The 60,948-nt window shown below is 36.2% G+C and overlaps 2 protein-coding genes across 3 annotated transcripts; both read right to left on the bottom strand.

Annotated features, from left to right (window-relative positions):
• Positions 1–1,608: 1,608 nt before the first annotated feature.
• LOC114315679 (fructose-bisphosphate aldolase, cytoplasmic isozyme 1) lies at positions 1,609–5,958 on the bottom strand. The gene is made up of 4 exons (XM_028262295.2): positions 4,677–5,958; positions 3,710–3,982; positions 2,912–3,321; positions 1,609–2,180 (listed from the first exon to the last, which is right to left on the bottom strand). Exons 1-4 carry the CDS (start codon positions 4,702–4,704, stop codon positions 1,818–1,820), a joined length of 1,074 nt encoding a protein of 357 aa, XP_028118096.2. The 5' UTR covers positions 4,705–5,958; the 3' UTR covers positions 1,609–1,817.
• Positions 5,959–5,978: 20 nt separating this feature from the next.
• Positions 5,979–16,307, bottom strand: LOC114315677 (uridine kinase-like protein 3). Of its 2 annotated transcripts, XM_028262294.2 has the most exons (15): positions 16,030–16,307; positions 14,464–14,643; positions 11,869–11,960; positions 11,173–11,242; positions 9,900–10,015; positions 9,314–9,410; positions 8,631–8,710; positions 8,180–8,374; positions 7,924–8,007; positions 7,764–7,824; positions 7,472–7,532; positions 7,256–7,349; positions 7,062–7,134; positions 6,486–6,568; positions 5,979–6,378 (listed from the first exon to the last, which is right to left on the bottom strand). In XM_028262294.2, exons 2-15 carry the CDS (start codon positions 14,621–14,623, stop codon positions 6,196–6,198), a joined length of 1,449 nt encoding a protein of 482 aa, XP_028118095.2. In that variant the 5' UTR covers positions 14,624–14,643; positions 16,030–16,307; the 3' UTR covers positions 5,979–6,195. The 2 variants fall into 2 exon arrangements, with proteins under 2 accessions (XP_028118095.2, XP_082736414.1); XM_082880288.1 differs by lacking the exon at positions 11,869–11,960 and having other exon boundaries at positions 16,030–16,203.
• Positions 16,308–60,948: the final 44,641 nt, after the last annotated feature.

The following is a 60,948-nucleotide window of genomic DNA, read 5'->3' as shown; positions in this document are numbered from 1 at the left end:
TGTAGGACAACTATATTGGCGGTACGGGACCAATGGATGAACGCCACGTGGCCATGACGAGATCGGCGTCAGGCATGAAGCGATAGGCTGAAAAGATGAATCACCAATCGAGTAAGTCGTTAGGCCAAGCACGAAGATTAGCGCGGTCGAAGATAGCAGACCATTCGAAATAACGGACGATCAAGCAATGAAGCGAGCCCGTCTTATAAATGTAATCCTAGTCACGCTGGAGCGGATAGAATTAATGAGCAATTAAGAAGAAGGTTTATGACCTAATATTAGGCCGAGCTAGTTTGGGCCGGAGTCAAAGTCCTTGCTCGATTAGGCGTTGGGTGCACGCTGGACCAAGGACTCAGTCCGGTCGTGTTAGAACAACTTTGGATTGCCAGCCCGGAGGAGATGTGTGCTCTGCTGAGTTTGACGGGATTAGTCCTTAGAAGATCAAGTTCGACCGAGCAGGAGCTCGATGATGACTGGGGAGCTCGGTTGAGCCCACGATGAGGAATCATCAAGGAAACTAGACGGGTAGCACGGTCATAAGTGATAGCGTGGGGCTGCACTAAGAGTAGCTCGGTGGAGAGTATTACGCTGCATGGCGAGACTGCAGAAAGAAGATTTCGTCGTCCGAACACGTCAATACCGTTTGGCAGTTTCGTCATTTGGTGATTAGCTGTATAAGCACTACACGTGGGAGAACGTAAAAGGAAAGTAGGTCCACGCGTCTAGAGGGTAATGGACGCAAAGGCGCGCGCAGAAACTATATAAATGATGCTGCGCCTCTATACTCAAATCTGGAACATCCTCTAATCAAAGCTCACCTACCACTTTGTCCCCTTTCTCTCTCTCTCATTTCCCGCTCTCTCTGTGTGCTAACTTGATCGTCGAAAGGGCTTTCCAGCAACCACCCGCTGGGTAGCTCACCATCTTTGTGTTCTCAGGTCAGTCGACAGGAAGCGTAACTTGGACACAAAGAATGCGGATAACGTCGGATATTTGGCTCCTGTACAATATGTTAACTGAATTTTTATACAGAAATTACAAGTATAATGTGATAATAACATTTATAAAGTTACAAAAGACAATGGTAGATATTTTCATTATAAATATAGGGAATTGTAATAGAGTGGGAGATAGAAAAAAAAATTACAAAAATATGTGAGGTGTAATTGATTGTGTGATGGTGTGCAAGTGAGAAGTTGTGGAGATACAAATATGACTTGCACCCCTCCTTATTTTGTAAAAAAAAAAACTGTCCTACTGTAATATAAATCCCTCTTATAAATAAAAGGATCACAAAATATCATATCATTATGTTTATGTAACATTACTTTTTTAGATACTTTTCAAAATAATATTTTTGAATCCATTATATAAATTTGTCATGCACAATTTTCTACCAATTACTCTCTAATATTAAAATGGAATTAGTATTTCAAAATGTATAAGCCAAAAATATCATTTCCTCACTTCTGAATAATCAATTTTTTAAAACTTATTTGAATTTCAAAATTAAAATAAGATATAAACAATTTATTTAAATAACTATCATACTCATATTAAATCTTTTTCTCTCTCACACACATTGAATACGATATAACAAAGGAATGCTTTTGGAACAACATAAATTTTTCTTTTTCTTTTTTGAGAAGTATAGATTACATTAAATTAAACAACATCATCTGTAGAATATGTATTGAAAATTATGCATTGTAAGAGAGGAAAAATTAAATACAAGGTCATATATCAGGTTACCAATCTGTCATTCCCTCATATATCAGGTTACCAATCTGTCATTCCCTCACAAACAAACAAAGCTCTTAGTACTTGTAACCCTTAACAAACAAACTCTCAGAAGCCAAACCACCACCACCACCACCACCATACTTCCCCAAAGTGGCCTCAGAATTGGACTTGCACCTTAGCAAGAATGTCTCTTGAGCTTTCCCAACATTCTCCTTCTTCCCACCCCATGTCTTGAGTGTGCTCTGCTGCAGAGCTCGCCCGAATGAGAACGAAAGTGTCCATGGCTTCAACAAGTCTAACTTGTTCATGGCATTCAGGTTGAGGGTTGCCTCTTCCTCGCTTTGCCCACCTGACAAAAACACAATCCCGGGTACTGCAGGTGGAACTGTTCGTCGCAATGCTAAAACTGTGTGTTCGGCGATCACCTCAGGTGTCACCTGTGAAATCATAAATTGTAATGGAGGTTTCAAAATAAAGTTAAAATCACATACATCTTCATATGGTAAAAATAGGAATACCAGTGCATGAAACTTCTAGCGTGGCGGAATTTGGGAAGAGTCATACGGAAGGATAGTCGTAGAGTAGGTTAGGCCGAGCTTACCATACATAGGAAGAACACGTGTCATCCCAACCCCGACTCGACTTCAAACCTAATCTAGCCATCTCAAACTTAACCTCAAAATAACTTTTAAATCTTAAGTTCGCCATTTAATCCAATATACATGTTCTTTTTTTTGGGGGTAGAGCTATTAAATGCATCGGGATTTTCTTAATAATTATTGAATTTTTGTTATTAACAAAATCTAGTAGTAAAAATAATTTAGCCTTCTTAACAAATGTATGAATTTAAGCTATGGAAAGAAGCTATATACACTTTTCTTTATTTTTATTAATTTTCTAGTTTATTATGTGTTTGAAGAATATAATATTAAAACTAAATACTTTATAAATGGACAGATAAAGCTGGGCTAGGCTAGAATGTCTCATTCTAAATCTAAACCCAATTTAAAAATTAAACTAGCTCAAAATCTCAGTTTAGTCTGACCCTATAAACTAAATATTTATCTTAAACTGTAAAATATCATATTGAACTGGACAGAGGAAGCACATGTTCAAATTGTGGAATACTTAGATTTGTATTTCACAAACTAATTAATTAGCACATTACCTTTGGGCTATCAGAGCCTGGTGTGACCATGTTGGGTTTCAAAAGTGTTCCTTCAAGAAGAACATGGTGATCATTGAGTGCCTTGTAGACAGCTGCAAGCACAGTTTCAGTCACAGCTGCACATTTCTTGATGTCATGGTTTCCATCAGTTAGAATCTCTGGCTCAACAATTGGGACAAGTCCCCAATCTTGACATATCCTTGCATAGCGAGCCAGCCCCTGGGCATTCTGCTGGATTGACAGTTCGGATGGCTCGGTGGGGCCTATCTTGAGGACGGCACGCCACTTGGCAAAGCGTGCACCGGCCTTGTAGTACTGCTGACACCGGGATCCAAGCGAGTCGAAGCCCTGGGTGGTGGTCTCGCCATTGGTGCCGGCCAATTCAACAACACCCTTGTCGACTTTGATACCTGAGCAGTGGCGTTGTCAAGATTAAAAAGTTTATAAAAGACGAAAAAAGTCAACCAAAAAAAAAAAGCTGTGAGGACAAAATTTCCAAATTCTACCTACATAACATATCAAAAAATCAAATTTGTAGTCTTTTTCAATTATTATTTTTTATTTTATTTTTTTTTGTTTCTAATTTTTAGGCGACCATAGTGCAGTGTACAACTTAGAAGTGAATTTTTTTTAAAATTTTACTAAAAACGAAAAAGGTAGAAAAAAAAATATTAAGAAAAGTAATTGTCAAGCTCAATTTTAAATTCTACGCAACCTATTAAAAATCCACTTTCAGACTTTATACAATTTAATTTTATATAGGGTTTCGCTAACAAGTTCTATGGTTGACTTTGGTACCTGGAATGACATTGTTCTCCTTAAGGAGCTCGACGAAAGGCTTTCCGTCAGAGGTTTTTTGGTAGAGGGTCTCCTCGAAGAGAATGACACCAGAGAGGTAGGGGAGGGCATTAGGAGCGGTGAAGAGGAGCTCGCGGAGGGACTGGCGGTTGTGCTCGGTGTTCTCAACGCTGATGCTCGACAGACGTTTACCAATGGTGCCAGTGCTTTCATCCGCGGCCAAAATGCCCTTGCCGGGGGTGGCAATGTACTTGGCATTCTTGATTAGTTCCTCTATAGAGAGAGCATGAAGTAAGAGAAAACAAATGAGACATACTGTTAAAGATGAATACTAGAAGCATAAAAGCATAGAAACAAAACACAGAATGGAATATAGGCTTGAGAATAGTTTTGTGTGCCATTTTGTGTAAATAATGTAGCTCTGGATAAAAGCTTACTTTTTTGCGTGACGAAGGTTCGTTTTGGTGTAATTTTTCTCCTGTTAGAAATTGAAATCAACTCCTCTATTTAAGCATATTTGAATTATTTGGTATCATAGGCTATAAGTAATAGTTACAAGAATCACTCTCATACATATTAATGCCTTATTTGGGAACTAAAGTTTTTAGTTAAAAAATCACATCAAATCATTCTTTCTACTTTTTTATATATCTTTTTTATAAATTTAAAAGCTACTAAAAAAATTAATTCTCAAACCTCTTAAAAAAAATCTATAAATAGTTTTAACAAGCTTCATTAAAAAGTACCTACATAACATTAAACGAGAAATATATGATTGTGTAAAGGTTAGGCCTAGTATGAGTTTTGCTGCTTTGAGTTATGAATAAGCAATTATTATTGTTGTGTTATGAACGTTATAGTTGTGATTACGTTATGGATGGTATTGCGATATAACATTGCTAGCTTAACATTATATAAATATATATATATATATATATATATAGAGAGAGAGAGAGAGAGAGAGTACCTGCATAATTTCCTAAGAAGGCCGACATGGCTAGTGGGGTGGTAGGATAGGGAAGACAGTGAGGGGAAATATACGAGTAAGAAAAGGTTCACAGGGAGGAGTCTATATAGATTACATCTATTGATGGGAATATACCAAAGGGGAATTATTCGATCCAATTCAGGATTGATCAACACGTGTCATAAGATTAGCCCAACAAAGGTTATCATCCTGGGATGAAGGAATGAGTGATCACTGTCCCTGCCATATGGCATTTGCTTCAACTTTATCCATCCCCAAACTAGTTTCCTCTTGACGAATTTGTGTGGAAAAGCTCATGACCCTCCTCATCCACTTGTATATATAGGATTGTGTTAAGAATACAAAAAAAAAAAAAAAAAAAAATTCCAAACACAAAATATACACATATTATGCTTAAAACTTTTTGTATTTTTAAACTTTTTCGTACACATTCTTCTTTTTTGAACTTGAACTAGAAGAGCTACACGTCCCAAAGCCAAAGCCATATTTTGGAACTTACCACCTCTCTGTTTCTCTCCCCTTATAATTAGATCCCACTCGACTTGCGCTACATCCAAAGACAATTATGTGGACAACAAATATGATTGAGACCCATATTTGGACTCCCCCTTTTAGAGACCCTATGATTTTTAAAATCATCTGAATTATTCATGTATTTTTATTTTTTTTTCCTATCTCTCTCACATGAATAATCCAGATTATTTTAGAAGTCATGGAGATTCCCAAAATTAGGAGTTTCAATCATTGTTGATTTGGACAATTATCAGCCGTCAAAATTATTGGGTAAGTGACGGACCATGCCAAGAGAAATTATTGGGTTTCAGAGCAAGTACGATTGGTATTCCAACCAACCAATTGATTTAAATGCAATTGATGCTCCAACTTGATAGAGATTAATTTAATTTAAATAAAACCCTCTATTTAGCCCCTACAACCACAAGGCCAACTAAGAAAGGACTATGAAATGAGAATCTTCCCAATCTTGGAGGACAAAAGTGTATTTGTATAAGTTAATCTCATAGGATTATTATCCCACTATTTATATCCCACCCCCCATAGGACACAATAATTCCATATATGAACAACAAAAAATTCAGTTGAACTCTTAATTCAGACTATTAATTTCTAACCAAACAATAAACTCCTCCATAGAATGGATATGAAGTTCTATCCATAGGTCAAATCCCACCAAATAAACAGGGCCTAAATGGATATATGCAACCACAGATAAAACTTTGCCATCTTTAAAAAAAAAAAAAAATTATATTAACCCATACCATATTGCTCAAAACCAGTCCCCCGTATTCTTTATATTTCAATTGAAAAACGATAAAATTAACTTTCAAGTTCAATGGAGTCTAGATTACTTGCAAAAAACTGATAATGTCCATCAAACAAGTTCGGCTCACTACTCTATAATATAACTCTCCGGTAGTGATCCTTGTTGGGAAATGATTATAGGATGGAACGAACAAAATGTTAACAAACTCTCCCAAAATTATTGTGGAGGAACCACCACTGCTTGTTGGTCGTCATCATCGTCTGTGCCAAAATATCGATCACCAAATTCACCCATGCCGGGTATAACACGGAAATCTTTGTTCAAACCGGTTTCAATCTCTGAGGTCACAATCTTTATTCTCGGGAAACGTTTGCAAACCACGTGAACTCCTCGAGGTGCCTAGCATTAAAAGAACATTGAAATTTATGACATAATTTTTGCAGCGAGTCATGTTAGTGAAGCTAAAAAGAACTCTCATAATAAAAAGGTGCACCTAACAAACTTACAGAGATCAGATTAAGGAATATGATGTTGGACTCTGGAACACCCTTCTTAATCAGTAAAGATATAGCTTGAACGGCAGAATTCCCTAAATAAATGGTTTAATAATTAGAACAATATTACCCAAGTCTAGTCTGTAGAGAAAAATCTCATCCAAATTAGGGTTGTTTCATTTCAGGTAACAAGTAAAATCTAGCTGTTGACAATAACTGCGAGACGTAGGGTAGAAGTGATCCAAATGTGGCTTGATAGAGCAGTCACATTTTTTCTTTGTTACAATCTTAGGGCCTTGTTTGAATCAAATCCGATTTGAGTAGGGATTTGTGGAGGGAAAGGAAATGAGAAGGGAAAACTGACAAAATTTCCTTTTTCCTCCCCTTTCATAAAATCACTGAACATAGCCTAGAGAACATGGGCATTCTCATGAATGTCATATTTTCTTTGTTCACTTTTTCAACAATGTGTGTGTGTGCGCGCGCGTGCGGGGATGCATATGGATCTACACATATAAACAAAAGTTTACAAAAAAAAAAAAAAAAATGCTTGACAAAAGGAAGTTTTCACTATGAGAACATACGAACCTGTGCCCAAGATAGGGTCCAACAGTAGTACATGCCTATCTGAAATGTCCTTTGGCAGTTTTTCATATATCAGCTGTTTAGAAATTGACCAGGTAATGTATTGACCAGTTAATGTAACTTTCAATGTATTAGAAAACAGACGCACAAGATGCAGAGAGAGGGAGAGGGAGAGAGGGGGAGAGAGAGATGCAAACCTGTTGTCCGTTGTCACCTTCTCTATGAATAAGAATCTTCCCAATCTTAATACCTTTGCAACATGCCCGCAAAGCGTTTTCCATACTCTCGCCACTGTCACACAGTAAGCAATATTCTAGTTATTAGATGACTACAAATATGTAACTAATTCCTTGATGTTATTTTTTGAAGACAAAAGTACAGGAACATAATTTGATTCAAGAAAATATAAATACCTCCTAATTATGGAGACACCACATAACCTCTTACAGAAATCCACACCAGTATATACAGAACCTGATTCACACAAACAGTAGATGTCACAAACCAACAAATGAGATAATGCTTGCATTGCCACACAAATAATCGATACCCCTTGTGGGCATGCAAAAGAAAGGTACAGAAAGCAAGCAGAACATACACAATACTAAAAGAAAGATGCATTAAAATGGCTGAAAGAGAAACTTGGAGGGCCTGAAGTATAAATAATGGAAAATATAGGATCATTAAGTAATAATATCAGCTTACCAGTTGGAGTGATCACCTGCTTTTCTGTAAATGGAAGATGCCCCAGACCATGTTCAACAACCTGGATAAAATAGGGTAAAAGCGGTGAGATAAAGAAATGGTCATAACAAGAAAATCAAGAACTATCAAATGGACCTATCTCACAGCGACGAATACCCACCAAACGAATCAAACGATCAGCATAAAAAACAAAGTCATGTTTTGTTGTTTCAGCGTCACGTATAAGAGTATGCATACCACGAATCTGAATGAGAAAACCAAAACTCATAATAAATTATGATAATTTAGGAAATTGAGCTTAAAATTAACTGAAAATATAGAACTGCAGGAATATGGCCCCTCCAAAAACAATAAACTACATTAGGATGTATTTCACGCGTGGACTAAATTAGCAAGTAGTGCAAGAAAAGAAGTACCTGAAAAGTTGACTGAATGACATAAAGATTAGGATATATTTTACAAAGATCATGTTGACCCAGTTTTGTACAAATATGTTGGACAATTAAATCAATAGCTACATGATTGTCTCCTCCACGGGGAATGATAATGTCTGCATATTTCTTTGTTGGAAGTATAAAGTCATCAAAAGCAGGTTTCACAAAATTTGAATACTGCATGAAAAATGAACTCTCAATTAATATAATACGAAATAGATGAACACAAAAATTACAAGATCAAAATTAAATGAGTATCAGCATGAATGTGGAACAAAGGAAATGAAAACAAGAGCATAAAAAACTAATTGGTTATATATGGAAAAATAGCTTGAAATTGAACCAAATAACAAAAAACACACTTTCGGAAAATTAAGTGCAAATTTTTTTCTTAAAAAATGTGCTTGGAAAGAGAAAATGAAAATTTGCTAACCTGATCAAGTACCATATTGATATCTCTACACTTTTCAACTGTATCACGCCTTATTCTCCTTGCCAGGCGGACATCAGCATCTGCACTGAAAATTTTCAAATGTTAAGACCATAACCTTAACAGTCCAACTTAGTAACACTATGAAGCATGAAGTGACCCAAAAGATTGTCATGATAAATCAATTAAAGATGGATGCCACAGAAGACAAAAAAATATTTAGTTTGAACCTAGTTTGATCATTTATCACAGTTCATGTTTTCAAAACTCAGCTGAAAAACCCTCATTGAAAATCTGCAAGTCAACTCATATCAAGAATCTATCAGCAAACCCAACTTCAACAATACCTAACTGAATATTCTCTATAATCTCTTATAAGCAAATATGCCCACTCCAAAATGATGGGGGGAAAAACTTCAAGATATGAAAACCAATCAAACTACAATACAACCTTATTTTTCTATAAATATGTAAATATAGGGAATTATAGATCTCTGGATGTTGAACTAACAACAACATGACACAGCCACTAGTCAAACATGATAAGCTTATAAAATACAAAATATAATGAATCCAAGCACAAAAGGGGAAGAAAACACAAAATAAGAATATCAAATGTTCTGATGAAAAAAATATGAATATAAAATAAGAATACTTATCAAAAAAAAAAAAAGGAAGAAAGGAACCTGTATCAACAAAAATCTTCATACTCATCAGATCTCGCACACGAGGATCATGGAAAATGAGAATGCCTTCCAAAATTATCACATCTGAGGGATTTACCTAGCAAAATATCATGGCATCGGTAGTTAGTATTGGCAATAACACAAAAGTTGAAAGCAGGTACATTAGATTCCACCCAATTACAACTTCAGGACCCGGTCGTTTTTTTGAGAGTAAAAGAACACTAATAATAGCATTAGAACAATGCTGCGAAATGACAGTGAGTTGGGTAGAACAGTAACAAAAATAAATAAATCATAGCCGCATGGGAATTACCGTCTAAAACACATCTGATAAAAAGGGCATGTAAAAAATGAAAGAGCGGGCAACTTATGAACACACAGTGAGTTGATGAATATTTTAAGACTATAAAGTTTCAGACATAAATAAAGTGATAACACCTTAAAAACAATTTGTTAACTTAACAAGTAGCAAGTCGAGAGAAAAGCCACTCGATGGTTATTCACCTATTCTAGAAATTTCATTAAAATAACATCATCTATATATAAAATTACATGCTTCTTATCCTCCATGTTTAAAGAAGTATACCCTTCGAGCTGGAAAAATGTTTTTGTAACTCTTGAAATCATACTTCGGAATATCTACTGCTTGCCCATGCTTCAACTTCTCCATAGCCCATAATAGTTGCTCGGTGTCAAATGCATCTGATGAAGTAAAGAATTGACATATTAAAACGAAAACAAAAAAAAAAAATTCCATCATGTAGCTTATCAGATTTACATAAATTGCCAGCACAGAGTGAACAATTACTACATACATTATTTGTCAAATAAATGAACAAGTTGTAAGCTTTAACAACATAGTCACAACAAAATAGCATGTTAGTGGTCCAAAAAATGATAATCCAAGCCTCAAGATATAACAAGTCCACATTATTGAAACCCAGTGTTCAAGTTTGAAAGATGTGAGATGGAATTCCTCATCAGCAAAATATAAAATAAAAAATTGGAAGGAAAAAGGAGACAATAACTTCAATGGAAAATTTTGGAAAGCATCAGTTTGCAACTTTTAATTGGACTTATAAATTTAAAAAGAAAATTAAATCTTAACAAAGAGCACATAAACTAAGGTTGCATATGGTAACGTTAACAAAAAGGCATAAACTAAGGTTGCATATGGTAACGTTAACAAAAAGCCATAAACTAAGGTTGCTTATGGTAATGTTGCCAATTTTCATTTCATAAAAAAATGTTTTATTTTGTTTCTTTTATTTGTAAAAAAACAAGAACAGAAAAGATACTTGGTACAAACAGATGTTTTGAAGACAAAAATAAGAGAACATATTTGGTGAGTTGCCGGAGGAGGGAGAGTTTCCCTGAAGGGTTTCTGGAGTGTTGGGGGGGGTGGTGTTATGGAAGGGGGGAGAAAGGGGAGGGGAGTTGCCAAGGGAGGGAAGACTTGGAAACTTAGTTCCAACACAAGTGAATTAATTCTTCACTTTTTCTAAAATTTTGGAAACCATTGCCACTACTGTTGCAGCAAAAACAATCATCAAACATGCTTATATCAAAAAATGAAGCATTATCAAATGGGCCCTAAACAAAGTGATTCAAAGAATTTTCAATGATGTAACACTAGAAGAATGTTCGAGTCACGGCAGCCAGTTGATAAGTACAAATACAGTGACTACTAATCCAGATGTCCACTTTCATAAGTTCACATTCTTTGCAAACAACAAATAAAGAAAAATAAAAAAATTTGTTTACGATTAAGAAGAAACTGAAAAATCAACTAAAAATTCATGTTAGAAAACGAGCAATACCAAAGAATGCAATCATCAAATTCCAGATGCAAAACTCACCAGGGTGGTCAAAGTTGTATTCATGAACTCTTGTAAGTTCCTCTGGGGTCAAATTGTGATAAAAAGAATCCTGCCAGATCATCCACAGCAAGATATTTACTTGCAATGAAAAATAAATCACCTCATCAAAGAAATCAAAGAGAAGTGGTGATCAGCTGCTGTAAATTCGGGAGGCAAATGTATGGAAATGTGGATGAAACTTCAATTCTATATGCTGATAAAACACACATCCACAGCCACACATCCACACACACGGGAGGAGAGAGACATTGAAGAAGAGCATAGGTGAGCTGATGAAAAAATCACAAACACAAATTGAGCCCTATTAAGTGGTGTTTGTGTGCTCAGGTGCAACTTGAAGTTTGCAGTTAACAAGAAGCATGTCGTTCTTGTTTATCCTATTTAGCCATTAAAGGATGTGAGAGAACAAGTGAAGCTCAGTTGAATACTCTCAGTTCAGGGAACAAATAGTTGATGATTACCTAACAGCCCTACCAACCCCCCAACCAATGAAAAAAGAGGGAAAAAAGAGGCTTGTGATAGAACTTAAAGGGGAATTACTTACAATCCAATGGATGATGTTAAGTAATTTCAGAAAAATCAATTCATAGTGTCCAGTCCAATACTTGAAAAGGAAGAAAATAATTCAAAAAATTAAGAAAAAGAATACAAAGAAGAAAAAGAAAAAGGAGATACCTGGTTAACAAGTACAACACGCTGATCATGAAGTTGCTCAATAATCATATCACAAACTGTAGTCTTTCCTGATGCTGCACCTCCAGCAACTCCTGTCCAGCAGAATTGCCAATAGAAACACACATTACTTGAAAAAGCTCCAATCAACAACTTTGCCCAGTAAACACCATAAACTCTAATCGAATCTTTCTTTCCAGATTAGCATCCCCACCTCAACACCTTCCAGAAACCATTTCCCTTATTAACCACCCCCATCCCAACTTCTCCACATGATGTACTTAGCTATACAAGTTCTTTACTTTTCCCTCACAGTCGTTCACTTAGACAACTGCACCCACCCCCCACTTCAACCCTCTACACACTTTCAAGCCCCACCTTTTTTTCAAATAGACTCATCGCATCATCCTTAAGCCTCTCATGAGAAGCGCTGAATTTTTTATTTTTTATTTTTGATAAGCAAGTAAGGTAATTTCTAAAGCTTTTATTTCTCCTCATCACCCAAGCCAATGCCTCGCTAAAATCTTCCACCCACTGATAAATGTTAAACTCCTTAGAGCCATCCACAAATCATTTTATACCATAGGAAATTAGGCATGATGCCCTTGATCAAAGACAAATACAATGGCCCAACTTCTACAGCCCAACCTCAGTCTCTTTTCCTTTACTCATCAATGGACCTTCGATCTGCAATTCCCCTTAGGCCAAATACTCCACAATCTGCCCTCCCTCAGTTGGTCGAACCACTCAGTTAAGCAACATACAACTGAAGAATAACTACAGGATTCCACACATCTGACATCTTATACTATAAAGAGTGGTGATTGAGACCCCCACCCCCACAAGACCCCCACAAATCTGGATCACTCAAGATGTGGACCCCACACATACATGAGTAGGCCTCACACATACATGGAGGGCCAAGATCACTTTGGGGTGTGGGGGTCAGCCCCAAAGGGGGTCCCAAACATTTCCCTACTATGAAACAAGCTTTAGCGTAAGTTTAACCAATTGACATGAGAGAAAGCCAAGCACCCCTAAATTCAATAACAGATACAAAATGACTAACCCAGTCTTAGCCAAGCTTGGGTTGAGCAACCAACTGCAGCAAACAAAGCACTTACGAGTAGAGTTTGGTAGGCCTTCAACCTAACCCAGCCATTAATCTCCATATGCTCCTAATTTTACTTTTTACATGTCCTTGAGAAAGTCCATGACCACAAGCCCATCCTCTATGAAGCACGGATACTCCGAAATGGCCCCCGTACGCGTATCAGATATGTATCGGATACGAATACGCGCCCGATACGGCGGGATACGTATTAGATACGGGAAAAAGAGTATCCTATTTTTTTTTTAATTTTTTTAATTTCGGATATGTTTGGGATACGCGAGGATACTTCAAGGATACGGTCGGGATACTTTCAGGATACGGCGGGGCAAAAAAATAATTTTAAAAACATATAATAGGGGTCAAACTATAAAATAACAAAACAGGTAAAATAAAACCAAAAAAAACAAATCAACCAAACCCTACCTAGTCGCAACAACAGCAGCAAAGAGGAGAGGAGATGAGTCGTCTCTATCAGCAACTCGTCGTCGTCTCTATCAGCAGCTCATCGATCGATCAGGTTCGTCCCTCTCTCTCTCTCCCTCTCACTCGATCTCACTCTCTCTTTCTCCCTCTCCCTCTCCCTCTCCCTCTCCCGCTCGCTCGATCTCTCTAGTCTGGATGGACATATCTCCTTCGATCTGACTCTCTTCCTCTCTCAGTCTATCTCTCCCTCTCGCACTATCTCTCGCTTTCCCTTTTGACCTCTGTAGACTGGCCCCATTTGATATGTATATATATATATTTTTTTTAGAAGTATACTCTGTCAGTAATATTTTTGGCCCATTTGATATCATATATATATATATATATTAGCTTTTATATTTGTAAATTTTTTGATTATTAGTTTAAAAGAATTAAAATAAGGTGAACTTTGTAAATTAGTTTAAATTAATTTCTTATAAGCAAATAAATAAATAAATAAACTTATTATTAAATAAATGAATTTTGTAAATTTTTCCCCCCTTAATTTGAATTGCATTATGGTTGTTGTTACGGGTGATGCTATATTGTTGAAATTTAATTGAATTGATGAATTTTTTTTTTTTTTTTTTTTTTTATGTTCATGCCAAAAGATAACTACATTAATGAATTTGAATTGAAGTTTTATTTTTATGTATGCTACATTACTAAAAATTGTAAAAATAATATTTTTTATGAACGTATCCCCGCCGTACCCGTATCCTAATTTTTCAAATTTTGTTGTATCGCCGTATCCATATCGTATCGTACCCATATCCCGTATCCGTATCCGTATCCGTGCTTCCTAGCCCATCCTCCATCTCTCTAAGATCAACATAACTGACTAGCACCTCAATTTCCAATATTTATGCTTAATGGTGAATTAACAGTTCAAATTAAAGATTCATTTCAATGTTATGTAGCGCTGAAAGCTGAAAACATGATTTTCCTCAGTTAAGCCTAGATGCAATGCAGTCAATAAGAAATTATGACAAATATTACATAAGATCTCTTGCTCCACTTACCAATGACAAAAGGTTGCTTATGCAAATGTTCTGCAGCTGAGGTTGTTGGTTGCTCCAACTCTGAATTTCTTGGATCCAACCCATCCAAGTGAAATCCAGAAAAATGAGCCCCTGATGAAGCTTCTATCAAATCAACAACTGATTTAGGAGTAGAACCCATGTGGTGAGACCTCCTACACCCTGCATGTTTAAAAATAAAGATCAGTGGAGTCATGCAAGGGATAACTGTTCAGAATAAGATATTAATAACTTGCACATGCTGGCAGTTGGCATCCTTTGCATATAAAGCTAGACTTTCTGTTCTTTTACTCTACCAAACCAAACCAAGCCTTAAGTCCCATCAAATGGGGTCAGCTACATGAATCCTTCTTTTCCACTCAACTCTATCAACGGCCATTTGGTTAGTCAAATTAAGGAGATTCACCAATTAATATGAATGTATGTAGTTCAAATGGCACTCCAGCAATTATCCATTGATGTTATAAGATACCAATACATATACCATAAATAAAAAAGAAACAATGTGTCTTGCAAATGATATGAAGCAATTCCTATACGGAAATTAAGTACATAAATCAAGACACATCCAACATGCTACCATAATGTCCTCGTTAATCTGAACAAATCCAGTCATATCAGGGATCAGACAGAGTAAATTTATAAAGTTTGGCAATAACCATGGATCACTGAATCTTGAGAACCACATTTTTCAGTTCCAATGCAATAATAATCAATCCAATTAATAAAAAAGGCAAGGTTTTATCACTTTATGTTTCCTGAGTTTGCAGAACAATTTATCTGAAATGTAGAAGTATATCAATCAAAGAAAGAAAAAACAGCAGAACTACTGTCTTTCTCAGCCTCCATTCATACAATAGGACTATCTGTAAATTAATTCCAAAGCACTTAATCAGGGAAAATGATCTTTCAAATTGTACCATTTCTCTTTATTGATTTTTTTTTTTTTTTTCAAAAAATCATGAACTTCTAAACTAACTGTTATCAAATAAAAACCTGAAATTTCTACTAATATACCAAAATCTCCTACTCAATTAATTACAAACGCCTTTTAACAATCAATTTCCACAACATGCTGTGTTCAATCTAGTAGGCACCTCTACTCCACAAAAATCAATTCGTCGGTTGCATTCCTACAGTTTTTATGATTCATGCACATCTACACCAAGTGTGCTGCGCAAAAATGATCAATAACATCAATACATTAAATCGCGCACGAATCAAAGTTACTAATTTCATCACTTCTTGCAGATACTGAAAGAATCTCTATAATGCATTATCGAATCACAAACAGACAATGCAAAACAAAACAAAATGCTACAGCGAAACGCCCATTCTTTCCCACACATAATAAGATCAATAAAGTAACACAAAAGCCTCACCATTTTTTGATTCACAGAAACAGAATACACCGATCCAGTGGAATGCAATCTCTAGATTCAAGTTGAGATCATACTTGATAAACGATCACCATTATATATACATATATATACATCAAAATGCAGATTAAAAGATACTATATATAAGTGTGTAGGTTCGTTGATATACCTTGTGAGTCGATTTGAGTTTTGCAGATTACGGAGAAGAAAATATCTTCAAAGACCTGAGAATCCTTACTGTGTTGTGCTGATCTAGAGAGAGAGAGAGAATTGCATGATAAGGTGGATACCGACAGATCGAATTTATAGGGAAAGCCGAGGAGAGAGACCTTACACCGAGAGGAGTGTAGTTCCAATTATAGGGCATGGTTTATGATGAAATTACAATGGAGGACTTATATTTTGAATCGTACGATATCGTCCGTGATGCGCACCGTAGACGAAGACGACGAAGAAGTGCAGTGAAAAGCGGAGTAAAAGTCATGATTTTTTTATTATTTTTTGTTTTTTAGCCAGAAAAAAAAAGGACGTGTCCCCTACCCGTAATTTAGGCATATTTTGCATCCTCTATATTGTTATCTTTTTTTATCTTTTTTTTTTAAAAAAAAAAAGATTATCCTTTTTTTTATAAATCACATCATTTTTTATTTTTTTACAAATTCTTTATAAAAAATTAAAAATTATATTTATTTACATTATTCCAAACACTCTTTTAGATTGAGGGATATCAAAAAAAAGTTACTGTGTCAGATTTCCTAATTCAAAAAAATTTGGATAAGATGTTTATGTGATGGAGGTTAATTTAATGTGAAGTATGAAATGAAATCAGTTGGTTTGGTTTGAATTTTTTGAATTAAGTTTTTTGAAAATTAAATTTTTTGATTTTCGTATTTTTTTGTTTTTAATGAATATTTTTTATCTTTTAAACATTTTTTTTTATTTTTTTAGATCCACCTTACTTAAATGTATCTAAAAAGTAAAAAAATTGTGAAAAAATATTTTAAAAAATTAATAAATACATAAAAATATAAAAAATGTACTGAATTCTGGTTTTTTTTTTTTGTATTTTTGGTATTTAGTGAATTTTTAAAAGGTTTTTTTCACAATTTTTTTTACTTTTTAGGTATATTTATGTTAGGTATGTCTAAAAAGTAAAAAAAAAATTGCTTAAATATTAAAAAAAATCAATAAAAACAAAAAAATACGAAAAATAAGGAAGTATAATTTTTTAAAAAGTGTTTTTGAAAAGTCTAAGTATGAAATGAATTTAAGTCACACATTAATGTTTTTGGATAAACTCAAGATAAAATTTTCTAAAATTTTAATATTACTCAGAGGGATATTGTTTGGACCCATGAAATTATCATGAATTTTATTTTAATTAGCCAAACTATTTACTGGATTTAATAAGATACTTGGTGCATATTGTTTATGAAAAAAAAAAAATTGTAATTCATTACTTTATTAAGTTTGTTAAAAAAATGAAGATAAATTACACCAAAATTTTAAAAAAATATAACAAATCTTATAATTTTGATATAATTACACTGATCTCTCTTTTAATAAGGTTAAATAGATTGAAACTAATACAGATGATGCAAAAATATAAAAATAAATAACGGAAAGTATATATTTTCTTGTAAAAAAGATGGCACAATCATTTTTTCATCCATATAACTAACAAATTATTAATAATAAAAAAATAGATTAAGTGTTGTATAAATTAAAATATCAATGGAACTTAATAAAATTATATCAAAACTGTAGAGTTTACTGTATTTTTTAAAATCTCAAGAGAAGTTAATGTAAATTATCCAAAAAATAAATAAATTATTTTCAAAAAACACACTTATCATTCACTTTTTAAAAATGCGATAAAATGAATAAATTATAATTACCAAATTAATTTTGTTTTTATTTTTATAAATGATATACATAAATGATCTTATAAAATAAATAATTTAAATTATCGAAACAAAATTTATGATAAGTCTTACAAATCTAAATAGCACCATCTAACTCAAATAAAAATTAACAATGGCAAAAACTCATATTTTGTATCTACAAATACATGTATAATGATGTAGTTAAGATGATAAATCCCATATAATTGAGTATATGACCAATTAAAAATTAATACTTATTAAATTATATCATTGTGAATTGAATTGTGAAATTTTTTTTTGAAGTCTCAAATATTTTTTAATAAAAATTGGAGAAAAATCAACCTAAAAATGAAAATAGATTTGCATTGAATTTGATGAACATGAATGATAGATGCCCCCACAAAATACAATCTCACAACCCCTCAAAATGATCTGAACCAGTATCAGACATGACTCTCAAAAAAAAATTTAAATACATCAATCATCAATACATTAATGAGAGTCATGAAAATTTTCTTTTGTGAGTGTTCCAAACATTTTTCTTTAACGAATTAAAACTAAAATGGATTAATTTTGACAACTAAGCACCGAGTCAGATGTAGGCCCAGCTGACTAGCTATGTCGCCGTAGAAGGAAAAATTTTGGGTCATAGATTTTCAATCAATTCTGGATCAAGATGCTGTGACTGAAAGGTCTATGGTGCCACTGACACTTTTTTTTTTTCAATAATTTGGATCATTTATATTATATAGTTTGTTGAATAAATTATTTATGTAAAAAATTAAATTAATTGAAAATCTATAACTCAATAACAAAAGTATATTTAAAAAAAATAAAATAAACAGTTAACATGATCTTTATAATTTTTTTAAAACAAATTGAATTTGATTATGGGATTGTGAATTTTAAATTAATTTAATTTTTTTATATAAATGATATATAAATTTTATAATTTGAACAGTTTAAATTATTAAAAAAAAAATAAGAAAAACCCCCTATCCAAGCACCATAGATCCAGGGGTGTAAATCTAGCCTGGCCCGGCCCATGTCAGGTCTCGCGAGCTCCCGCCAAAATTCGGGCCAGGCCACGGGCCAAAAAATTAAGACCAAGCAAGCATAGGGGCATTCAGGTCTTGGGTCGGTCCAATGGGCTTAGGCGGGCCAACCTTTTTTTTTTTTGTTTTTAAAATTTTTTTCTATCAAAATTTTATCATTTTCCATTAAAAAATACACTGGGCCTTGGTGCGGCCTGGGCTTCGGGCCGAGCCTTAAGCGGGCCAATGAACTGGGCCACGGGGCGGGCCCATAGGCTGGGGCTGGGCTTCAAAACAATGGCCCAGGCCCTAGCCTAGGGGCTCAGGCTCGGGCCTGGGCCCAAGTGTGCTTAAATGGGTCAAGCTCATCTCGGGTCGCGGGCAGGCTTTAGGCCGCCCATAGGCCATTTTTACACCCTGGATCCTACTATGATAGCAGGATCCCCCAATCCTAAGTTTCTACCATAGACCCTCATCTCGCATAGTTTCCGCTTTTTGCTTTGAAAGCAAATATTCCATCTATCACTGAACTTTAGATGCAATCTTCTATTGAATTATTAGAAAAATAATAAATTATGAAGAGGAAAAAAAAAAAAAAAGGTTAATGGGGGCAATTAATTGAATATGAAGATTGATATTATGCGAGGTAACTTTTGTACTATGAAAAAGAAAAGAATTTCGTGGAAGACCAACATGGTCTAAGAAGTGAAGATCTGTACAAAGTAACAAACAGTGAGGCTACCCAATCGGAATTTGATCAAAAACCTCTCTGATAGTAAAGTCAAGGACTATGAGAGAAAAAGAAAAAGGAATTATATGTTGAGTGTGGATTTCGGATGTCTTTAGGGTGAATAGTACTCACCTTTTATAGGAGAAGGTTGCTTGTCCTCTAAGACTTTCTTTCTCCGCCATCTATTCTATTTGTCTTGTTCATAGTCATCTGCCCTTAGAGAATGATGACCACTTTGCCTGACACTTAGGTGCAGGTTTATCACGTTTGTCTCATTCATGATCATCTCCCATTAGAGAAGGACGTCCATTCTGCCTGACACTCAAGTGCAGGTTTGTCGTGTGTGCGTCTTGTCCCACTGTGCTTCTATGTCTCTATATTCTGTCGAGACAAAGGGAGAAGAGCAAAGTTGTTTGTCTTTTTTGAGTTCAAGAAAGGCCTTTGGTGTGTTTGTCTTCTCTAAGTTGGTCCACTTCGGAGTGGTTGTCAAACCTGGAGGTTTAACTTGTTGCTTGGCCTGTTTCGAAACGAGCCTTGTACGTTGGGCTAAGCTTCCTGGTATCCACTTCGGAGTGGCGCTTGTGCATTTGGCCAAACTCCAATGATTATTCTGTTTTGGAGCAGGTCTTAGCCGTAGGGCTGAACTCCAACCTAGCCTAACTTCGGAGTAGGCCTAGCATTGGACCTAGCACCACGACTTAGTTAATTTTTACCCACTTCAAATATCTTATGTTCTTCACATTTGTAAAAAGTATCAATTGGATTAGTAATTTTAATGTGGTTAACATGTGATTATGTAGTTATTATGTTTGTTTTTCTAAAATGATCAAATGCTTTCAATTATTGAATGGAAACATAGTCATGTAATCTTTTTAAAACACTAAACAATTGGAATAATGTTTGAGAGTTCTAATTGAACACCTCTTATTTATCTGTAATGATGTGGAATGGATCATATTCTTCACTTCTCAACTTTCTCCTCTTTCTATTTTCTTTCTTCCACTTCATTAGAAATCAAAATAGAAATGATATATTAGAGGGATGTGCACTACTCAAATAATTTTTCATATGTTATGTGCGTCATTTATTTCTCACTTTTAAAAGTTCATTGTAATTTGTTGTATTTGTAATAATTGTTTGTTAAATAGTCTTGTAAACCTTAAATCATATTAGGGGTGATTACTGCATCAAAAACCATTACAGAAAAATCCTAGTATATAGCTTCTATAAGAGCGCAGTGCACCTAAAAAAACACAAAAGCTTAAAAAATTTATTATCGAAAGGGTAAATTATACTTTTCCACTTTAAATTTGATTAATTTTTATTTTTTTTTACTTTGACACTTAAAGTTTTTTTTTTTTTCACTTTGGCCCTTTATATTTTAATTTTTTTTCAATTTACTCTTAAAGCTAATTTCTGTTTAAAATTAGGTAGAAAATATCATAATAACTACCGCATAATATAAAAAATATATTATTATATTGGAGTTTAAGTTTATGTTAAAGATGTGAGTTATATATAATAAAATATTTTTATACTAAGTGACTGTTAATGTGTCATTTTCTGTCAAATTTTTAACAGAAATTAGCTTTAGAAGTAAATTGAAAAAAATTTAAAACATGAAGGGTGAAAGTGAAAAAATAAATAAAAAATTACAAGGCCAAAATAAAAAAATGACCAATCATAAAGGGGGCAAAGTGTAATTTACCCTTATTGAAAATATAAAAAATGGTGCTTTAAACTTATGTTTTTTTTTATTATTAATTTTTAGCTTGTAATAACTTGCACTAAACAATTCTATTTTTTTATATTGGAAAGATGATAATTAAGAAGTAAAAATTAAAAATATTCCTCTCCCAACTTTCAAATAAAAAAACTATTTCAAATTGCACCAGGATACATTTCCCAAATTGGGGTTGGGTGCTTTGCAAATAAATGGAAATATTAAGGATATGGATGTCAATTTCTCTATGAATTTTATACGTTAACTCTCTCTAGCTTATCTAGAATTCATTGTATAAGTTGCACAAAGCCAATCAAGAAAACAAAATCATTTTGTTGTTATCAATAGAATAATACTTGGGACCCCTTTTGGGGGTCACCCCTTCACCCCTTTGCCACGTGGCGGGTGATGATCGGAGGAGCAGGAAAAAAAAGAAAAAGAAAAAGAAAATGTAACCAATGAGAGAGAGAGGGGGTCAAAGGGGGTGGGGGAAAAGAGGAGATGAATCATTGTTGTTATCAATAAACCATATCATCCACTAAGCCAAGTTTGCACAAATAAAGAAAACAAAAACACTCCAAAATAGGACTAAATATGTGAGTCCATATATGGTTTTATCCAATCTTTTCCTTACACATCTTAACCCTAAAATCATCATGTGTACGAAATATCAAAAATTTGACATGCACAAGAATTGATAAGTATCAATTTACTTGCAATATTTGTCTATATTAGAAGGGTTAATTATACTTTTTTATCCCGGTAATTTAACTTAAATTTTACTTTAGTCTCTATAATTTAAATTTGAGCAATTTAGTTCCTATACTTTCTAGTTTCAATTTAGTTATTTCATCTAAATTTGTATTAATTTTGTCCATTTGTACACCTTTTAAAATTGACAAATATTTCAAAATTATTATTTTAACCTCAAATTTAGACAGAATAACCAAATTAAAACCTTAAAAAAATTATGATTGTCCCAAAATTATTAATTTTAACATCCAATTTAGATAGAAATACCAAATTGAAACTAAATTCAAAATGTAAAGACCAATTTGTTCAAATTAAGACTATGGGAGCTAAAGTAAAATTTGAATCAAATTACAGAGGTGAAAAGTGTAATTAACCTATATTAGAATTGTTGAAAGTGTACAAATAAGATGAAAATGAATCAAGTTATTTGAGCTAGTCTATTTTTGATTGGTTAAAAATTAATTTAAAATTAACTTACTGTGTAAATTAACAAAGTTTGAATATATTTTAAATGTCCTTATTTGGTTTAGCTTTTTTAAAACAAGTTTTGAGTTTTTTTTTTCTTGTATTTTTTTTATCTTTAATAATATTTTTTTTCCTATTTAAGTTTTTATTTATTTATATTTTTTAGATATACTTAAAAAATATAATATTAATGAATATATAAAACTCTTTAAAATATTTCTTCACAAATACTTATTTTTATTTTTTTTTATAGATAGTAATAGTTTTTAGTTTGAAAACCAATCAAGTTTTTAGTTTGGCTCAATATTATAAAATCAAAATTATTTGAATTTGGCTTATGGTTGACTCATTCTAAATTGATTGGTTTAAAAAATAAATATTAAATTTAAATATAATTTTTAACTTAATTAACTGGCTACTTAATACAATTTGACTTGTATGCCGTCCTATTCTAAAAGTGTGTAATCATAAATGAGTTTGATTAACAAGTGCCCTAAAAGTATTGATTATTAATTAATGTTTAAATTGATTGTAAGTTATATAGTCATTGTTTGGGAAGTGGATTTGGGTGGGTTTGTGGCTAAAATAGCCACAAAAAATAAAATAGGCTTTGTAGTTTTAATAAAACAAAACATCACATTCAACCCATAATCATTATATTCTTTCTCTCACAAAAAAATCAAAAAAGATAAAAGTTCTTTCCAAATCAGGCTTTTTAGCCTTATGCTAAAATAGCCAAAAAAATTAATAAAACAAAATATCGCATCTAATCCATAATTATTACATTTTTTCTCTTACAAAAAAGTCAAAAAAATCAAAAAAGACAAAAATTCTTTCCAAATCAGACTTTTTAGCCTCATGCTAAAATAACCAAAAAAACTAAAAAATCAAAAAATCAAAAAATCAATCCACTTCCCAAACCAAGCCATATTACACAAACTCTCGTGTATTATATACAAACATTTCAAGCCTCTTATCAAATACTCTAAGCATATTCATTAACAAAACCTATCATAAATTAGCCTATGATTATGCAAGATAAAAATATTATATGAAATATTTTCTTAATCAACATCCAATCTATAGGGTGGCTTAGCATTGACTATATAGATCTATATTATCCATAATCAGCGCAAATTGGACTTTTCTTCATGACATTTGACATTTCATAATCCAACTTTGTCATTTTGGTGATGTAAATTAGACGGTGTAGATTCTCTCCAGTTTATGTTTGAATTAGAGGATTTGAAGAGTCTGTTTTGAACTTATTTTATTAATCTGAACCGCTTAATTTTTAATGCATTTCAAGTAAATTATGCACGCAAAATATTAGATTGATCTGATATCAATAATTATATATATGTATGTATTACATAGAAAATATAATTTTAAAAATAGACTGTCTATCATTTTAAAATAAATATTATCTAAACATATAACTATTGACATCCAATCAATTTAATTTTTTACATACATAATTTACTCGAATTGTACTAAAAATTAAACAATTCAAATCAATAAAATAGATGTAAAATGAATCCCTAATGGACTAAACTGAATCCCCTGGTCCAAACAACGTTACCCTCTCATTATTACCACCTGTAATGGCCATTTGGTACCACTAATTTTGTGTTAAACACACACACATTGGAGTTGAGGCATCTAATGGTCACCACCACCGCCACACCTATACATGAATTAAAATAATATGATATGGTGGAACCATCTTAATGGCAGCTGAGTTTTCACATCATGAATTATCATATACTTGCATGTTTAAACTGAATTTAAATCCTCTTTATTCAATGAATAGAGAATGTAGATTTTTTAATTTTTATGATGAATGGCTATAAAAGATTTACATTAATAAATTTTTATTTTAGACTCAAAATAGTTTATATTTTATTTGTTTTGATGATTTTTTTTTAATATTTGTATGATGAAAAAAATTAAAGAAAACCTCTTTTACAATCACGGGAGAATAAGTTTGTTATGGTGAAAATTGTTTTTCACTTTTGTAAGATGAAAAATATTTTTTGAATCAAAAGTCGTATTAATGCTACTGTATTATCATTTTCATTATCTCCATCACCACCACCATCACCACTAATACAATCATTAGGTTTCAACTATACATTAAAAACAAACACCTTCTGTAAATTATTATTATTTTTTTGGTAAAAAATAAAAAGGTTTCAATAAAAAAATTTATAGAAAATGGTTTCTACATAAACAAACGGAATAAGATTTTAAAATTTACAATTTAATGATAATTGTATATTTGAACTAATCAATTTCCAATCTTGCACGAAATTACTCATTAAAAGAAGATCAGACCTTTTTCATTTGTTAAGACTTGGAACGGATAATATAGTTTATTGTATGAACAGTAGCATTTGTTTGAATCTTACTTTATAACAAGAATAGTAAAGGAAAAAGAAAAATGAAATAGAATTTATTTTTAAGAAAATGCTATGGAACAATTATTGGGTGGTGATTAATGTTGGTATATTTATAAAAATATATTAAAATCTATAAAATAAAGTAAGATGGTTTTTGAATTTTCAACATATTTTTGTCCTACTAGCACATTTGGACAGTTCAAATCTGTTCAAATTACAAAACAACGGCTGTGATGTATCCTATATATACTTTTTCTACTTTTCCGCTTTTCTCTCTTACTTTTTTCTTTTCTCACCCACTCTCTCATGATTCCATGAATAATCTCATGAATGATCTTATGATCCTACATTTCTCATTTTCTTTTTATTTTTTTATTTTCCTCTCTATTTATTTATTTATTTTTCTCCTTTTTGTTTACTTATTTTATTTACACCGTGCCTTCAGGCACGAGTGTACACTAGTAAATTAATATGGTATAAAAATATATAAAATGTGTATTGAAACTTCTAAATTTTTGTTACTATTTAGTCCTTAAAGAGAACTAATAGGCAATTGGACCATTTTTTTTAAGTGTAAATTACAAATACACTCCTTGAGATTTGCTTAAAATACGAATTGCTCCTGTAGTTTGAAAAATTACAAATACCTCCCTGTCAGAATTTTTTATTTAACAGAATTAATTAAAAAAGTAAAATTTCTAACTGTTCACCTATACAATAATAAAATTATTTAAATTATTAATTGAAATAAAAATTTAATATTATTAAAAACTGTTAATTAACTCGATAATTTATTAATAAAATGACCTATTTATTATGAAATTAAAAATTTTAGTAGGTATAATGTAATTTCTAAAACTACAAGAGTAATTTGTAATTTAAATAAATCTCATGATGTATATTTGTAATTTACCTTTTTTTTAAGAAAAATTCTGCACAAATAATGTGTGTGTGTGTGTGAGAGAGAGAGAGAGAGAGAGAGAGAGAGAGAGACAGAGAGTGACATCCAGTGGCAGTTTGTTTGAAAGATCCGTATGGCCCTTGAGACAGACAGAGAGAGAGAATGACATCCAGTGGCAGCTTGTTTGAAAGATCCATATGACCCTTGTGATTTGAAGTCTTAACCTACAAATTTCCAACAAAGACTAATGCTATTGAAGTTTCAGCTTTAATATTGCACAGATTCAACTACTTGTATCAACCAAGTTGGGGTTGTTGGCACCCCACATCGATGTTGTCACATATTGATTACAAATGATATTTATGATGAACGTATAAGACACTACACCAAGTCAAGGTGGGGATGCTAGTGCTCCACACTAGTTGCCGACGATATTCAAAATGAACTTATAAGACAGTACATGATATTTTTAATTTTGAGGCCTTTTTTCTTGGATTAGAGTCTAAAGGAATAAATTTGTGAAGTTGTCTGTTGGATAAAATCATAATAAACAATACTTTTTGGTAGGAGTTGAGTCAAGCAACCAATTTATTCGAGATTTAAGGTGAATCCATCATTAAAAAGTACAAATAAATAAATAAAACAGAAGTTTCTTTAATTTTTTAATTTATTTTTGGTATCCGCCTCTTAAAAAATCAGAGGCTCCTTTATGCTGTGTTTGGTTGGGGGATTTAGGAAGGGATTTGGAAAAGGAAAGGGAAAAGGTGTGTGAAACTATGTGAAATATAAGCATGATTTATTCACATTTCACCTACCTTTTCCATTTCCCTTTCCAAATCCCTCCCCAAATCCCCCAACCAAACACAGCATTAGGGGGTTTATGGATCAGCTCACTTAAACACTAATACAATCTCACTTTGCAATGAAGTTGGGCTGTGGTGTGGACCAGAAAGCACAAACTGTGATGGGTCTAAATTTGGGTCAAAGTGAGATTGGACAGAAAATGCTTGTAACTTCCAAATGGATCACTACCACTTGGACAGTCTGCCCCAAAGGGTCCAATAAAAAATTGAGTAAATTACCAGTTTGTTCTATGCGATGGAATGAAATCCCAACACGTTTTAGTCACCGTTTGGCAAGAAGTTGGTTGGGCTTTTTTGGCTATTTTAGTCACAAAAAACAAAAAAGGCTATTTTAGCCATAACAAACAAAACATCACATCCAACCCATAATCATTACACTATTCTCTCACAAAAAAAGTCAAAAAAGCCAAAAAGCCAAAAAGCCCTTCCCAAACCAAGCTTTTTAGCCCAGGCTAAAATAGCCAAAAAAACCAAAAAGCCAACCCACTTCCCAAACGGAGGCTTAGAGATATTAATAAGTGAAAAATGAATAAGACTTATAGATAAATAAGTTTAGTCAATAGAACCCACATGTGAGTTCTAAAAAATTCGCCATACTCTGAAAAAAAAATATTTATATGTAGACTCTATACATTTTGCTTCTCACATAAGTTTGGGACTATTAATTGGAAATCACACACCCATATAAAAAGATTATATTTAATTCTGTAATCAATTTTTATAATTCTAATTTTTTTTTTCTTTTGGTTCTTCATATGTGAAAAATACATTAACCAATGTCACACATGAGAAAGAGGCCGCATGCCTTAATAATATGGAGGGGACCCATAATAATCATGTCTTGTTATGTATAAAAAAAAAATTAAAAACAAAAAGTTATTGTCAAAAAAGTAAAAGGAAGGAGTTATGTATGTTACACATACACACTCATTACCATTACCTTAATATATCCTCACCTTTTCCCTACCCAAAGTCAAAGATATATTTGATTCCTTTCTTCACATTTACATATGAAACTCCTTCCAAAGGCAAATCACAACCCCCCACAATTACAGCCCATTTTGCCTATTTGTCTTATTTATTTATTTAATTGGGGGACTTTTTTGATTAGTTAACCAACTAACAATAACACTATGTTTGGAAACCTAAAGGGAGAAGAAAAGAAAAGAAAAAGTTACTAAAGTTATAAAAGAAAAGAAAATAAAAAAAATGATTGTAATTTTTTTCCTTTATGTTTGGATAAGGAAGAAATAAAAGTAAAGAAATGATTGTGATTTTTCTCATTATTGTTTGGTTAGATTTCATTAAGAGAAAAAAAAAGAAAAGAAATTATTTTATGTTATATTATCAAAATAACCTTTTTATATTTTCAATCATTTTATTTCTTTTATTTTTATAAGGACAAAATTGATATTATGAAAATAGTGGTTTCTTTTCTCTTTCAATTTCTCTACTTTTAGAAAGATTGAAAATAAGATTTATAATAGAAATGAGTTTCTCTCAATTTCTCTCTACTTAAATTATCTAAACAAGTAAGAAAAACACGTATCTCTTCATTTCTTTTCTTTTCTCTCTCAATCACTCAATCCAACATAGTCAGTCAATTATGAGTCTCTGATCTCACCATAAAGTTTAGAATTCGACTATTTTCTAGTTTCTACAGACATATAGGTATTTTCCTATTGTATTTATTTAAGATATTTCTTATGTAATTGTTTCATTGTTGGGTTTGTGGTGTAATTGTAATTGTCCTATTATATTTGTTTGTGTATAGAATGTCCAGTCTGATGTAAGAGTACACTGGATAGTAAAAAACCAGTATAATCATCCGTACTATGCGAGGGATAAATAAATAATCAAAAATTAATTTTTAAAATAAATAATAATTTAAAAAATTTATCTACAATATTTAGTAAAACTGATTTAAAATTAATTAAATTTTATTCATTTTTATCACAGTTATATATAAGAGAATTTTTTTTATTCTTGTGTCATTAATTGTATGCTCTAAGGTCTTAATAACAAATATATGTCATATTTCAGTGGTAAAAATTAAAAATAAATCAAAAAAATTATATTTATGATAAAATATAAATACATTTCGTCTTATGAGTTTCGTAAATTTAATTTATCATATGATAATGGTAAATTACATTTGTCAATATATTAATTTTTTCATGCTTTGTGAAGTCTAAAAATTATAATTTGTCTTATGTTATAAGATTTACATAAAAATGAATTAAAATTCACTTGTGATATTAAATTTGGGCTTAACATTAGATTTACGCTAATTTGTCCTTCACCTAATCATTAAAATTTGTCTGTTCCCAACTTATATAAATCATTTAACCTATCTATTTATTAAATTAGTAAATAAATATTTTTTATAATAAAAATAAGAAATATGGACTTATTTTGTGCATACTTATTAAAAAGTTTGAGATATAGTTTAAAATATATATATATATATATATTTATGTTTAAAACAATTAAATGATTAGTTATATATATTTATGTATAAAAAATTATTTAAGATAAAGTCACCCTAAATTGTAGGTCATATTCTAGTCTTAATAAATTTAAATTTTATATTTAAATCATATCATATTTTATCAGTTTGTGACTGATATGAGCTAATTTGAGAGTTCTAATATTAGATTAAACACTAAAAAGTAGTCAAGAAACTTTAGTTCAAGTCGAATTTTTTTTTTTTTTTTTTGTTCTTGATTTAAACTTAGCCCTTAAAAAATCGTCTAGTTAATATCCAATCCATGAGTTATTAGACCTACATATTTATGTAATTTTTAATTAGTAAATATATATTTTTTTAAAAAAATTTATAACAAAATAGAAAATATGTACATATTTGTTTGGTATATTTATTAACAATTTCAAAATTAATTAAGAAATTATGTACTTATTCTTAAAAGAATAAATTATATTGGTAATCCCTACATTTTAACTTTTGTGTTATTTTTGTCATTGCAATTTTAATTTGCTCAATTTTAACCATAAATTTATAATTTTGCCTCAATTTGGTCTAATTATTATAACTGCTAGTGTTTTTTTTATTGAAAATACAACATCTGTTATACTTTTATAGACAAAATTATAAACTTGTTTAACTCAATAAGTTAATCTCAATCAACTCAATAACTATTTTCTTTTAAAAATCTTAATCAGCATTATCAATTAGACCAAATTAATACAAAATCTAAAATTAAGGGTAAAAATCAAGCTAATTGAAATTACAGAGACCAAATTCACACAAGAGCCAAAATACGGGGACTATCAATATAATTTACCCTTCTTAAAATATGTTTAAGATATATTTATGTCTAAAAAACTATTTAAGACCAGATCATGGTAGAACCTGAATAAAAAATTAATGACTTATTAAAAATATTTAATAATTACAAATTCAAGTTTGATCAAATTTTCATTTAAATTTTTTCATAGAATTAGGTTGTTTGATGATTTTAATTTATAGTTCCAATTTTTCTTTTTATTTTTTTAAAAATATTTTAAAATTATGTATAATTATAATTTCTTTTGAAATTTCCTTTTTAATCTCAAATTAGTTATAACTTGAATTTGGTTAAAATTTATTTTTGACTTCTCATCTACAAAAACTAACAATAAACATAAATTAATTTTTTGAACAGTGTAAAAAGGTAAATAAAGAAATATATTATCAATAATAATAATAACAAAGCATATTTTTATTTATCATGTAGCGTCTCACCACTGTATTGATAATAGATATTGATAACAAAATTCATTACGATAATACAACAATAATATATCAAATGATAAGTAACATGTGATCATAATAATTTTTAATAGTTATACATAAGTACCCAAAATTATATAAAAAAAACTATATGATCCATATTCAATTTTTATTTGATAAAATTCACACTTAATCTCAACCACACATTAGTTTTGTAAATCAATTCATCACCCAAACCATCTACTATTCTTTTAATATTCACATTTTCAAAATCTACCGAAACAATGCTCTGACTAAGCTCATCATCACCCTTGTTGTTGCCATGTTCACCACCTCCACTAACCATTATGCAACTCCGGTCTAGTTTTTTATCTTTGTAAATATAAAAAGACAATGTTGTGGAAATAAAAAGGTACCGTTAGAGTTTTAAAGAATTTAAAAAAAAAAATGCGTGATTTTAGGTTTTCTTATCCTATACATGGGTGTTAAATTTTTTTTTTTAAATCCATAAATTATGGAATAGTATTCATTATTTAAAATTTTATTTATTGATGGACAAGTCAATTAAATGTTTTTAATTTTTTACAAATAAAAAATTTGAAAATTTTGTTTAAGAAATTTTAAAAAATGGCCAAATCATAAAGAACAATATAAGACGCCTTATTCTAAATAAATAAATAAATAACTCATAACTATATTATCAATTCACATATATAAAAGAAATAATAACAACAATATAAAAAACACACAAACATCCACCCACAAAAAAAGAAATTCAAATCAACTCCCAAAACAAAGATGGTTAACAAATATATATTTATTATCAATTTCGTTGGAAAAAAATACATTGGGAAAAAAAGGTCATATAGAGAAAAAAAAAATATTCACACAAAAATATAAATATACAAAAAAAAAAAAATTACAAACAAACAAACTTGAAATACGTTTGGACTATTGGCAAAGAGAGAGAATAACCATTGCATCATTACTAGTGGCGGAGCTAAGAAATTAAGTTAGAGGGGGCATTATTAATTATAATTTTTTATTTAAAAAAAATTATGATCAACATTAAAATAAAAATAATTTTATGAGCTAAATTTAAGCATAAAAAATTACATATTCATTATTAATAGGAACAAATTAAAATTCTATAATAGTGTAGAATAGTTTGGTGCGGGATGGTGATGTAAGTTTGTAATTTTAGCACAAAAAATTATGGATCAAAATTTCTAATTTTAGAAAATAAAAACACATCATTTATAACACAAATTATTATAAAATCTATTTAATTTTTATTTGACAAAAAAATATTAAAGAGATGACATTGCTTATAAATGATGTGTTTTGAATGAAAATTATTAAACAGTCTTAGAATACCATATGGCATTGCCTACGTGATGCTCAAAGTATGGAAAATCACAAATCACACTAAGTAATCTGTCTACTGCCTAAAAATAATGAGTTCATTATATCCAATCTATAAAATTTTTCGCTATACTATTAGTTTAAACTATTATATAAATAATACCACATAGTGCTCTCAAAATATCAAAAAACTATTTGTTGTGAATAATACAATAAATCCTTAGTCAAAAAACATGTTAAGAAAAAAAATATATACATTTTGTATATGACAACAACACCAAAAAAATAAAAATAAATAATAATATCAAAACTGGAGGGGGGCACATGACCCCCCGACCTGCTTTCCCTCCGCCACTGATCATTACATTTGGGAAGGAGTCGGTCGGACTGAAAAAAAAGATCAAATATTGAATATTTTAAAGAGAGAATTGTATTGAATTTTTAATTTGATTAGATTTTTAAAATTTTAGATTTATATTATTTTTGGAAAATGTGAGAGTGAGATGAAGGTGGCTTACTATATTATTTTGAATTTTAAAATTCAAAATCATAGATAATTAGTGTCTTTATTTTTTTTATTTGAATTGCTATGATCATCATTACTTTTGGAAAGAGTGAGAGTGACTTATCATATTGTTTTGAATTTTTAAAATTTAAAATTGTAGATAATTAGAACTTTTTTTGTTTTAGAATTTTGACTTAAGGAACTAACCAATAATTTTTTTTAAAATTTAAAATTAACAAATTAACAAAATTAGTTTGGGAGTTTGGAACTTTCACAATCATTGTTCTTAAAAAAACCATTTTCCTAGATAATTAGTGTATTTATTTATTTTTTATTTGAATTGTTTTGATCAACATTATTTTTGGAAAGTGTGAGGGTGACTTATCATATTGTTTTGAATTTTTAAAATTCAAAATTGTAGATAATTATTACTTTTTTTGTTTTTAGATTTTTGACTTAAGAAACTAACCAAAAGATTTTTTTTTATAAAAAAAAATTAACAAATTAACAAAATTAGTTTAGGAGTTTGGAACTTTCACAATTATTATTATTAAAAAGGCTTTTTTCCTCATATATATATATATATATATATAAAGATTTGAGAGGAAATGAAAATCTAATCACTAGTAATGGGATCACCAGTAATGAAATACATGTGTCAATGATTTCAATAGGAATTCTTGATGAGAAAATAATAAAATTCTAAATTTGGAGGCCGGATTATTATATTCTACTCTTAAATTACTGATATTATGTGAAATTCCTTTGAGATTGTGATTCATGTGTAAATAGATAATTAAAAATTAATTTCATATTCTAATCCATTCCAAATGCTAAAATTATAGGGAACAAGAATCACATTTCCATTCTTCTTTAATGTTTTCATTCAAACAAATTCCATACAAATCTATATAATAAAGCAGGATGATTTTTAAATTTGTCCAACTAAGACATTTGAACGGCTCAGATCTATTCAAATTATAAAACAACAGCTGTAATATATTTTTCAAAAAATATTCTATATGTACATTTTCTATATTTCCGCTTTCCTCTCTTACTTTTTCCTTTTCTCACACATCCTTCTATGATCTCATGATCTCACCTTCCTCTCTCTTTTCTTTTTATTTTTTATTTTCTCCCATTTTTATTTTTTTCTCTATTTGTTTTTTTTTTATTTTCTCATTTTTGTTCACATATTTTTATTCGTATTATATAGAAAAGTTTGCGATCCCAGAATTAGGAGCTAGATTTTACTATGTATAGTGGAGATTATATTAATGAATTTTTTAGTCAACAAATGAAATGAATTTAAACAATTAATTATTATTTTTAAATATATTGAATACCTGATAGACTTTGTAAATTTAGACCTCATATGAAACTTCAAGATATTTTAATAAAGCAGGATGGTTTTTGAACCTTCAACATATTTTTGTCCTATAAGGACATTTGGATGGCTCAGATCTATTCAAATTATAAAACAATGGCTGAGATATATTTTTTAAAAAATATTCTACATATACATTTTCTACTTTTCTATTTCTCTCTCTCTTACTTTTTCCTTTTCTCACACCCCTCCTTCTATGATCCTGCATTTCTCTCTCTTTTCTTTTTATTTTCTCCTGCTTTTATTTTTCTCTCTATTTGTTTTTTTTTAATTTTCTCATTTTTGTTCAATATATTTTACACATATTTTCATACAATGTATGTATTCCTGCAATACACTAGGACATTATAGGCATACACACAATTTTCATATAATTACATAAGCAAAAACAGTATTGTATGTATGCCTGTGTGAAGGGGCTAAATATGAAATGGGTCGGATCCTATCATTGGGCCGGCCCGATCCATTAGACTCAAGACCTAAGAAGCATGATAAGTAACTGGACTAGTCAGTTCAGCCTAATTACATCATAAACAATCCACCCAAGTCCTTAAGAACTTGGGCCTAACCTGTGTTGGAAAGGTCAGTCCAGCCACGGTGCTGGGCTGGGCCTAGCCACAGGACCTGACCCTTAGATAGAACCCAAAAGAGGCCGAGCCCACACAAACATATCATACTGGGCCGGTCCATCTCTACAAGCAATCCCATAGAGGGCCGAGCTGAGGCACAACAATGTCGAGCTAAAGGAACACACCAGAGAAACGTGGAAGCTGTGAATATATGCATATGCAAGTTGCCACCTCAGCTGGTCCCCTACACCTAGAATCACGGAAACAGTTAATCAGAGGAATGTGGTTTGTTATCAGCATGACTACAATGAGTATGTGCACCCCTTGACAATTACCAGATGGTCCCCTACCCTGGGCAATGAAAAAAGAAACTTGGCAGCATTAGAGCTCCATGAAACCATCTTGGGCAACAAGCAAGGAGTTCAATATAAACTACACTGACTTCACATTGAAAGTAACTGATCTAAGCTAAACCCTACTCACTGAAACTTAACTCTCTGCACTTAGAGAGCACCTTGTTTCTTCTCTAATTACTCATTTCCACACCGGAAGGGTCATCCGGCCAACCTCGACCGGGCAGCTCTGACGGTGCTCCTTGTTGTAGGGCCTCAATCCCTGGACAGTCCAATCGAGTGCGGAGCTCCGATCCATTATTATCTAGTGCAGTATTTGGTACGCACAATTAGTGCGGTGAACGTGGACTGCTTTGTCTTCGAGTTCTGCACTTGATTCCGACGATAGGGATTGAGGACATCCCACCTTCGACACAAACTCCACAGATGGGGTAGACAAAGGATAAACGCTTGGCACTCCCAATAGTCCTAGAAGAACAAACCGAAAACAACAATCAGACTCCCGAATCTATTGAGCATCGATTGCTCTTCGTTGGAGGTTCTTCTCATCACTTTCTTCTGGAGAAGGATTACAGGGATCGAATCATAGACCATGGAGATACAAGAGTTGAAAGCGCAACTCAAAAGGGTGATGGGTGGCTCGACGGAGAAAAGGATTGACGGAGAGCCCTCTCGCCTGTGACAGAGAAGCTCATCCCGAGAACCACCAGTGAAGAAGGTTCCCAGAAATGAGTCTGGGCATCAGACTAGTCAATCCCGGTACAAAGTGAGGCGGCGAGCAGCCACACTCGTGGCTCGCGCCGGAGAAGGGCTAAGAGGCAGAAGACAGTTAGCCAGCAGACAGAGTACCCCCCTCAAGACCTTCGTACTTAGCTGATTGGTAACAAGCAAAATAAGCAACGGCGAGATCACCTTGACCGTACCATCCACGAGAGAGAACATAGAGCGTTGAATAAGCTCGTCTCCTCTCCATTCTCCCTGAAGATTGAGGCCATTAGACCTCCCAAGAAATTTACCCCACCAAAGTTCACATCGTACGATGGGAAGTCAGACCCATTGACGTACATTAGCCATTATAGACAGATGATGTCCCTATGGAGCCGAGACGAAGCATTGATGTGCAAAGTCTTCCCATCCAGCTTGGGAGAATCCAGACTGCGATGGTTCGATCGACTCCCCGCTGGATCAATTTATGACTGGAAGCAGCTCTCCATAGAGTTCTTAGCCAAGTTCGTCTCCAACACTAAGATCCCGAAAGAGCCGGATACATTGTTCGGTCTCCGAAAGGAACATGAAGAAATGATGCGCAATTATGCTAGTAGGTATTGGGAAGAGTATAATGACCTGGAGAAAACAATTTGACGTAAAACGAGTCCTGGTAAATTAGGGTAGTGTAGCAGATATATTGTATTATGACTTGTTCAGGAAGTTCGGTTTCTCTAAGCAGCACCTCACCCCAGCGACAGTTCTATTGGTCGGCTTCAATTCACAGCTTGAATGGCCACTTGGCAGGATAGTGTTGCCAGTTGTGGCTAGAACGAAGACCTTGTAGATAGAATTTCTAGTTATTAATACACCTTCTCCTTACAATGCCATACTTGGTCGTCCTTGGATTCACCAAATGGAAACGGTCCGTTTAATCTACCACCAGCTTATCTACTTCCCAACGGAACACGAAGTAGAGCAGATCTTAGGGGACCAAGTTGTGTCGAAACATTGCTTCATGGTAGCTATGAAGGCTAAACAACTTTGCAATCGAGTGTAGACAGTGGAAGTGGCCGAATAACCAGTCTTGGAGGATGTAGGAGGAGCCCCAGATGAAAAGATAGTAGAGGATTTAGAGAAAGTCCTAGTAAAGGAGGATGATCCAGAAAAGTACTTCATTATCGGTACCTCGCTAGGCGCTGATGAGAAACTTCAGCTGCTGGAATTGCTGAGGGAAAATATAGAGGTATTCACATGGTCAGCATATGATACTCCAAGGTTGAACCCAGATTTTGCTTGCCACAAACTCAACATCAACCCTTCCGCTTGGCCTATCGTGCAGAAAAGTCAGAGATCCTCAGTTGAGCACACTAAAGCAGTAATTGCCGAGGTCGAAAAACTCCTAGCATCAGGGGAGATTAGAGAAGTTTAGTACCCACAATGGCTGTCTAACATAGTTGTAGTCAAGAAGAAGAACGGAAAATGGAGAGTCTGCATTGACTTCACCTACCTAAACAGAGCCTGTCCCAAGGACAGTTTTCCTCTACCTCGTATTGACCAACTGGTAAATTCAACAGTAGGACATGAGCGTATGATCTTTCTGGACGCTTATAGCGGCTATCACTAGATACCACTATTTGTGCCAGATCAGGAGAAGACAACATTCATCACTCCAAGAGACACTTATTGCTACAAAATAATGTTGTTCGGCCTCAAGAACGCCGGGGCAACCTACTAGCGAATGATCACTCGAATGTTCAAGGACCAGCTCGGAAGAACAATGGAAGCTTACAGAGATGATATGGTAGTGAAAAGCAAGCTCGCTACAAACTACCTTGCAGACTTAAGAGAAGTTTTTGGTATCCTGAAAAACATCAACTTCACCTCAATGCCTCGAAATGCGCTTTCGAAGTAACATGAAAGTTCTTGGGGTACATGGTTACTCACAGAGGAATCGAGGCAAATCCAGATCAAATCAAAGCATTACAAGAGCTTGAAGTACCAACAAAGGCTAAAGAGCTACAGAAGCTGGCTAGAATGGCAGTCGCCCTAAATCGGTTCATTAACAAGTCTTCAAATCGGATGAAGCCCTTCTTCCAGCTACTAAGAAAAAAGGTTGTGTTTGAGTGGGGTCCTGAATGTACCGAAACATTGCAAGGTCTCAAAAAATGCCTCAGTAGACCACCTCTCCTGTCCACTCCAGAACCAGGGGAGGAGCTGTACCTATATCTAACAGTCTCGGATCACGCTATAAGTGCGGTATTGATCTGAGAGATTGGCAAGGAACAAAGGCCAGTATACTACGTTAGCAAGACTCTATTGGACGCCGAGACACGGTACCTACCCTTGGAAAAGCTAGTTTACGCACTGCTCATCGCCTCAAGGAAGTTGCAACATTACTTTCAGGGTCACACAATCAATGTCCTCACTGAATTCCCTCTCAGATCTGTCTTTAGCAGAGCCAATTTCTCCGGCCGAACAGCAAAATGAGCGGTTGAATTTGGTGAGTTTGACATTCGATATCAACCCAAAACAGCGATCAAGGCCCAGGTCTTAGCGGATTTCATTGCTGAATTCACTTTCACCCAGGGCACCGAGCTTGAGAACTCTGGCTCAGTGCAGGTGCCACCCACTACCGAACTAGGAAAACAGTGTGCTACAGAAGCATGGAAACTCTTTATTGGTAACATCTGGCAACTTTATATCGATAGATCATCCAATAACCGAGGCTCGGGAGCAAGGGTAGTACTTATGTCACCAGAAAGGTTTATCTGGGAGCAAGCTCTTAGGCTTGGTTAGAAGGCTTCTAACAATGAGGCGGAGTACGAAGCACTGTTGGCTGGATTACACAGTGCTGAACACTTCAGTGCTGAACAACTTCTGGTTTTCAGCGATTCTCAATTGGTTGTAAACCAGCTTACTGGGATCTATGAAACACGAGACGAAAGAATGGCTATGTATGCAGCCAAGGCCAAGGATCTACTCAAAAAATTCTAATCCATATGAGTGGAACGAATCAATCGGGATAGAAAAAGCCACGCTGATGCTCTGGCCTGCCTCGGCTCATCATTAGATGCCAAAGAAGCTAGAAAAGTTTGGGTTGAGTTCATGCCAGGACCCAGCATTATATCTCCAGTCCTCTGCTGTAACCTAGAGCCAAGTTGGATGGATCCAATACTTGTTTTTCTTAAATCTGGCACTCTCCCCGAAGACAAGAAGGAGTCCAACAAAATCCGACATAAGTCAGCTTGGTTCTGGGTCTCACTATCTGGGAAGCTATACAGATGCTCCTATCTTGGTCCTAATCTTTTGTGTGTGCATCCAAATCTAGTCAAAAATGTTCTTTAAAAATTCATGACGGGATTTGTGGATGCCAAGTTGGTGGAAGGTCACTGGCACATCGAGCCCTCACTCATGGGTACTGGTGGCCACGGATGCAACAAGATGCTCAACAGAACGTTCAGAAGTGCGATAAATGTTAGAGGTTTTCTTCACTGATTCATTAGCCAGCCAAAACTCTCACTCCACTCACCAACCCATGGCTTTTTGCCCAATGGGGTCTAGATATTGTTGGACCGTTGGCACGAGGCACTGGGAACAGACGATTCTTCATCGCTGTGACCGATTATTTCACTAAGTGGGTTGAAGTCGAAGCACTGGCGAGTATTAAAATAGCGGACACAAAGCGGTTTGTCATGAGAAACGTCGTGGTCCGTTTTAGCATCTCGTGGGTACTGATTGCAGATAATGAAACACAGTTTGACGAAAAGATCTTCAGAAAATTTTGTGCCAACCTTATAATCGAATATCGAAACTCTTCTCCGGGCTACCCACAAAATAATGGGCATCTAGAAGCGTCGAACAAAACCATCATCAATGAAGTAAACAAGCAGCTCGAACATGCAAAAGGAAAATCGGTTGAAGAGTTACCCCACATGTTATGGGCTTACCGAACCACAGCACGACGCTCAACAGCGGAAACACATTATTCCCTAACCTATGGAATGGAGGCTATTATCCCATTTGAAGTTGGTCTCCCAACCCTCCGATCTGAACTGTTTGAAAGCGCAAGTAATGAGGAAGCTATTGCACAAGCACTGGATATGGCAGAAGGTCGAAGGGAAGTAACACTAATTAGCCTTGTAGCATATCAGCAGTAGCTCATCAAGAGTTTCAACCAAAAAGTTTTCCCAAGGCAATTCGTACCTGGAGAACTGGTTTTGAGAAAAGTTATGGATCACAAAAGGGTGTCTGGCGAAGGAAAACTTGGACCTAACTGGGAAGGTCCATACAAAGTCACAGTCGTTGCTGGAAATAGAGCTTACTACCTATAGGATCTCAAAGGCAGAGCCATACCTCGACCCTGGAATATAGCAAATCTCAAAAAATACTATCAATAGAATTGTCCCCTAACTTCTCTATCAGAGTGTAAAGACATTTATCTTTTGATCAATGCAAATGCCTCTCCATTTCTCTTAATTTTCTTTTTTTGTGTGCTTAGTACCTTACTGGCTTCGTTGCAAGAGATTTTCAGAATCAGCTTTGGTTTTTACCAAACGAATTTAGCTTTGGTATTTACCAAACGAATTTAGCTTTGGTGTTTACCAAACAGATTTAGCTTTGGTATTTACCAAACAAAATTAGCTTTGATGTCTATCAAATGGTTTTAGTTTTGGTCTAACCCAAACGGACTTAGTTTCAGAACGACTGAACGGGACTTAATTTTAGTTAGCACTCAAACATGCCAAGTGGAATTGCTTGGTGGAATTATGTTTGGCAACTAAATTAGACTTTAGCCAAGTGGAATTACTTAGTGGAAACTACACTAACATATTTTAAATAAACATCTCTGAGTCCACTGAATTTCTTAAGCATCGTCACATCAACACTTCAGCACTGTTGCATACAAACAGAGTTAGAACAAACTCGGCCAAGTTCTATCAGGAGCAAACTTCCAACACTAGTCTTACTCAACTCTAGTTGGGGGCAAGCCAACCTGGACTTGATTCTGCCTAAAGAGCACAATCTTCAGTACCAATCTTACTTAGCTCCAGGTGCGGGCAACCAATTTTTTTTCGAAACCAACCTACACCTAAGTAAGATCCTCTCCTTTCATTACAAAACTAAGCACAGTGGTACAACATATTCGTTAACCAAACCGAGCATCTATTCGGCCCGAAGGTCCCAACAGTGCTCGGCCGAGGGCAAACAGTACATATAACATTCAGACATAGAAACAAGAAAGCATCAGATTGCAAAATCAAAAGAAAAATTCCATTATCCAACAAAGGCACAACTGGCATCACAAATAACAACAAAGAAAAAAGAAGAAAATTGTCTTGGCAACCTTAAGGGGACAACTCGTCAGGAAGACCGAGCCCCACTGCAACAGAGATCAAAAACAAAAGAAAGAAAGAAAAAACAAAAACTTCGAATCATTCCAAAGAAGACTTCAACTTTCATCAATGGGAGGAACCTCAGGAGCAGCGTCCATAATCTTATCCAGGCCATCTTGGGGAGGAAAAGTAGAGGTAACTCCAACTTCTTGAAAAGCAGAAGCTTCCTTAACCACGTCTCCCACAGCTTCAGTTTCCAAGGTTCTACCCCCTTCGACGTTCACTGTCTCGTTGGCAAGATCACTCTCTTGAGTCTTGGTTACAGAATCAGTACCTAGGGAAACCTCAGCTGGAAAAATTGTAGGGCAGTAGCCATCTTTGGACCCAAGGATCTTGAGGGAACAGGGACATCCTGAAACAGGGGAGACCCTTCAGGAAACTGAGCAGCGGTCAGAGCGCTTGACCAACCCTTCAGAAAGAGCTTGTCCCGTAACACCAGCACCTCTTCTTTGTAAGCAACCCCAACCTTATCCCAACGTTGTTGCCAATTTTTAGCCTCCAATGCAGAACATTCAGCAGCCATCACCGCAATAATAGCCTCCAACTCGGCCACGTTCCCTTCAAGTTGGGCTTGTACCCCAATGGTAGCTTCTTTAGACTTGTCAGCCAAGGTAACAACCTTGTTCAGACGGAACACCTCCCTTTCGACAGTCCTACGTCCTTCTTTCTCGGCTTCCAAGCTCACTGACAGTCTCTCATCATTCACAGAGGCCTCCAGTATGGTTTTCTCCAGTTCCTCTATTTTGGTGATTGACAAGTGCATCATCTAAATACACTACAACAGACAGCAAGAACGGGAATATCGTAGGGCCCATTGTGATCAGCCATGTCCACTAGCATTAGCAAGGTCTTGGTTAGGTCAAAAGCAAAGTCTCCAGAAGTAATAACTGAATTTGAAGTAAAAATGGGTCTACCCTAATGCAACATTGGCGGCTCCCACTTCTCAAACAACTCATCTTCAACAGGATCTTTAGAGGCCTCCCCAACTACCACCTTGTCGGTTTCCCTCCTCCTCTTATTTGCCCTTGCAGCAACTGAAGCAGAAGGTTCGGCAGCAGCAGCATAAGGGCCGGAAGCTCCTATCTCTAACTTTATACCCATAAGGCTCTTCGATTCGGCCTTAACCGAAGGAGTCCCTAAAACACCAGAGGAGCCAAAAGGCTTCGCTTCCAAATCCACTAGTACTCTCCTTTTCAACATAGATCTACCCCTTGCGAAACTGAGGGCAGGAGAAGGTGTCCTCTCAAACAACGCACCTTGGCTTTGGCGGCGATTTGTAACCAGAGGGGTAAGAGATGTATTAGTCTCAGTGTTAGAATCCAAAAGAGACGTAGTGAGCCTCGCTTTCTTCGGGATGGTGGAACGATAGGTCACTTGGTAATCCAATATCTCGGGCACGGACCTCTTCTTGTACCTCAAAACAGCTTTGATAGCCTCAGTATTCTCTCGGTTTGGCCTGCATTGAAAACGAGAAGCCTCTGTAGAAAAGAAGGGCAACATTAGAGTAACATTCAAAACAAGGCAAGAAACACAGAAGACACTAGAATGAAGGACTCGAACCTGGGTAGCCATCCTTCTGGGGCATTCGTTCAGATTGGAACTCAGTCCCAGCAGGGAATTCCCAATTACCACCGACTTGTAGAAAATCATCATTATGTTTGTCCGAATCAGGTAAACCAATCACCAGATGACAACCGACCAAACGAACACGAAGGTAGTATGTACTGCGATCCTTATTGTGTGAAAGAGTATTGCAACCCAAAATGTCCCAGATGTCCAGATTTAAACCCAACCGCTTGTTAAGAGCGGAGACGGCGCAGATGACTCAGAATAGATTAACAGATACCTACATAGAGGTAAGTTGAACCTGGTGCAAGAATCGATGCACCAAAGGGTTGAGGGGAAATTGAACCCCTCCCTTAACAATGGCTGCGACAGGGAAGGAAACAATACTCCTAGTGCCCATATGCTTGGTGTTAACCTTCGCCAGCAAAAGGGTCACATCATCAAGGATATCGTAGTCTCAACGAAACATGGCCATAGCCATGTTGTCCCATTAAACAGACCTAATGGGACGAAGACAAAACTCAGACTAGGCAGAAAATAAAACCAGACGCCAGAGACAATAGCGTAAGGGCTAAAGAAGGCGATCAAGGCAGAAAAAGACAAGAAAAGAAGAATCTTAAGGTAACTTACAGTGATCGGAATAGCAGTAACAAGCAGGCGGTGCTGGAACGAGAACAGCAGCGGAACGTCTGGGCAGAGCACCGACGAGACCAACTCAGAGTAACGGAAAGAGTTTTGGACTCTCTAAAAGTTTTAAAACATATGAAAGAATTTGGATTAATAAATCCAGAGCATTTATTGCACCAGCCGGCGTGAAGGTACATAAATCACGACCATCAGCATGGAATCGGCGCACTATCTGTGCACTAGTACCACGCCGCCACGTGTTGCCATGAAAGGACATATGCAGAGAGCGAGTGTCAGGTTTGCAACGTTACCAAGACCAAACTGGGGCGAATCCAAAGTGACGCAACGCTTGGAGTACAGAGCAACAGCTCCCCCCAAGGGGACCTTAGTGCGAGCTAGGGGCAAATGAAGGGGTAAATATGAAATGGGTCGGATCCTATCCTTGGGCCGGTCCAATCCATTAGACTCAAGACCTGAGAAGCAAGATAAGCAAGTGGGCTAGTCAGTTCAGCCCAATTAAATCGTCAACAATCCACCCAAGTCCTTAAGCACTTGGGCCCAACCTGTGGTGGAAAGGTCAGTCCAGCCACGGTGCTGGTGTCACCACCCAAACCCGCCCCTATGGGTTTAGTACCGTAACCGGCCAGTAATTCGAGATTACCGAAGGCCTGCTTAACAGTAATACAGTAATACAGAGTACAGGGGCTGGCGAAAGCCAAAACAATAATTAAAAGATGTCCAATGAGCTGTGACAGTCAGTATGCAAAAAAAGACTTTTCAATACACATGTACGATCAGTACCAAAACAGTATGTACAATATTTACAATCATTCAGGACAGGGACTTAATCCCTATTAGATCAGTACAGTACAACATCATTCAATCTATACAGAACATAAACAAAGAGGGGGAAAACTAAAACACCCCAAGCAGCCTCAGCTTGAACACTTCCAGAACCTCAAAGTGAGGCACAAAGGTTGGCTTGACAAAGCAGGAGTTAAGCTTGACGCCCCTAGCAACGGTCCGGTGCCTGAACACCTACATATATATATGAGCAGTGAGGTAAAGCCCAATGAATAATATATGCATAAAGAGGTTAAGAATGAATGTCCTTTCAGTATTTAAAACAGTCATTTGAACAGTATATTAGTTATTCAATTATAGCAGTCATAAGTGGTACATCCAGTAGCAAACAATATAGTAGGTCTTGACAGACTGAATAGTCAATGATGGCCATCATATCAGTAAACAGTAATAGAGATCTCTGTAATAGTAGCAGTAACAATTCAGTAACAGTAAATTGCTATGGATGCCACGAATACAGTTCACAAATAGGACAAACATTCATTCAGTAAACAGTGTCATTTCATAAAGCAGTACAATCATTTGTTCAGAAAATAATCTCAATTGAACATATTTTTACAACATTGTTACTCACAGAGTTCTGGGCTACAGATAAGCTAGAGCGTCCGGATGCCAACCCTACACAGTTACAGAGTGAACACACATTAAGCTACACAGTTGAGAAAATAATAACTTAATCCCTAATTTGCCTCGGTGTGGTTCTACATCAATATCCTCATTAAGATGCCTTAAACTAGGCCTAAGAATGCCTAGAATGGAATGAGGATGCAAAGATGCACTTTAAAAACATTTTCAGAACCATTACATAGACAAGGCAAAGATGATCAAAACCATTACATAGACATAATCAATTTGGAAGTGTTTGTGGCTGGACTTCAGGATGAAGTTGCCTACGTATCCCAAACATGGGAATCAAGCCTTACATAGTTCCGGGCTTAGGTACACTCGGTTATTTAACCTCTCCATTTGCGCTCTAACTTTTGCCAAGGCCGCCCTTCCGGATTTTCAACCTTGTGAGCTCTGTTTTTCTTTTCTTTTCAATTCTTTTCATTTTTTCATCTTTTCTTTTCTTTTTTTCCTTTTCTTTTTTCATCTTTTCTTCATTCTTTGCATTTTTTCTCTTTTTCTTTTTTTTTTCTTTTTCTTCTCCTTTTTTTTTTCTTGCTCTAACTTTTGCCTGGGTCGCCCTTCCGGGTTTTCGGCCCAGCGAGCCTCTCAAGGGTAAAAGTGTAGCTTTGTCCATGTCAAATGGTTTTGAGATCCCGAAGTCATCTAAATCCAGGAGAATGGCTGCTGTTCACTGACGATGCAGGAGTCCATCCAATGGGGGGCTGAATTTGCCCCTAGTGTTGTGGATCGGAACTCAGTTTTTCTTCAGCAATACTTTCTTCTTTCCTCCCTCTGGGATTTGGCATTCTTGCTGACCTTCTTTGATTTGTGGAATGATCCATCTTCGGCTCTTCGAGCATATTTAAAATTCTTTGCCCCTAGTTCCAGGGGTGCTTCTGATCTAGCTTTGCAAGCTTCTTTTGATGACATATGGTCTTCTTGATCTGACTTTCTTGCCTCTTGTTCGAGGGCTGCTTTGAATTTGGCCACACGGGCCTCACGTTGTAGTTGACCATTGAACATTTCTGAACTTAAGTCCAAGGTTTGACAATGAGGGGTCGAGTGTTGAGGCTGAGAGCAATCCTAGGCTGCACAATCTCAAGAGTGATTCCACACAGGTCTTCGCAAGATCGCGCAAAATAGTTTTTGAAATCTTTTAAGAAAGCGACAAATCGCTCGCGCTGAAGACAATGTAGAACCAATCTAGATAAAGTCAGGATCCTTCTCAGTACTCACATTAACAAGCATGATCTTGATCATTAAGGGCTTAGCATGCCTCTCTTTCTCTCAATTGATCAAATTTTGCAAAACCCAGGAATTCCTTCATCTTCGTTTTTATCACAATGTTTCGAAAAAAGTTTTGGAAAACTTAGGTCGATGCAATGAATTCAAGGCACAGAAAACACACAGCTTCTAGTCAAATACTGCCATCTTATTTAGAATTTTTGGCACAACTGGCACACGGCAGAAGCAAACACAAGAATGTGAAAATCACTGCTGTTCCCTTCAGATCTGTTGGCGTAACTGGCTCTAAAGCAGAAACAGACTCAAAAGAAAGCAAAAAAGACAAACACAAAACAAGCAAGTGATGTCCGAGGTAACACCCCCGGAATCACCTGACTCTAACAAAATAGGACTGACTCGATACAACAAGACAGACCCGACTGACTCAGTATGAAAAGACTGACTCAATACAGAACGACAAGACTAACCCAATACCCAAGTTAGAAAGTACAAAACTAACATTCGCAAATGCTCAAAACAGCGCATGCCAAATGCCACATCTTGGAATAAACTGAACGCCGCCCGCAGGTGGTTCATCCCCTGATCACAAAGTCACATTATCCCCCACAAATTCACTGATCAAGTGCCGATAGACTTTGCAGAGCTTGGTGCGACGATGACCTCATTGTCAATCAGATCTTGTATCTCGTGGCGGAGACGGACGCAACTGTCGGTGTCATGACCGGTTTGTTAATGAAAAGCACAGTACTTAGTCGGGTCATGCTTTGCAAGGAGAGGATCAGGTAGAGGCCGTTGTTCTAACGGTTTCAGATGTCCTTTCCTGAGTAGGACCCCTAGAGCTTTAGACAAAGGCATAAAGAGTGGGGTGAAAACCCTCTTGCCTCGGGGTAGATAGTCCGAAGTTCGGGGGTTTGAAGTGGATGCACCAACAAAGAGGGTGGCTGCTCTTGGTGTGGTGGTGGCGACCATGCCCACGTCTGAAGTCCTAGCAGCTGCGTCACCGCTTTTGGTCACATTCGAACTGCGGGTAAATACCCTCCTAGGCTGCTCTTTCTCCTGATCAATAAGGCCCTGTTTCATAGCGTCCTCGATTTGCACCCCAATCTCGTGCATATCCGCGAAGGTGGGAAGGGGTAGGACGATCAGCTTTTGCATCAGCTTGGGTTGGAGGTTGCGCACAACCATCCTTATCTGGTCTTTGTCGGAAGGCCTTATAGTCATCATCGAGGCCTTTGCTCTCCATCTCGTCACAAACTCTGAAAAACCCTCTTGTGGCTCTTGGCGGGTGACTTCAAGATCACGAGTTGTGACCTCGATTTGTGTGTTGTAAGAATATTGAGCGGTGAAGGCCCCAGCCATCTCTTCCCAATTCTGTTTCACAAATTCTCCAATTTCGCATAGCAGATTGCGGCTATCCCAGACAGGGTTCGGCCGAATAGTGACAGCTTCTGGGCTGTGGTCAAACCCATTGGTCTCAGGATATCAAAAAACAGTTGGAGGTGCACCATTGGGTCTTCAGAGCCATCGAATCGATCGATATGTGGCATCTTGAATCGATCCAATAATGTCACCACTGAGTCGGTATAACCATTCTCTATGTCCAGAATGGATTTCATGCCTTGAGCCTTCTTGAACAGCTTTTCCAGTTTGCTCACCTTTAGTGCTGTTGGGTCCGTCTCGAACTCAAAGGGGGAGTTCGGTAGGTTGGTGGGTGTTTTGGATAGCTGGGGTAGAACCGAGGGTGGAGGTGGCCCAACTGGAATGTTCATATTATCCTGGACGTGAGTTGCCTCCCCGAGTATGGGAACTCTCAGTGGGGGAGGAGCCTGGTGTGAAGTAGATACTCCAGTTTGCTGCTCTAACCTGGCAATTGTCTCTGCCTATTGGGGTATGGCCACAACCTGTTTTTGGCGAATTCCGCTTGACAGACAGCGTCTTGCTGCATGGCTTTCATACTATCCTGGAGTTGGCGCACCATCTCTTCTAGACCCGACATATTGTTCTAATCTAACTGAGCAACCGGTATATCTGTGTCGGCAGTAAGCTCGGAAATCTCAGCCCGACTGCTCAAAGATCACTGATCTGGTAGTTGTTGTATTGGCAGTCTGTGCCTGACTAGCCTTCTTTGGCCCTGATTACCCTTGAACTGAGTCTCTAACCTAACAAAGTCTATCAATACAAATCTAATGAACCTCGGGGGATATTGGAGCCTTTTGAAGCTATGGTTCTAGGAATACCTAGCAAAAGGGAAAACAAGCAGCATCTCAGCCCAATTTCATCAGAACAGGCATAGGCATAAGTGAATAACTGTATTCTATTACTGATCACTGTTCCCCAAAATCACTGCCCCAAATCTGAATCTGATACCCGCAGATATAACTGATTCTCAAAACACTGATACCCGCAGGCCTGATACCCAGATTTGCAAACTGATATATGCATTCCTATAGAGGCCAACTCCAAAAAACACATAGCAAGCAAATGAGAGCCAAAACACCCCTATGTTGCGGTAGGGTTTCCCTGTCCTATTTTGTCAAGAGCTAGGGTTTCACTACGCACGCAGCAGTTTCAAACAACCTATAATCGGGTAAGCAACCTGTCCTAGCTTGGAATGGTCACTATGGATTCCGAATATGCACTAGGTCAAATGGTCAAAAGGATGCCCTAGTAAAAATCGGATTTTGTGTTCCCATACTGGCAGAGCCTGCAACCGGTCAGCCTTATGGTCATGCCTTGACAAGGCAAGCCTCTGGCAAATCGTTCAAGAATAGCAGACGGCAAACATGGTGTCCTAGGCGCACCGATGCAAATGCAATGCAAAGAAACACATAAGTGTAGTCAAAACAAGATATCATGAGTTCGAGTCAAGTTCTCCAAACTCCCCAGCAGAGTCACCAGAAACTGTAGACGTCCCCGAATGCCCCGAGAGGATGAGTCCCATTCTATTCATATTGGGTTCACTACAGTTCAGGACTCTCAAATTGTCATGGTTCTTAATCTGAACCAAAGAGTCCAAATCCGGCAAATCGTTTTGGAAAACAAATTTTTAGAAAAGAAGTGCCAAACATGGACTGCTTTGCCAGATACAGAGTCGCCACCTAAATATTTTATTTTGGAAAATTTAGGAAACCCTGACTCGGTGCCAAAGGCCACGTGTCCGTCATCACCAAAGTTGCTTTGGCTCGGGAACTTGGGTACGATTGGGGAAGGTCAGCTATGAGCACCCCCTCTCGCCCGATCAAAGATCGGCCTCTACTAACCTTGATATCTTGTTTTGAAAGCATTATGTGTTCCTATTCCGGTTATTAACCTAGAATTACTATGTGATGCGCACAGCAAAACAAGTATAGACTAAATTGCCTAAGTCGGAACAAAGCATCGCACTTCCGTTTGTTTGGAAAATGGTTTGAATTTTGCTACTCGCGAGTAGGCTAAAATACGGATTTCGATGAATTATCCCAATTCAAACAATCCAACCTTCACCCACAGGCACTCATTCAGTAATATCACATAAGCACATAGCCACATAGTAAGCATGCTGTCATGTTAACATTCACACTTATGCGAGATGCTAAAGCATAAACACTTTCATCGTACTTCGTGCCAAAATAATGAACTAGTTAGTAATCATGCATGATCCTAGTTCATGTTAAAGTGGCTAATGCATCACATACAAAAATGTCATTAGAATGGGCTCGGCTAATCTAAGGATGACATGTGAAATACGAGAAATCAATGCACGTATTCAAGTTTGGAATTGAAATACTATGCGGTTAGCATGATGCGCCGAGTCCGGTGCATGCAAGGCTGATGAATGAATGCACGCATGCATAGCATAAGGATGCTAATTGAAATATGTCCTAATACTAACCATCAAAAGCAGGTAAGTAAAAGGGAGAAAGAAGTGGGAATTGGAAGACATGCATTACACACACGCACGCTTATTACAAATTCGCCCTTGCTCGGAGGGACCAAAAGAATAATACAATTTAATTAACCTACAAGCTAATTAAATAATTTACAGACCACCTAATTAATTAACAAATCAATTAAGCTAAGGAAAGCGGTAAAAGGCCTCGGGAAGAGGGATGCACGCATGCTCGGATTGACTTCGCCCCGGAAATCTAATGCCATGTCATTGTTGCCTCTGCTTACACTGTTTTGCACCTCTAAAAACTGCATAAGTCTCCAGGATGCTTCTGAACCACCTTCTGAGCACTGTGGAAGGTCACCGGCCAAGGGTAAAGGCCACCGGCCATCCATCGACCATGGATATTGATATCGGCCACAAATGTTTGGTCGATTGGCACTTTAGATGGCCGACCGGCCATATCTTCTTGCAGAAACCTGTTTTGACAGCAGCAGAGGGCAAAACAAGGCATGGGGATGGTACTCGATTCTCGGACCACCAATCGCGCATTTCAATGCATGATGGCCCAAGAAACCAAGTTGTGCATTTTAATTTCAAATGACGTGCAAACCAAATAAACACATAAAGCCCAACCTCTATCATACTCAATTCAAGAGGCAAAGCATGCATGCTCTATGCAATGCAACTTAGGCATGGAGGCTAAGTATGCAACATGAACATGAGGGCAAGTATGCAAGTTAGCAAACATGCAAAGTGTAATCTTAACCATGCACACATGCAAGGCATGTAACATGTTAGGCAACTTAGCAAGAAATGCATGCCAAATGCAACACCATTTAAACATGCAACAAAATGTCATGAGCCAAGTACCTAAGCATACAAACATGCATGCAAACATGGTTGAATATCTAAGCATATAGAAGCAACTTTCAAGCACACTTAAAAGGGGCAAACATTGGCACATAGCATACATGATAAGCTTTGAAAAACATGTAGAAGATGATGCCAAATCAACCTACCAATGCAAGCAAAGCATGCATCCAAGCCCAAGGATTTAAACTATGATCATATGACACATGAAGCAAATGATCAAAGTGAATCAAAACTGTCCCAAATCATGCCAAATTAAGCCCCAAAAACCACTTCGATGGCATCTAAATTATCTAATCCTAGAGGTATATACAATAGCACAAACATGGAGCATGAAATACCAACCTTATAAAGCATTAAAGGGGCATCAAATGCAAGCATACAAGTATATCACAAGGACTGAAATGACATGACAAGTGGTTCTAAACCACTGAAATGATGCAAGGATAGCATGCTAGAAGGTCCGATACTTAAGGCCTACAAGGGGGATTACATGGTAGCTATACAAAGTAAAGCATGGATGACCCAAATGACCAAAAAAAGTCCTCAAGCACATCAAAACAAGCATAAAAGCTTCACAAAGCTAAGCCAAAAACATGCTAGAAGCAAGGCTCAAAGCATAAAGCATGTTAAGGCAAATCATGGCATTACAAGACAAGTATGCAAAGCAAGCATGGTGTGTCTAAACCAAGTAAAAACAGTGTTATATCATGGCAAAATAAGCACAAATAACACTTAAGACATGGCCAACATGAACTCAAGAATGGTGCTCACACATGAGGCTAAAATGGCACATTTTGAAGACAACAAGAAGAGGGGATGGCCCTCTCCTTCTTAGGACCTTAAGACAGCATCCTCACCACTGAAATCCCTCAAGATTTCAGTGGTGAGGAGGCCCAAACAAGGTGGTCCCGAAGCTCACCAAAAATAGCACAAAATGGGGCCAAACAAGGCCTAAGAGGGGGTAAACGACCCCAAACACAAAAGTGATCTTAAACAAACTTCAAAAGGAGCTCAAAATAAGACTTTTTTCAGTTTATGACAAAGGCCAAATATACTTGCAAGTAAGGCTAAAAGTGTGTGCAAAAATGGAGAATAAAGAGGGTAAGAAGTGTTACCCTTGAAGACCAGCAAGAACCAGTAGCCTTTAGACCCAAAAATGCAACCCTCAACCTCTAAAAACAAGCTCTAAGAACCTCCAAGTGATGATGGAAGTGTGTGGCTATGAAGTGGTGTCAATAGGCCAAGAACAAGACCCTTTTGAACCCTCTAACACACCCAAATGTAGAGAGAGAGGGAGATATAGAGAGAGAGTGATATATATATCTTATATATCAGATTTTTCAACCCTTGAAATGGGAGGAGAGGCCCTCTATTTATAGAGCAAGGCAAAAGGCCTAAGCTTCTTGGAGAAGCTAAGGCAAAAGGGTCAAAGGGGGCAAGCTTCTAAAGGAAGTTAAGGCAAAAGGTGTAAGCTTCTCTTGGAAGCTTAGAAGGGTTCAAGCTTCTTGGAGAAGCTAAAACAAAGGTTCAAGCTTCTTGGAGAAGCTAGAGGAAAAGGTGCAAAAGGTGCAAGCTTCTCTTGGAAGCTTAGAAGGGTTCAAGCTTCTTGGAGAAGTTTGGAGCAAAGGGTTCAAGCTTCTTGGAGAAGCTAGAACAAAGGTTCAAAAGGTTCAAGCTTTCCCAAGAAGCTAAAACCAACGGTTCGAAAGGTTCAAGCTTCCTCAAGAAGCTAAAACCAAGGGTTCGAAAGGTTCAAGCTTCCTCAAGAAGCTAAGACCAAGGGTTCGAAAGGTTCAAACCCCCTCAAGAAAAGGTCTCGGCCAGAAAAAGTGGCCGATTGACCAAAATCAGTGGCCGGCCGACCAAATCCAATGCCAACCGACCATCAATAATGCCGACCGGCCATCACCAATGGCTGGTGGTAAGGAAACAAGGCCGGTGACCTCAAGCCATGGCCGGTGAGGTGTGGGGATGGCCTATAAGCTATTTCTCACCCTCAGAAGCAAAATAACAAGTGTTTGATGCAAAACCAAACACAAAACAAACAAGTCGAGAGGTCTTGAGGTAAGGCGAGTAGCCGAAACCTCCGAGAACTCAAGACGAACACAAACAAGGGTAATCACCGAGTGTTCAAACGATGATGTCCAAGTGTTAAGGACGGTCAAAAATGGGGTGTCTACACTAATGTATAATTCAAGCCTCAAAATATGTTATGAAGTGGGCCACTAAGTGGCAAAGTTGTAAATAAGGCCAACTATTGTAATTTATCAATATTTAATCTAATTTAATCATACCAAATCACATTTCAATTAAATATACCTTAAAATCATATAAATCTTGATTAGCACAAAACATCAATCAATTTCAGATTCGGCCGCCGATAAGGCCTTCAATTTGCAATTTAAAACATAAAACATGAACAGATAATTTAACAGTCAACAGATAGAATTGCATTCAAACTGGCACAATCAATCAATCAGTTTAATAATTCAGTCAGTCAGTCAATTAACATGCTTAATCATAGATTAGCACTAATCAGTATTAGTACTATCAATAAACAGTAGCGAGGGTTGTCACAGTCTCCCCTCCTTATAAAGAGTTTGGTCCTCCAAACTCGAATTACCTTCATTTTGGAAGAAAACAGGATTCAGTGGGAACAGTTCAGGATATCTCTTGATCATATCATCTTCTCTTTCCGAAGTGGCATACACGCCATCATGGTTTTGTCAGTCAACTTTCACTAGCGGAATCTCTTTATTCCTCAACTTTTTGATCCGTCTGTTTACAATCTGAATAGGCCATTCTTCATAGGTGTAGTCATCACTTAGCACTACACGGGTAGGCTCAATCACATGGAAGGGATCCTGAAGGTAATCCATCAACATTGAAATATGGAACACGTTATGCATGTGCTCCATTTAAGGAGGAAGCGCTACTAGATACGCCACCGGATTGATTTTCTCAATGATCTCATACGGTCCGACATATCTTGGTGCTAACTTGCCTTTAACCCCAAAACGGGTCTGCCCTTTCATCGGTGTCACTTTCACAAAAACATGATCACCTACTTCGTACTCTCTGTCTCACCTTCGGACATCCGCATAATTTTTCTGTCGGCTCTGTGCGGTTTTCAGTCTCTGTTGGATCAATTTCACTTTTTTGGTGGTTTCCTTTACAAACTCGGGCCCAAGCAAAGGCCCATCTCCAACTTTTGCCCAGCAAATTGGAGATCGACATTTCTTGCCATATAAAGTCTCAAAAGGCGCCATACCAATACTTGAATGGAAGCTATTGTTGTAGGCAAATTCAGCTAAGGGTAGATGACTTTCCCAATTTCCCTGGAAATCAAGAACACACATCTGCAGTAAATCCTCCAGAGTCTGGATGGTTCTCTCTGACTGACCATCTGTCTGAGGATGGTAGGCACTACTTAGTTTCAATTCAATACCCAATGCAGTTTACAGGCTTTGCCAAAATCTCGGTGTAAACTTCGAGTCCCTATTAGAAACAATGGACACAGGCACTCCATGCAATCTAACAATCTCATCAATATAGATTACAGCCAATTTGTCCGTATTATAAATTGTTTTGACAGGTAAGAAATGAGTAGATTTAGTCAATCTATTAACAATAACCCAAATTGAATCCATACCTTTACTGGAGCGAGGTAACCCAACTATAAAATCCATAGTGATATGTTCCTATTTCCACTCCGGTATTGGTAAAGGTTACAGTAAGCCTGCGGATCGTTGATGTTCGGCTTTGACTCGTTGGCAATGAAGACACTTGGACACAAAATTAGCAATTTCCTTCTTCATTCCCGGCCACCAGAAATTCAATTTCAAGTCTTGATACATTTTCGTATTTCCTAGATGGATAGACAATTTTGAATTGTGGCCCTCTTGCAAAATTCTTCTTTTCAGTTCAGGATTATTCGGTACACACAATCTTCCCTGAAATTTCAACACATTATTCTCAAATTTAAAATCCGGCCTCGGTTTAGATTCCTGTTCTTCGATGATCTTCTTCAAGAAGTCATCATGTTGCTGTTTCTCTTTAATCTCTTCAATCAGTGCCGATTAAGCAGAAATAGCAGCTAAGGTTCCACCTTGTTCACGCAAAGCAATCTCAATTTCAAGTCTCTCAAGGTCACATAGCAATTCTTTCTACCCGGTGAGTAAACAGGCCAAATTTCCAATCGATTTCCGACTCAGTGCATCAGCAACGGTGTTAGCTTTTCTTGGATGGTACAAAATTTGCAAGTCATAGTCTTTTATCAGTTCTAGCCATCTCTGCTGCCTCATGTTCAGTTCTTTCTGTGTGAAGAAGTACTTCAAACTCTTGCAGTCAGTATACACTTCACATGTCGCCCCATAAAGATAGTGACGCCAGATTTTCAATGCAAACACCACTGCGGCAAGTTCTAAGTCATGGGTCGGGTAGTTCTTCTCATGTGGTCTTAGTTGTCGAGAAGCATACGCAATCACTTTCCCATTCTGCATTAAAACACACCCCAAACACTTATGAGAAGCATCACTAAATACAGTATAACCATCCGTACCTGAGGGTAAGGTGAGAATCGGTGCAGTCACTAGTCAAATTGTCAACTCTTGAAAAGTTGATTCCCTCTGATCGGTCTAGTCAAATGCTATCCCCTTCTGAGTCAACTGTGTCAGTGGCAGGGCAATTTTTGAGAAGTCTTTGACAAACCTTCTGTAATACCCGGCTAAGCCTAGAAAACTTCGGACTTCGGTAACATTTGTCAGTCTAGGCCAATTCACTGCAGCTTCAATTTTCTGCGGATCAACTGTAATACCGTCCTTACTAATCACATGCCCCCCAAACATTACATTATCAAGCCAAAATTCACATTTAGTCAGTTTAGCATACAGTTTCTGTTCTCTTAGGGTCTGTAGGGCAGTTCTCAAATGAAGTTCATGTTCTTCCGTGCTTTTGGAATAAATTAAAATGTCATCTATGAATACAACAATAAAGTCATCGAGGAATGGTTTAAAAATTCGGTTCATAAGGTCCATAAATGCAGCGGGTGCATTGGTAACTCCGAAAGGCATAACTAAGAATTTGTAATATCCATACCTCGTTCGAAAAGCAGTCTTCTCGATGTCCCCTGTCTTGACTTTCAACTGGTGGTATCCAGATCTAAGGTCAATTTTGGAAAATACTTGGGCACCCTGTAACTGGTCAAATAAATCATCAATACAAGGTAATGGATATTTATTTTTCACTGTTACCTTGTTCAGTTCACAGTAGTCAATGCAGAGTCTCAGTGAGCCGTCTTTCTTTTTCATAAATAAGACTGGCACGCCCCACGGTGAAGTACTGGACCTGATGAACTTCTTATCTAACAGTTCTTGCAACTGAACTTTCAACTCCTTCAATTCAGTCAGCGCCATTCTGTGAGGAGCTTTAGATACTGGCTGTGTACCCGGAATCACATCAATGGTGAACTCAATCTCCCTGTCAATCAAATCCCCTGGCAGTTCATCTGGGAAAACATCTGGGAATTCTCTGACTATAGGAATATTGTCCACATTAGTTTTATCATCAGTAGGTACAGTCAATATAGAACATAAATACCCTTTACACCCCTTTCTAATCAATTTAAAAGCTTTCATGGATGAAATCAGGTATGAGGGAGGTATTACTCCAACTCTATTAAACACAAATTCAGGCAGTCCAAGTGGACGGAAAATAACTTGTTTTGTTACACAATCTATGGTAGCATGGTATTTTATTAACCAATCCATTCCCAATATCACATCAAAATGATCTATATTCAATGGTAGTAAATCAATAAACAGATGCGCATCTTCAACAATAATCTCACATGCAGGATACATATAAGCACAAGTCATGGATCCCCCAATAGGTGAAGATACAACTAACAGATAGTTCATGGGTTCCAATGGTCTATTCAATTTTCGCGAAAAATCATGCGATACATATGAATGTGTAGACCCCGAATCAATCAAAACATACGCATTTTGAGCACAAATTGAGAGTATACCTGACACGACGGTCTCGATATTTTATACGTCTCCTGGTACGAGTGCGAACACTCAGCGTTGCCTCATAGGCTCTTTCCCAGTAGCTTTGGGGTTGGATTTTGGTGGAGCAGTTGATGCTGTGGCGCTTGGTGCAGCTTTACTATTGCCTTGAAGAGTGGAAGGGCAATCTTTGACCATGTGGCCCACCTTGCCACACCTGTAACAAGCACCTGAAAGTTTATAACAAACCCCCTTATGATTCTTACAACATTCAGAGCAGGGCGGTATAGAACGATTTCCTTAACTGGAACTAGTTGTTGACCCTGTATTCTGCTTTTTGTTCGATGAATTGTTCGGGCCTTTCTTAAATTTAAAACCCCGTCTCTTACCACGCCACTCGGTTCCTGGTGTTTCAGTCTGTTTCAGTGCCTTGATGTTTGACTCAGCCATGATTGCTCAGTCAAGAACATCTACATACTTCAACAGTTTCAAAACATTAATTCTGTCAAGAATTTCTACATTAAGGCCGCCTTCAAACTTCCTGGCCTTCTTGTAGTCAGTGTCAACCATGTGCGGTGCATATCTGGCGAGTTCAGTAAAGTTTGACTCATACTCAGCCATGGACATGGTACCTTGTTTCAGTTGTTCAAATTCAGTCACCTTCCTATCCCTGACACACTGTGGGAAATATTTCTCAAAGAAGGCTCCCTTAAACTGAGCCCAAGTCATAACGGTGTCGGTGTCACGAACTAGTATCCACCACATTCTAGCCTCTTCTTGTAAGGTGAAGGTAGCCAATAGGACTTTGTGTGCTTCAGAACACGGAAACACTTCAAATAACCTTTCTGTTTCAAGCACCCACGCTTCGGCCTTTAAGGGTTCAAGGCCTCCCTGAAAGGATGACGGTTTCATCTTACTAAATTTTTGTGTCAGAGCTATTATATCATTATTAACAGGTGGCTCTGGCTGTACTGGAGGAGATGGGGGCTGTTGGTTCTGTTGTTGCAGCCTTAAGGCCTCAGTCAACATTTCCACTATTCTCTCTAGCCTTGCCATTCTGGCCTCAGATGATTCAGTTTCATTAGTAGTTTTTGCGTTATCCATTTCACTATAGACAATTATGGCAATTATAAACATAGGCAGTTGCATACTTAAACACATTAGCACAGATATTCATGTCTTGGCCACACACACTTATCAATGTTCATGTAATGCCCTATTTACTATTCTAAGACATCCTATAGCTCATTTGGACACGTGTGTGCAGTATAACTCATGGTTTAGTATCGCTCTGATACCACTATGTCACGACCCAAACCCGCCCCTATGGGTTTAGTACCGTAACCGGCCAGTAATCCGAGATTACCGAAGGCCTGCTTAATAGTAATACAGTAATACAAAGTACAGGGGCTGGCGGAAGCCAAAACAGTAATTAAAAGATGTCCAATGAGCTGTGACAGTCAGTATGCAAAAAAAGACTTTTCAATACACATGTACGATCAGTACTAAAACAGTATGTACAATATATACAATCATTCAGGACAGGGACTTAATCCCTATTAGATCAGTACAGTACAACATCATTCAGTCTATATAAACATAAACAAAGAAGGGAAAACTAAAACACCCTAAGCAGCCTCAGCTTGAACAGTTCCAGAACCTCAAAGTGAGGCACAAAAGTTGGCTTGACAAAACAGGAGTTAAGCTTGACGCCCCTAGCAACGGTCCGGTGCCTGAACACCTACATATATATATGAGCAGTGAGCTAAAGCTCAGTGAATAACATATGCGTAAAGAGGTTAAGAATGAATGTCCTTTCAGTATTTAAAATAGTCATTTGAACAGTATATCAGGTATTCAATTATAGCAGTCATAAGTGGTACATCCAGTAGCAAACAATACAGTAGGTCTTGACAGACTGAACAGTCAATGATAACCATCATATCAGTAAACAGTAGTGGTTCCAAACATGGGAACCGACAGAGATCTCTGTAATAGTAACAGTAACAGTTCAGTAACAGTAAATTGCTATGGATGCCACGAATACAGTTCACAAATAGGACAAACATTCATTCAGTAAACAGTGTCATTTCATAAAGCAGTACAGTCATTTGTTCAGAAAATAATCTCAATTGAACATATTTTTACAACATTGTTACTCACAGAGTTCTGGACTACAGATAAACTAGAGCGTCCGGATGCCAACCCTACACAGTTACAGAGTGAACACACACTAAGCTACACAGTTGGAAAAATAATAACTTAATCCCTAATTTGCCTCGGTGTGGTTCTACATCAATATCCTCATTAAGATGCCTTAAACTAGGCCTAAGAATGCCTAGAATGGAATGAGGATGCAAAGATGCACTTTAAAAACATTTCAAAATTTTCAGAAAACAGAGGTCCCGTTGGAGCGTGGGTTTCCCCGCTTGAGCGAACATGCAAACAAAAGGCTCCGCTCGAGCTTAAACTTTCCCGCTCGAGCGGACTGCAAAAGTACTGGATGTATGAAAATCACGCTCGATGGGCGCTCGATACCCGCTCGAGCGTGTGACATAAGTCCTCGCTCGAGCATGCAAAACCCCGCTCGAGCGGACTGTAAACACAACAAAAGTGTTGGATACGCGAATTTCCCGCTCGAGCACCACTTACCCCGCTCGAGCGGGAGTCCAAAATCTGGAATTTTCAGATTTGAACCTCAAGCTCAAAATCAAGTTTTAATGCATCAAATTCGATCCTCTTGGGCCAATTTGCTGGAAAACACTTGTAAATTCATAGTTTAACATGATTCAAAGCTTAATTTGTAAAATCAAGGCTTAAAGGTAGTTCAATTGGACACAAATTCAAACAAATTCCATGAACATGATGTAAAACATAACATGCATGAATTTAATCAATTTCAAACTTCAATTTCCTCAAAAACAAGATGAATTCATGGACTAAGCTCAAGATATGAACATGCATGTGGAATTTCATGAAGAACAACCTCAAAATGCAAGACCATGCACATGCATGCAAGAATTAAACTCTTAATTCAACACATTAAGCCATATCTTGGCTCTAAACTTCAAAATTAACATAGACCATGCAAGGCACAACTTAAACTCACAACCAAGGACATGAGTTCTAACCTTAGGTCTTTAAACTCAAGGATATAAGCTCAATTGCACAAATTCTCTCCAATTTCTTCAAGTCTCCAAGCAAATCTTTATTGAAACCAAGCTCTCCCAACTCTCTCTCTCTCTAGTCGGTTTTGGTCTCATGGAATGGCTGAGGAAATGATGTATCTAATGTATAATTCAAGCCTCAAAATATGTTATGAAATGGGCCACTAAGTGGCAAAGTTGTAAATAAGGTCAACTCTTGTAATTTATCAATATTTAATCTAATTTAATCATACCAAATCACATTTCAATTAAATATACCATAAAATCATATAAATCTTGATTAGCACAAAACATCAATAAATTTCAGATTCGGCCACCAATAAGGCCTTCAATTTATAGTTTAAAGCATAGAACATGAACAGATAATTTAACAGTCAACAGATAGAATTGCATTCAAACTAGCACAATCAATCAATCAGTTTAATAATTCAATCAGTCAGTCAATTAACATGTTTAATCATAGATTAGCACTAATCAATAGTGTTATCAGTAAACAATGGCGAGGGTTGTCACAGCTGGACTGAGCCGAGCCGAGCCGCAGGACCTAACCCTTGGATAGAACCCAAAAGAGGCCGAGCCCACACAAAGATATCATATTGGGCCGGTCCATCTCTACAAGCTATCCCATAGAGGGTCGAGCTGAGGCACAACAATGCCGAGCCAAAGGAACACACCAGAGAAACATGAAAGTTGTGAGTATATACATGTACAAGTTGCCACCTTAGCTGGTCCCCTACACCTAGAATCACGGAAACAGTTAATCAGAGGAATGTGGTTTGTTATTAGCATGACTACAATGAGTATGTGCACCCCTTGACAACTACCAAATGGTCCCCTACCCTGGGCAATGCTAAAAGGAAACTTGGCAGCACTAGAGCTCCATGAAACCATCTTGGGCAACAAACAAGGAGTTCAATATAAACTACACTGACTTCACATTAAAAGTAATTGATCTAAGCTAAACCCTACTCACTGAAACTTAACTCTCTGCATTTAGAGGGCACCTTGCTTCTTCTTTGATTACTCATTCCCACACCGGAGGGGTTATCCGGCCAACCCCGGCCAGACAGCTCCGACGGTGCTCCTTGTTGCAGGGCCTCAATTCCTAGACAGTCCAATCAAGTGCGGAGCTCCGATCCACAATCATCTAGTGCCGTACTTGGTACGCACACCGTGGAAATTGTATGTATGGTAGGAACGTCTATCTATCTAGCTATTTATTATATAAGCAAAAACGAGTTTTCATAAGGGGTTTTGTGAGAGCTCCAAAATTTTATAATAAATTTGTGATTTTATCAAATTAAAAAATAAATTTAAATAGTGTTGGGGTTACAATTATATTCTAATTTTAATATTATTTACACTGTGTCTTCAGGCACAAGCATACGCTAGTTATCCTATAAAACAAACCATTTAAAAGCATTGAAACGGAACTCATGGTATTCCATAGACTTCTCATAGAAGCCCAATACTTCAAAAAAAGTCAAA

The sequence above is a fragment of the Camellia sinensis genome, chromosome 7 (genome assembly GCF_055761805.1).
Source record: "Camellia sinensis isolate YWXY chromosome 7, ASM5576180v1, whole genome shotgun sequence".
Taxonomy (NCBI): domain Eukaryota; kingdom Viridiplantae; phylum Streptophyta; class Magnoliopsida; order Ericales; family Theaceae; genus Camellia; species Camellia sinensis.
This window is presented reverse-complemented; position numbering and strand designations above follow the sequence as displayed.

Bases quoted from the DNA above. Each gene is read 5' to 3' on its own strand.
- LOC114315677 (XM_028262294.2), bottom strand. From the start codon at position 14,623: ATGGGTTCTACTCCTAAATCAGTTGTTGATTTGATAGAAGCTTCATCA. The intron at 11,961-14,463 runs GTAAGTGGAGCA...TCTGCTGGACAG, and splicing joins TAAGCAACCTTTTGTCATTG to GAGTTGCTGGAGGTGCAGCA. The intron at 6,379-6,485 runs GTAAGTTTGTTA...TTTTAATGCTAG, and splicing joins TATTCCTTAATCTGATCTCT to GCACCTCGAGGAGTTCACGT.
- LOC114315679 (XM_028262295.2), bottom strand. From the start codon at position 4,704: ATGTCGGCCTTCTTAGGAAATTATGCAG. The intron at 3,983-4,676 runs GTACTCTCTCTC...CTCTCTCTATAG, and splicing joins CTTCTTAGGAAATTATGCAG to AGGAACTAATCAAGAATGCC. The intron at 2,181-2,911 runs GTAATGTGCTAA...ATGATTTCACAG, and splicing joins CAGGCTCTGATAGCCCAAAG to GTGACACCTGAGGTGATCGC.